The sequence below is a fragment of the Pecten maximus genome, chromosome 17 (assembly GCF_902652985.1).
Source record: "Pecten maximus chromosome 17, xPecMax1.1, whole genome shotgun sequence".
Taxonomy (NCBI): domain Eukaryota; kingdom Metazoa; phylum Mollusca; class Bivalvia; order Pectinida; family Pectinidae; genus Pecten; species Pecten maximus.
In genome coordinates this window covers 29,975,560-30,047,648 of record NC_047031.1, presented here as the reverse complement: position 1 = coordinate 30,047,648, position 72,089 = coordinate 29,975,560, and the positions used below count along the sequence as shown (strand labels likewise).

Here is a 72,089-nt window from a genome sequence, read left to right as displayed (position 1 = left end):
ACGCCATCGACAGAAAGACAGGAAGAGTAGCTTCCCTTGGATCGATAACGTTGGTACGAAAATAAATATGATTTGAATTGAATGATTGTATTAAATATTATTTTTACTTTAATACTTCTTTCTTTTTGTTTTATACAAAATTAAACAAAAAAGACCGGAAAATGCGGAACGACATTAAAACAATGGCGTGGTGCATAGGCGCGATCTCCCGGCTGTTCTAATAATTTGGCGTTTCGTCGTATACATGACAAATTTTTCTTTTTAATAAAATTTCTCGTTTTCTCGATATAAATTTTTTAAATCAAGGTTATGTCAATATATGAATTGAATAGATTTTTTAAATTTTCATTGCGGCTATGAATACCAGTAGCTAGCTACATACCTTCGTACCTTCTATCATGGACCCTCCGCTGAGGGTCGCTGTAAAAAGAAAATCAGAATTATAAAAAGTCAATAATATCCAATCATAATCAACAAGCATTGAATATGTATTTACAGGTACATGGTGGTGCTTATACACTTCTAGTGGAATTTCTCAGAAACTTGTATTTTTCTAGTTATTCAATCTCCGAACAACCAACTACAATTAGGATGCTTATTAGATATTTTTTAATGCATTGTTACTTACTGACGGGCGTGTATCCCCGTTGAAAGGTAATGTAGATATTCTCCAGGCCAGTTCCGTTACAGAGGTTATCCGTTTTACTACTGGTCTTTATATCAGTTACATGTACTTCGAAAATAGCAGGTGCAGGATACAAACACTCGTCTTCCTTCGGTAACAATGAATGTCTTTTTAATATGTTTTGCGCTCCATTCGGAATGTGCTTCATTGCTAATTATGAACAATCCAGTTTTCGCAAAATATTGACATGCCACCGCCACATTCTTACTTGACGATGAAAAATCTGTCCACGTAAAGTTACTACCATTAGTATAGTTTTCTAAATCAAATTTAACTCCGCGATATGTAATGACATTCTGACAAGCCAGTATTGATGGCGAATTCAATAATAATATTGAATTCAACATTAATCCGTAGGACCCATAGGGAGAAGGTGACCGATGATTTCTCATTGCCTTATTCACGTCACTATGAAAATCGTTATTCCATGTGTAACGTTTAATAATCCTTTCAGTGAAGTTAGTAGAACTGTGAGATTTAATAATGTAGTATGCTGCCTCCGTAGCATTCTTATTACGTGTCTGTCGTAATTCATTGCAAATGATGTATCTCAGTTTTTCCCAGTTTTTGGTACTATATTCATAGACACGTTGCATTATCTTAATAAAATCTAGGCCCTGGTGTAATGAATTTGGAAAACCCATATGAAACAATTTGGAATTATTCAACAAGGGATGTCCATGTTCTTGGAAATCCAGTCCAATTTGTCGTGATTCGAATGATGGAGGATCCGAAGATCTCCTCACTAGGTTGTGGACCTTCCTGGTGTCCCTTATATCATTTCGCGTTTTCCCTAACTCTCTCTGTTGGTATAAACCACAGGCGCTTGCATAGAAAGTATGACTTTCAATTTTTTTTTTTTTTGATATGACAGTGGTACATCGTATGTGTAATCTGTTAAGCTGAAGGTTGGCAACAACGCCACGAGCGAAACGGCACCCCATCTCACTTCAATCGACTAAAAAACACATTTATTCAAACTGACACAGTGCACACTATATGCCACCGTCATCAGGAAACATTCATCTTTAACCTACCGTGCCACTCAATACGAATTGTTACATCCAAAACACAATAATCCGTGAAAACATCGCCGACTTCCTCGCTCTGAACGCCATTTCTCAAACGGCTCCCTGAGCCTGTCCAGATTCTTCATTTACATACGGGGTTGAAAGGTTATTCGATTATATAATCGTCAGTCGTCGGGTGCACTTTTCGGGGTCATCTCCGCATGCATTTTGCCCGGAAAACGGCTCGCTGAAGAGTTTCGTCTAATTTGCGATTATTTGAAAAGTTTCGTCAATGAATGATGATTTATAATCATAAATTATTTATCATTTTGAACGTGAGAGTACCATGCACCGTATATGACAGTACACAGGAAAAGCAAACGAAGTCAAGAATGCCTATTCTGCAATCACATTCACGTAGTAGGCCTAGACATTTTATACTTGAAAATAAAAATCAAAGGTAGAACAACATACTTATTTATACATGTGTATATTTACTTTTGTCAGTTTACTGAAATCTGGACGAACAAAAAGAAAAGTGAATCACGGATAAGACTGTCATCAGGGTACCGGAACGTATACAATGTACATGTGTACCAGCATTACTTACTTCAGACCTGTTCATTTCTTTCTACACACACATTTTACAAATATCATGTCGTCGTCAAATAAATGGGTAATCCCCCTAAAAAAAATTAGCAGGTAAATGCAAAATCCTGCATTCTAGTGTATTTCACGATAGATTCATACCTGGTGTGTTTTATAAAAACAAGTATATGAGAGATGTTTTTTTAATGATTTTATACTATCATTTCGCTGATTGATACGGGAATTCTTTTTTTAAGATACCCTTACTTTGACAATTTTAGGGGGTGGGAGTGGGGGTTTGGGGGAGCTTTAAATCCGCCAGTGACAATGGCAAAGAGTTTAACGCATTGTAAAGTATTCTTCGTAATACTGATTATCTATGTAATTCCACTTTACATCGCATATATAAAATTTAAGTTATTGATGAATTATCTGATTAATTGAGTGTGTAAACATCCAACGCTACTCTAATAATGATGATCAAACTGGCTGAAGTGCTTACAGAATAAAGAAACTGAATTCAAATGAGAAAGAAAAGAGAATACTTGAGGGGTAGTAGTAGTTATTTTTTGTCAACGCCAGAATTTTATAGTATTTAGGGCTAACGCCAGAACACCCAGAATAACCTCTTATTCTTACCGATACATGTATTGAATGTGGTCTATATATCTTTAACTAGTCATGTAGTGGTCCATATCTTTTTTAAATTGAAGATAGGCATAACCCTAAATAGATGGCAAGTTCAATAAAAAACTAAATATCAAACAACTATCAGCTATTACCCCATCCAAATTTTAACTTCGAAAAATTTCAACTGATACTGCTAGTTCATGGTATACTTGATAATGCCCCGGTCCTGTCTTGAACAAGTTACTGAGCACCGTTACATGCAATCTTTCGATTTCAAAACGAAGTTCAACAACTACCGAAATGATGCAGTTGAAGAAAAGAAAAGGACGATCTCATCACTGGCATTAAAACATGCTATCTTATTAGTCCGTGATCTCGCAAACGACGTCCTGTACATGCACATGTAAAATAAAGTATGTCGAGATGACCCCAAAAAGTGCACCTGGCGGCAGCCGATTATACAATCACATGACCTTTCAACTCCGTATGTAAATGAAGAATCTGGACAGGCTGAGGGAGCCGTTTGAAAAATGGCGTTCAGAGCGAGGAATTCGGTGATGTTTTCACGGATTATTGTGTTTTGGATGTAACAATTCGTATTGAGTGACACGGTAGGTTAAAGATGAATGTTTCCTGATGACGGTAGTATATAGTATGCACCGTGTCAGTTTGAATAAATGTGTTTTTTAGTCGATTGAAGTGAGATGGGGTGCTGTTTCGCTCGTGGCGTTGTTGCCAACCTTCAGCTTAACAGATTACACATACCACTGTCATATAAAAATAAAAATAAAATTGAAAGTCATATTTTCTATGCAAGCGCCTGTGGTATAAACTAGCTCCGGATACCGTACACACACTCCACACCAGGAATACTGCCGTGTTATTACAGTATGAACAACGTTACCTGATATCTGAGACAAAGCGCATGCGTACATAAGGATAAGTAGGCCGTATCAGGTAAATAACCTATTTTGAGCAATGTCTGGTGGACCTGATCACAATTCCGCGAAACATTAAGACGTCACTGATACATAGCTACCATATATGGTAATAAGTGTGAATGCTTTAAATGATTTCCATTTACAGATTGTCGTTAAATGATTAATGTGTTATGGGATTTAGATAAGATGTAATGGTAGCGTGTGTGATTTATACATATGTATGTTTAAATTTGTCGATTTGTTATTCAATATCTATATTAATTAATGAATTGACGTATATATTTTTTATCGTATAGATTTTTTATCCACAAATCATATCTGCAATTGAGCAATAGACAAGTTATTGTATTGAAAGTCTGACGACAGGCCGTGGTACAATTAGGTGTTACCATATAGCGGTTAATTTGGAATATCATATAACGGAGCTATACATAACATATAAAAGAAAGACAATAGCGTAACCTTGAATATACATGTATTGATATTACATGTGTAGTACGGTGGGGTATTGATTGATTCTATCAGATTCTTTAACAAATGTGATTTTTTTGTGGTTTTTAAACGCCCCTATACAGCAGTGGCCATTAAAAGGCAATCAGCAGCACACCCCACCTGGTCACATTATACTGACAACGGGGCTTCCGGTCCTTTGGACTCGGTAAATTTAAACGTCCAAAACCGTTTTATTAATCTGTTATCAATCGAAGTTTTAAGCCACATACTCACGCAGGAACATATATCAATTTTTACATTTTGAGCTTTTTTTCAGTTTTCGGACTTGATACGTACCTAACAGACTATCGTGAATCAGAAACTGAAAGAAAATGTGTATTTATGAAAGTATACAGGGAATTCCTAAACATAATAGCTGTGGCTGCCGGACCAAGTTTCTCTGAAAATTAGTCCCACAATGCAACGGCGGGTTCATACACACGTATTGCTTCGAATCCTCATCGAGTTCCAGTTGCTGGTATGCCTGACTGAGGTCTAACTTTGTGAACTCCTGACCTCCACTCAAGATTGCATACAGGTCTTCAATCTTTCGTAGTGGGTAATTGTTCAGCTTTGATACTGCATTCACTGTGATTTTATAATCACCACAAATTCTGATAGATTTGTCCTCTTTGACTGTGTCTCTAAGTTCAGGTAATAATGATCAACAGGTAAACATTTCAGATTTTTCGAGAATTTTTACTGCGAAATTTACCAACTTTCAAAATGGCTACCCTGGAGAAAATTTCAGCTGAAGGACCAAACTTTTTTTTATTATAGGTGTTATATCAGACCCTAAATTTTGTTATAAACCATAATTGTCATATTGAATTCACTAATTTGATTGATATGCTCCGAAACGTTAACACTAAAGTCTATGGGAAAACAATTGGTTGGTTGGTCTCTATAGCAAGCTACCGCATATGACATTTTGTGCCATCCAGCGTCCCTGGAAACCAGATGATGGGATCGACTAGCACGTTTTCGGATGGGATTCTCATCTTGGAGGAACTGTAGCAGAATTTCGAGAGGAATTTGGATTCAGGGGGGATTTATAATGAAAATATGACCCATGTAGAGTCACACTAAAGTCTATGGGAAAACAATTGGTTGGTTGGTCTCTATAGGGTAGCCTTGGCAATCACTACACAAGACGCTGATTTGGATGCGGATGTGGACATCCAAATCATTCGTCAATATTGTTTTGGTCTGTAACCACTTTGAATACATAATTCACACAACTACCATGGCAGTCATAACAGAACTACTTTATTTATCGAGATTATATTCATACGCTTAGCGTGACTAAAGGATTCAATACACTACAGTTTTCAACAAAAGCCATTTGAATCTACTCTGCTCTCAAACACATTCTCATTAACCTCCAGACTGTATGTAATTCTCATTAACCTCCAGACTGTACGTAATTCTCATTAACCTCCAGACTGTATGTAATTATCATTAACCTCCAGACTGTATGTAATTCTCATTAACCTTCAGACTGTATGTAATTCTCATTAACCTCCAGACTGTATGTAATTCTCATTAACCTCCAGACTGTATGTAATTCTCATTAACCCCAGACTGTATGTAATTCTCATTAACCTTCAGACTGTATGTAATTCTCATTAACCCCCAGACTGTATGTAATTCTCATTAACCTCCAGACTGTATGTAATTCTCATTAACCTCCAGACTGTATGTAATTATCATTAACCTCCAGACTGTATGTAATTCTGATTAACCCCAGACTGTATGTAATTATCATTAACCTCCAGACTGTATGTAATTCTCATTAACCTTCAGACTGTATGTAATTATCATTAACCTCCTGACTGTATGTAATTCTCATTAACCTTCAGACTGTATGTAATTATCATTAACCTCCAGACTGTATGTAATTCTCATTAACCTTCAGACTGTATGTAATTCTCATTAACCTCCAGACTGTATGTAATTCTCATTAACCTCCAGACTGTATGTAATTCTCATTAACCCCCAGACTGTATGTAATTATCATTAACCCTCAGACTGTATGTAATTCTCATTAACCTCCAGACTGTATGTAATTCTCATTAACCCCCAGACTGTATGTAATTCTCATTAACCTCCAGACTGTGTGTAATTCTCATTAACCTCCAGACTGTATGTAATTCTCATTAACCCCCAGACTGTATGTAATTCTCATTAACCTCCAGACTGTATGTAATTCTCATTAACCCCCAGACTGTATGTAATTCTCATTAACCCCCAGACTGTATGTAATTCTCATTAACCTCCAGACTGTGTGTAATTCTCATTAACCTCCAGACTGTATGTAATTATCATTAACACCTAGACGGTATGTAATTCTCATTAACCTCCAGACTGTATGTAATTCTCATTAACCCCCAGACTGTATGTAATTCTCATTAACCTCCAGACTGTGTGTAATTCTCATTAACCTCCAGACTGTATGTAATTCTCATTAACCCCCAGACTGTATGTAATTCTCATTAACCTCCAGACTGTATGTAATTCTCATTAACCTCCAGACTGTATGTAATTCTCATTAACCTCCAGACTGTGTGTAATTCTCATTAACCCTCAGACTGTACGTAATTCTCATTAACCTCCAGACTGTATGTAATTCTCATTAACCTCCAGACTGTATGTAATTCTCATTAACCTCCAGACTGTATGTAATTCTCATTAACCCCCAGACTGTATGTAATTCTCATTAACCTCCAGACTGTATGTAATTCTCATTAACCTCCAGACTGTATGTAATTCTCATTAACCTCCAGACTGTATGTAATTCTCATTAACCTCCAGACTGTATGTAATTCTGATTAACCCCCAGACTGTATGTAATTATCATTAACCGCAGACTGTATGTAATTATCATTAACCGCAGACTGTATGTAATTCTCATTAACCTCCAGACTGTATGTAATTCTCGTTAACCTCCAGACTGTATGTAATTCTGATTAACCCCCAGACTGTATGTAATTATCATTAACCCCTGACTGTATGTAATTATCATTAACCCCTGACTGTATGTAATTACCATTAACCGCAGACTGTATGTAATTCTCATTAACCCCCAGACTGTATGTAATTCTGATTAACCCCCAGACTGTATGTAATTATCATTAACCCCTGACTGTATGTAATTCTGATTAACCCCCTGACTGTATGTAATTATCATTAATCTCCAGACTGTATGTAATTCTGATTAACCCCCAGACTGTATGTAATTATCATTAACCCCTGACTGTATGTAATTATCATTAACCGCAGACTGTATGTAACTCTCATTAACCCCCAGACTGTATGTAATTCTCATTAACCTCCAGACTGTATGTAATTATCATTAACCCCTGACTGTATGTAATTATCATTAACTGCAGACTGCATGTAATTCTCATTAACCCCCAGACTGTATGTAATTCTCATTAACCTCCAGACTGTATGTAATTCTCATTAACCCCAGACTGTATGTAATTCTTATTAACCTCCAGACTGTATGTAATTCTCATTAACCTCCAGACTGTATGTAATTCTCATTAACCCCCAGACTGTATGTAATTCTCATTAACCTCCAGACTGTATGTAATTCTCATTAACCCCAGACTGTATGTAATTCTCATTAACCTCCAGACTGTATGTAATTCTCATTAACCTCCAGACGGTATGTAATTCTCATTAACCTTCAGACTGTATGTAATTCTCATTAACCTCCAGACTGTATGGAATTCTCATTAACCCCATACTGTATGTAATTCTCATTAACCTCCAGACTGTATGTAATTCTCATTAACCCCCAGACTGTATGTAATTCTCATTAACCTCCAGACTGTATGTAATTATCGTTAACATCCAGACTGTATGTAATTATCATTAACCTCCAGACTGTATGTAATTATCATTAACCTCCAGACTTATGTAATTCTCATTAACCCCAGACTGTATGTAATTCTCATTAACCCCAGACTGTATGTAATTATCATTAACCTCGAGACTGTATGTAATTCTCATTAACCTACAGACTGTATGTAATTCTCATTAACCTCCAGACTGTATGTAATTCTCATTAACCCCCAGACTGTACGTAATTCTCATTAACCTCCAGGCTGTATGTAATTCTCATTAACCTCCAGACTGTATGTAATTCTCATTAACCTCCAGACTGTATGTAATTCTCATTAACCCCCAGACTGTATGTAATTATCATTAACCCCCAGACTGTATGTAATTCTCATTAACACCTAGACTGTATGTAATTCTCATTAACCCCCAGACTGTATGTAATTATCATTAACCTCGAGACTGTATGTAATTCTCATTAACCTCCAGACTGTATGTAATTCTCATTAACCCCCAGACTGTATGTAATTCTCATTAACCTCGAGACTGTATGTAATTATCATTAACCTCGAGACTGTATGTAATTCTCATTAACCTCCAGACTGTATGTAATTCTCATTAACCTCCAGACTGTATGTAATTATCATTAACCCCCAGACTGTATGTAATTCTCATTAACCTCCTGGCTGTATGTAATTCTCATTAACCTCCAGACTGTATGTAATTCTCATTAACCTCCAGACTGTATGTAATTATAATTAACCTCCAGACTGTATGTAATTCTCATTAACCTCCAGACTGTATGGAATTCTCATTAACCTCCAGACTGTATGTAATTCTCATTAACCTCCAGACTGTATGTAGTTCTCATTAACCTCCAGACGGTATGTAATTCTCATTAACCTCCAGACGGTATGTAATTCTCATTAACCTCCAGACTGTATGTAATTCTGAGTAACCTCCAGACTGTGTGTAATTCTCATTAACCTCCAGACTGTATGTAATTCTGATTAACCTCCAGACTGTATGTAATTCTAATTAACCTCCAGACTGTATTTAATTCTCATTAATCTCCAGACTGTATGTAATGCTCATTAACCTCCAGACTGTATGTAATTCTCATTAACCTCCAGACTGTATGTAATTATCATTAACCTCCAGACTGTATTTAATTCTCATTAACCTCCAGACTGTACGTAATTCTCATTAACCTCCAGACTGTATGTAATTCTGATTAACCCCAGACTGTATGTAATTCTCATTAACCTCCAGACTGTATGTAATTCTCATTAACCTCCAGACTGTATGTAATTCTCATTAACCCCCAGACTGTATGTAATTCTCATTAACCCCCAGACTGTATGTAATTATCATTAACCTCCAGACTGTATGTAATTATCATTAACCCCATACTGTATGTAATTCTCATTAACCTCCAGACTGTATGTAATTCTCATTTACCTCCAGACTGTATGTAATTCTCATTAACCTCCAGACTGTATGTAATTATCATTAACATCCAGGCTGTATGTAATTATCATTAACCTCCAGACTGTATGCAATTCTCATTAACCTCCAGACTGTATGTAATTCTCATTAACCTTCAGACTGTATGTAATTCTCATTAACCTCCAGACTGTATGTAATTATCATTAACCTCTAGACTGTATGTAATTCTTATTAACCTCCAGACTGTATGTAATTCTCATTAACCTCCAGACTGTGTGTAATTCTCATTAACCTAAATATTGTATGCAATTCTCATTAACCTCCAGACTGTATGTAATTCTCATTAACCTCCAGACTGTATGTAATTATCATTAACCTACAGACTGTATGTAATTATCATTAACCTCCAGACTGTATGTAATTCTCATTAACCTCCAGACTGTATGTAATTTTCATTAACCTTCAGACTGTATGTAATTCTCATTAACCTCCAGACTGTATGTAATTATCATTAACCTCCAGACTGTATGTAATTCTCATTAACCTCCAGACTGTATGTAATTCTCATTAACCTCCAGACTGTGTGTAATTCTCATTAACCTAAATATTGTATGCAATTCTCATTAACCCCCAGACTGTATGTAATTCTCATTAACCCCCAGATTGTATGTAATTATAATTAACCTCCAGACTGTATGTAATTCTCATTAACCCCATACTGTATGTAATTCTCATTAACCCCCAGACTGTATGTAATTCTCATTAACCCCCAGACTGTATGTAATTCTCATTAACCTCCAGACTGTATGTAATTATCATTAACCTCCAGACTGTATGCAATTCTCATTAACCTCCAGACTGTATGTAATTATCATTAACCCTCAGACTGTATGCAATTCTCATTAACCTCCAGACTGTATGTAATTCTCATTAACCTCCAGACTGTATGTAATTCTCATTAACCTCCAGACTGTATGCAATTCTCATTAACCTCCAGACTGTATGTAATTCTCATTAACCTCCAAACTGTATGTAATTCTCATTAACCCCCAGACTGTATGTAATTCTCATTAACCTCCAGACTGTATGTAATTTTCATTAACCTCCAGACTGTATGTAATTCTCATTAACCTCCAGACTGTATGTAATTCTCATTAACCCCCAGACTGTATGTAATTCTCATTAACTTCCAGACTGTATGTAATTCTCATTAACCTCCAGACTGTATGTAATTCTCATTAACATCCAGACTGTATGTAATTCTCATTAACCTCCAGACTGTATGTAATTCTCATTAACCTCCAGACTGTATGTAATTCTCATTAACCCCCAGACTGTATGTAATTCTCATTAACCTCCAGACTGTAGGTAATTCTCATTAACCTCCAGACTGTATGTAATTCTCATTAACCTCCAGACTGTATGTAATTCTCATTAACCTCCAGACTGTATGTAATTCTGATTAACCCCCAGACTGTATGTAATTATCATTAACCCCTGACTGTATGTAATCGTCATTAACCTCCAGACTGTATGTAATTCTCATTAACCTCCAGACTGTATGTAATTATCATTAACCTCCAGACTGTATGTAATTATCATTAACCTCCAGACTGTATGTAATTCTCATTAACCTACAGACTGTATGAAATTCTCATTAACCTACAGACTGTATGTAATTCTCATTAACCTCCAGACTGTATGTAATTCTCATTAACCCCCAGACTGTACGTAATTCTCATTAACCTCCAGACTGTATGTAATTCTCATTAACCTCCAGACTGTATGTAATTCTCATTAACCTCCAGACTGTATGTAATTCTCATTAACCCCCAGACTGTATGTAATTATCATTAACCCCCAGACTGTATGTAATTCTCATTAATACCTAGACTGTATGTAATTCTCATTAACCCCCAGACTGTATGTAATTATCATTAACCTCGAGACTGTATGTAATTCTCATTAACCTCCAGACTGTATGTAATTCTCATTAACCCCCAGACTGTATGTAATTCTCATTAACCTCGAGACTGTATGTAATTATCATTAACCTCGAGACTGTATGTAATTCTCATTAACCTCCAGACTGTATGTAATTATAATTAACCTCCAGACTGTATGTAATTCTCATTAACCTCCAGACTGTATGTAATTCTCATTAACCTCCAGAGTGTATGTAATTATCATTAACCTCCAGGCTGTATGTAATTATCATTAACCTCCAGACTGTATGCAATTCTCATTAACCTCCAGACTGTATGTAATTATCATTAACCCTCAGACTGTATGCAATTCTCATTAACCTCCAGACTGTATGTAATTCTCATTAACCTCCAGACTGTATGTAATTCTCATTAACCTCCAGACTGTATGCAATTCTCATTAACCTCCAGACTGTATGTAATTCTCATTAACCTCCAAACTGTATGTAATTCTCATTAACCCCCCAGACTGTATGTAATTCTCATTAACCTCCAGACTGTATGTAATTTTCATTAACCTCCAGACTGTATGTAATTCTCATTAACCTCCAGACTGTATGTAATTCTCATTAACCCCCAGACTGTATGTAATTCTCATTAACTTCCAGACTGTATGTAATTCTCATTAACCTCCAGACTGTATGTAATTCTCATTAACATCCAGACTGTATGTAATTCTCATTAACCTCCAGACTGTATGTAATTCTCATTAACCTCCAGACTGTATGTAATTCTCATTAACCCCCAGACTGTATGTAATTCTCATTAACCTCCAGACTGTAGGTAATTCTCATTAACCTCCAGACTGTATGTAATTCTCATTAACCTCCAGACTGTATGTAATTCTCATTAACCTCCAGACTGTATGTAATTCTGATTAACCCCCAGACTGTATGTAATTATCATTAACCCCTGACTGTATGTAATTATCATTAACCCCTGACTGTATGTAATTATCATTAACCTCCAGACTGTATGTAATTATCATTAACCTCCAGACTGTATGTAATTCTCATTAACCTACAGACTGTATGTAATTCTCATTAACCTACAGACTGTATGTAATTCTCATTAACCTCCAGACTGTATGTAATTCTCATTAACCCCCAGACTGTACGTAATTCTCATTAACCTCCAGACTGTATGTAATTCTCATTAACCTCCAGACTGTATGTAATTCTCATTAACCTCCAGACTGTATGTAATTCTCATTAACCCCCAGACTGTATGTAATTATCATTAACCCCCAGACTGTATGTAATTCTCATTAATACCTAGACTGTATGTAATTCTCATTAACCCCCAGACTGTATGTAATTATCATTAACCTCGAGACTGTATGTAATTCTCATTAACCTCCAGACTGTATGTAATTCTCATTAACCCCCAGACTGTATGTAATTCTCATTAACCTCGAGACTGTATGTAATTATCATTAACCTCGAGACTGTATGTAATTCTCATTAACCTCCAGACTGTATGTAATTATAATTAACCTTCAGACTGTATGTAATTCTCATTAACCTCCAGACTGTATGGAATTCTCATTAACCTCCAGACTGTATGGAATTCTCATTAACCTCCAGACTGTATGTAGTTCTCATTAACCTCCAGACTGTATGTAATTCTCATTAACCTCCAGACTGTATGTAATTCTCATTAACCTCCAGACTGTATGTAATTCTGATTAACCTCCAGACTGTGTGTAATTCTCATTAACCTCCAGACTGTATGTAATTCTGATTAACCTCCAGACTGTATGTAATTCTAATTAACCTCCAGACTGTATTTAATTCTCATTAATCTGCAGACTGTATGTAATTCTCATTAACCTCCAGACTGTATGTAATTCTCATTAACCTCCAGACTGTATGTAATTATCATTAACCTCCAGACTGTATTTAATTCTCATTAACCTCCAGACTGTACGTAATTCTCATTAACCTCCAGACTGTATGTAATTCTGATTAACCCCAGACTGTATGTAATTCTCATTAACTTCCAGACTGTATGTAATTCTCATTAACCTCCAGACTGTATGTAATTCTCATTAACCCCCAGACTGTATGTAATTCCAATTAACCTCCAGACTGTATGTAATTATCATTAACCTCCAGACTGTATGTAATTCTCATTAACCTCCAGACTGTATGTAATTCTCATTAACCTCCAGACTGTGTGCAATTCTCATTAACTTAAATATTGTATGCAATTCTCATTAACCTCCAGACTGTATGTAATTCTCATTAACCTCCAGACTGTATGTAATTATCATTAACCTCCAGACTGTATGTAATTATCATTAACCTCCAGACTGTATGTAATTATAATTAACCTCCAGGCTGTATGTAATTCTCATTAACCTCCAGACTGTATGCAATTCTCATTAACCTCCAGACTGTATGTAATTCTCATTAACCTTCAGACTGTATGTAATTCTCATTAACCTCCAGACAGTATGTAATTATCATTAACCTCCAGACTGTATGTAATTCTCATTCACCTCCAGACTGTATGTAATTCTCATTAACCTCCAGACTGTGTGTGATTCTCATTAACCTAAATATTGTATGCAATTCTCATTAACCCCCAGACTGTATGTAATTCTCATTAACCCCCAGATTGTATGTAATTATAATTAACCTCCAGACTGTATGTAATTCTCATTAACCCCAGACTGTATGTAATTCTCATTAACCCCAAGACTGTATGTAATTCTCATTAACCTCCAGACTGTATGTAATTCTCATTAACCTCCAGACTGTATGTAATTCTCATTAACCTCCAGACTGTATGTAATTATAATTAACCTCCAGACAGTATGTAATTATTATTAACCTCCAAACTGTATGTAATTCTCATTAACCCCCAGACTGTATGTAATTCTCATTAACCTCCAGACTGTATGTAATTCTCATTAACCTCCAGACTGTATGTAATTCTCATTAACCTCCAGACTGTATGTAATTCTCATTAACCCCCAGACTTCATGTAATTCTCATTAACCCCAGACTGTATGTAATTCTCATTAACCTCCAGACTGTATGAATTCTCATTAACCTCCAGACTGTATGTAATTCTCATTAACCCCCAGACTGTATGTAATTCTCATTAACCCCAAGACGGTATGTAATTCTCATTAACCTCCAGACTGTATGTAATTCTCATTAACCCCATACTGTATGTAATTCTCATTAACCCCCAGACTGTATTTAATTCTCATTAACCTCCAGACTGTATGTAATTCTCATTAACCCCCAGACTGTATGTAATTCTCATTAACATCCAGACTGTATGTAATTCTCATTAACACCTAGACTGTATGTAATTCTCATTAACCTTCAGACTGTATGTAATTCTCATTAACCTCCAGACTGTATGTAATTCTCATTAACCTCCAGACTGTATGTAATTCTCATAAACCTCCAGACTGTATGTAATTCTCATTAACCTCCAGACTGTATGTAATTCTCATTAACCTCCAGACTGTATGTAATTCTCATTAACCTCCAGACTGTATGTAATTATAATTAACCTCCAGACTGTATGTAATTCTCATTAACCTCCAGACTGTATGTAATTATCATTAACCCCCAGACTGTATGTAATTCTCATTAACCCCCAGACTGTATGTAATTCTCATTAACCTCCAAACTGTATGTTATTCTCATTAACCCCCAGACTGTATGTAATTCTCATTAACCTCCAGACTGTATGTAATTCTCATTAACCTTCAGACTGTATGTAATTCTCATTAACCCCAGACCGTATGTAATTCTCATTAACCCCCAGACTGTATGTAATTCTCATTAACCTCCAGACTGTATGTAATTCTCATTAACCTCCAGACTGTATGTAATTCTCATTAACCTCCAGACTGTATGTAATTCTCATTAACCTCCAGACTGTATGTAATTCTCATTAACCTGACTGTATGTAATTCTCATTAACCAGACTGTATGTAATTCTCATTAACCCCCAGACTGTATGTAATTCTCATTAACCTCCAGACTGTATGTAATTCTCATTAACCTCCAGACTGTATGTAATTCTCATTAACCTCCAGACTGTGTGTAATTCTCATTAACCCCCAGACTGTATGTAATTCTCATTAACACCTAGACTGTATGTAATTCTCATTAACCCCCAGACTGTATGTAATTATCATTAACCCCAGACTGTATGTAATTCTCATTAACCTCCAAACTGTATGTAATTCTCATTAACCTCCAGACTGTATGTAATTATCATTAACCCCAGACTGTATGTAATTCTCATTAACCTCCAAACTGTATGTAATTCTCATTAACCTCCAGACTGTATGTAATTATAATTAACCTCCAGACTGTATGTAATTCTCATTAACCCCATACTGTATGTAATTCTCATTAACCCCCAGACTGTATGTAATTCTCATTAACCCCCAGACTGTATGTAATTCTCATTAACCTCCAGACTGTATGTAATTCTCATTAACCTCGAGACTGTATGTAATTCTCATTAACCTCCAGACTGTATGTAATTATAATTAACCTCCAGACAGTATGTAATTATTATTAACCTCCAAACTGTATGTAATTCTCATTAACCCCCAGACTGTATGTAATTCTCATTAACCTCCAGACTGTATGTAATTCTCATTAACCTCCAGACTGTATGTAATTCTCATTAACCTCCAGACTGTATGTAATTCTCATTAACCCCCAGACTTCATGTAATTCTCATTAACCCCAGACTGTATGTAATTCTCATTAACCTCCAGACTGTATGAATTCTCATTAACCTCCAGACTGTATGTAATTCTCATTAACCCCCAGACTGTATGTAATTCTCATTAACCCCAAGACGGTATGTAATTCTCATTAACCTCCAGACTGTATGTAATTCTCATTAACCTCCAGACTATATGCATTCTCATTAACCTCCAGACTGTATGTAATTCTCATTAACCCCATACTGTATGTAATTCTCATTAACCCCCAGACTGTATTTAATTCTCATTAACCTCCAGACTGTATGTAATTCTCATTAACCCCCAGACTGTATGTAATTCTCATTAACATCCAGACTGTATGTAATTCTCATTAACACCTAGACTGTATGTAATTCTCATTAACCTTCAGACTGTATGTAATTCTCATTAACCTCCAGACTGTATGTAATTCTCATTAACCTCCAGACTGTATGTAATTCTCATTAACCTCCAGACTGTATGTAATTCTCATTAACCTCCAGACTGTATGTAATTCTCATTAACCTCCAGACTGTATGTAATTCTCATTAACCTCCAGACTGTATGTAATTATAATTAACCTCCAGACTGTATGTAATTCTCATTAACCTCCAGACTGTATGTAATTATCATTAACCCCCAGACTGTATGTAATTCTCATTAACCCCCAGACTGTATGTAATTCTCATTAACCTCCAAACTGTATGTAATTCTCATTAACCCCCAGACTGTATGTAATTCTCATTAACCTCCAGACTGTATGTAATTCTCATTAACCTCCAGACTGTGTGTAATTCTCATTAACCCCCAGACTGTATGTAATTCTCATTAACACCTAGACTGTATGTAATTCTCATTAACCCCCAGACTGTATGTAATTATCATTAACCCCAGACTGTATGTAATTCTCATTAACCTCCAAACTGTATGTAATTCTCATTAACCTCCAGACTGTATGTAATTATCATTAACCCCAGACTGTATGTAATTCTCATTAACCTCCAAACTGTATGTAATTCTCATTAACCTCCAGACTGTATGTAATTATCATTAACCTCCAAACTGTATGTAATTCTCATTAACCTCCAGACTGTATGTAATTGTCATTAACCTCCCGACTGCATGTAATGCTCATTAACCTCCAGACTGTATGTAATTATCATTAACCCCCAGACTGTATGTAATTCTCATTAACCTCAAGACGGTATGTAATTCTCATTAACCCCCAGACTGTATGTAATTATCATTAACCCTCAGACTGTATGTAATTCTCATTAACCCCAGACTGTATGTAATTCTCATTAAAAGTATTAATTAGATATTTAACCAGCACGAGATGAATAAATATATACTAAAACGTAAAATAATTGCTTTTAGTAGAATGCGTTTATCAGCTTATACTCTGAATATCAAAATTTGCCGATATAAGTGAACGTCTGTGCAGAGTTTGCAGCTCAGGTGACATAGAAGATGAATATCGTTCTTTGTAATTTGTCAAAGTCCTGTATTGAGAGGTAGTCAATAATATGCGACCAAAGTAGTAATTAGTAGTTATTAAATGTGTACCTGGTTGTACAATGGAACATTCAAGTTTTGGGAAATTATGTTTACAGATATATTGCTGTTTGTGCAGACTTTTATGTAGCTGCATATATCATCAATATAGAACAAAACTTTCTAAAGTAGTGAAATTAGTCTCAATTAATTCAAATTATCCATATGCCTATGTGGAAATTAATGTTGCAACGAGAGAGTTAAACCATTTCATAAACTAAATGCAAATGTATATATACATTTTGTATCTTAAAAATCAGTATAAATGATTTTTAAAGACTTTAATAAGATAAAATAAAATCATAATTTTGAACATGAAGATAATTTTCAAGCAAAAAACATTGTATTGACGTTTTAAATTTGAAACTAGATATCAAATAATTTTTTTTGATATACATATAAATACATGATATTTTTTTTTATAAATCCTTAACTTCACCTACAGGTAGTATCAACAGGTAAATGACCTGTTTGCATTGAGACTCCTTTTAGGAAAAAGACTTTCTACCACAATACCCTGTGTTATTCAACTCTCAGACCATCAGTTAATCATTACAGCCGTTGATTAACAATCTGTTTATACCACACGTGGTATAAACTCTGTACGCATTTTGATTGGCTAACACGGTGAACTTTGACCCAAGCTGCAATTGTTATTGACGTCATCAATAATCTAATGACGTCACATCACCGGGTCCCGGACGTCACCGGTACACTTTATTTGCATACGCGAAATTATACTTGGCCACGTTTCCCTTTGATTCAAGCCGATATTATTGTGGTAGAAACAGGTCACACGACTCGTGATTGTTGGATATGGAATTTATTTCACACTCGTAAGTTATTTTTTAAAAGTTGCAAAAAACACTCGCTAAAGCTCGTGTCTTTTGCAACTTTTAAAAAATAACTTACGAGTGTGAAATAAATTCCATATCCAACAATCACTCGTTGTGTAACCTCTATTTAATCACTATCAAAACAAACTGCCCTACAGGTAAATTCAAAATGTTGGCGTTCAGAGATACGCCCATCTTATTGTATAACGGCAATTCCTGTATAATCTAACACCGATATAGAAATGTACATGTAAGTACACGCTATTGCAGTTCAAATAAGTCTAATTGTTTAAAAAGATGATCGATTTTTTGAACGATATCAATACCTCCCGTACTGGTATTGAGCGAGTCCGTCTGTGTATTAAGTAAGATCTTGGCAAAGTCTAGTGCACAATTGAGGAATAATTATTTATTGCAGTAGACTTGTTATCTACTCGATCAAATGCAATTAATTCACAAAGCTGTTGAATTATACCATTGACGTATTGACATTCTACATATATCTAAAAAATATATCTATAAAAGACGAACTACTGTAACACTACAATTAGTGTAAGTTAATACTGTATTCGTAACCACCATATGATGTAATCATTATTTGATATGTTGTTTACGAGGTGGTCAGTCATGCATAACATCTTATCTTATATCTTTTTGCCCCCCCCCCCCCCCCCACTTTTTGACATCCAAAATCTAAAAAAGGGGAAAAAACACAAATTTATATATTCATTTCGATAAATATCTGTATATTTTCGAACCGATAATGTTTTCTTGAAGGCAACGATAAAAACTTTATCTTGTACATCCGGAACATTCCGACTTTTATAATAGTATATCAATCCTCAGACCTGTGTGTCGGTCGTCTGCACTAGCCTGGTAAGTCAATATTTATATCTTAATACGAAATTTTGGTTAACTTCATCACATAGATTCAATAAGTTGATGATAATTTGTGAAGTTAATTGAGTTCATAATGAGAACCAGACAGAAACACAACATGAATAAGAATGCGCGGTTTTAACGTGAATCGAGTGATACTAATTACCAACAGGTACGAGGAAATACAAAAAAATTCGACTCGCGCCTACGGCGCTCGCTTTATCACTAAATTACTGTCCCCCCTTTCGATTGCAGATCCACAGGGGGGCTTCGCCACCCTGGGACCCGCTGGGCGGCCCCCAGACCTCTCGCAAAAAGGGGAAAAAAATCGGCTCGCGATCACTTAATTACTGCACCCCCCTTTCGAAAACTCCTGGATCCGCGCCTGATTCCGAATTATTGGAAATGTGTTATATTTCATTTTCCGCGGAGGGCTTAGACCCCCTTGAACCCCCTATCAGGGCGCTGCCCTGGACCCGCTGGGCGGCCCCTCAGACCCCTCGTAAAAAAAAAAAAAGCAAAAAAAAAATCGGATCGCGCCTATGGCGCTCGCATTATCACTAAATTACTGGACCCCCCGCCCTTTCGAAAATCCTGGCCGGGCCTGGTGATTCATGTTTTGCCATAAATAATATATCCTGATTTGCGTAAATAACTTATTTTGTACTACATAAATTATCAAAATTATCATGGGATGTTGAAATGATAATTATTGGCTTATTTTGCGGAGATGGCATACGATTTGTTTAGTGCGTAAAATTTAAGGTTAAAAAAAAATTATAATAACTGACGGTATCGTCTAGGCGTAAGTATGGGTATTATAATAACTGACGGTATCGTCTGGACGTAAGTATGGGTATTATAATAACTGACGGTATCGTCTAGGCGTAAGTATGGGTATTATAATAACTGACGGTATCGTCTAGGTGTAAGTATGGTTATTATAATAACTGACGGTATCGTCTAGACGTAAGTATGGGTGTTATAATAACTGACGGTATCGTCTGGACGTAAGTATGGGTATTATAATAACTGACGGTATCGTCTAGGTGTAAGTATGGGTATTATAATAACTGACGGTATCGTCTGGACGTAAGTATGGGTATTATAATAACTGACGGTATCGTCTAGGCGTAAGTATTGGTATTATAATAACTGACGGTATCGTCTGGACGTAAGTATGGGTATTATAATAACTGACGGTATCGTCTAGACGTTAGTATGGGTATTATAATAACTGACGGTATCGTCTAGACGTTAGTATGGGTATTATAATAACTGACGGTATCGTCTAGACGTAAGTATGGGTATTATAATAACTGACGGTATCGTCTAGGCGTAAGTATGGGTATTATAATAACTGACGGTATCGTCTAGACGTAAGTATGGGTATTATAATAACTGACGGTATCGTCTAGGCGTAAGTATGGGTATTATAATAACTGACGGTATCGTCTAGGTGTAAGTATGGGTATTATAATAACTGACGGTATCGTCTAGGTGTAAGTATGGGTATTATAATAACTGACGGTATCGTCTGGACGTAAGTATGGGTATTATAATAACTGACGGTATCGTCTAGGCGTAAGTATGGGTATTATAATAACTGACGGTATCGTCTAGACGTAAGTATGGGTATTATAATAACTGACGGTATCGTCTAGGCGTAAGTATGGGTATTATAATAACTGACGGTATCGTCTAGGTGTAAGTATGGGTATTATAATAACTGACGGTATCGTCTGGACGTAAGTATGGGTATTATAATAACTGACGGTATCGTCTAGGCGTAAGTATGGGTATTATAATAACTGACGGTATCGTATAGACGTAAGTATGGGTATTATAATAACTGACGGTATCGTCTAGACGTAAGTATGGGTATTATAATAACTGACGGTATCGTCTAGGTGTAAGTATGGGTGTTATAATAACTGACGGTATCGTCTAGACGTAAGTATGGGTATTATAATAACTGACGGTATCGTCTAGGCGTAAGTATGGGTATTATAATAACTGACGGTATCGTCTAGGTGTAAGTATGGGTGTTATAATAACTGACGGTATCGTCTAGGTGTAAGTATGGGTGTTATAATAACTGACGGTATCGTCTAGACGTAAGTATGGGTATTATAATAACTGACGGTATCGTCTAGGCGTAAGTATGGGTGTTATAATAACTGACGGTATCGTCTAGACGTAAGTATGGGTGTTATAATAACTGACGGTATCGTCTAGGCGTAAGTATGGGTATTATAATAACTGACGGTATCGTCTAGACGTAAGTATGGGTATTATAATAACTGACGGTATCGTCTAGGTGTAAGTATGGGTATTATAATAACTGACGGTATCGTCTAGGCGTAAGTATGGGTATTATAATAACTGACGGTATCGTCTAGGCGTAAGTATGGGTATTATAATAACTGACGGTATCGTCTAGGTGTAAGTATGGGTATTATAATAACTGACGGTATCGTCTAGGCGTAAGTATGGGTATTATAATAACTGACGGTATCGTCTAGGTGTAAGTATGGATGTTTCCTGGTAATTTTATCTCTTTTTCGAAGGAAGAATCTTCATTTATCTTCCAAAGGCGATACTAACATAGGTGTCAGATTTTTGAATTGATAACCAAATTCAAAAGTCACTTTATCAACTATTAAAATTATTCAAAAAATCATAAAAAAACAATTAATGTAATTTTCTTTATTGTTAAGTTCAACAAAGGGTGATATCTGCCAAGAACGGACAAGCATTTGCGCGCATTTGTCATTGGTTTGGTTTTATTTGTTTAACGTCCTATTAACAGCTAAGGCCATTTAGGACGGCCTGTCGTGTTTGCGATATACATGCGTGTAGTGAGTGCGTATGCGTGTTTTGGGAGGATGCGGTATGTTCGTGTTAAGTCTCCTTGTAATAATACGGATTTTTTACCGATTTATAGTGCTACCTCACTGAAACATACTGCCGATGACACCTATCAGGACACCCCACCCGGTCACATTATACTGACAACGGGCAAACCAGTCATCAAACTCCCAAAATGCTGAGCGCTAAGCAGGAGTAGCAACTACCATTTTTGTAAGACTCTGGTATGTCTTGGCTAGGGGACAGAACCCAAAACCTTCCTCACAGCAGCGAACGCTCAACTAAAGGCCAAAAATGAGGCTTTGTCAAGGGAGACATCAGGAAGAAGATAGTTGTTCGGAAAGAAGAGAAAAGATAAGATCCCAAACTTAGTCGCCTCTTACGATCATGCAATGTGGACAGCAGGTACAATTCTTACGCCCTACCTGCAGGGCAGACGCATTTGTCAAACGTGTTACAAGAAAAATATCGTTTAAATCAGCCCGAATCAGAACAATGTTAACAACCAAGGGAAAATGAACCACGTCATATATTGCCTTTGTTGACAGTCCAGGATGTATGGGGTTCACCACTTATTTGGAACACAACTTAAAATCTTGGATCCCGCATTGACGTGACTGTATTCCGTATTAGGATATATTAGCTCCTAAAGATTATAACTTACTGCCTTAGCTGTTAACTGACCAAATAAATGCAAAAATAAACGAAAAGTAGTTCCGGATGTGAAATCCTCAACCGTTGCCAATTTAGGGTGCCATCTTGGATTTTTTAATAGGAAGATTTACTTTAATCATTTGTTATTTGCCGACATTTGTTGCTTTTCAAAAAAAATAAATAAATAAATAAAGATCACGGAAATTGGCAATTTACCAACAGAGTCATTACATCACAATTTTAAGGTATTTAGCGGCTAAGCCTCACTTAATTTTTAGTATGTTGTTTCATTATTATGACTTTTTGCATTTGTTTTGTCTTTAAATCTCTCGAATTTTATGATAGAAGCATCATTTTACGGCAACTTGTTGTCCTGAGCACCTGTGCACCATTGGATTAAATCATATAGATTTTTTTGTAATTTTCTGGTTGGAATCGCTTTAATGTGTAATAAAAGAAACACTGAGTGTTCAAGTAAGTTTTTTTAATTCAACTTATTGCTACACGCTAAACATCACTAAAAGAATATTCCATAACAAAGAAGGACGTTTTAAAATTCGTCTGTTTTACCACTCAGAGGTGCACATCCGTAATAAAACAATTCCGTATATGTACATAGTATTTCCGCCCTTCGGTTTATTCACAGGCTTAAAACGAGTAGACTTGTCTCTCTGTAGTATTTCTGTGATATAACAAACGTTTAGTCTTTCATATTTTTTTTGTAAGTTTTATATGAAGAACCAATATTTTGCGACGATGACGGCTGCTACTACTGTGTAAGCTGTACCTTCTATCACGTTTCCTCCGCCATCTTCCGCTTTAAAAAAGTAAAAAGGGAAACTCAGAATTCTGATTAAAAAAAATAACAGAGAGAAAGTGAAAAATAAAACCAATCAGTAATTAGCTCATGTTTATAGTCACATGAATGATATAATATTTCCCTACCTCAAGGGTGTGGTAGAGAAATCTCCATCTCGATGGGTGAGACACTTGGTTGTCTAATCCTTTGCTAAACAGAAGGTTAGCCAATCAAGAATAATGCCCAGATGGTTGGTTATTTCTCTTGCACGTCTTTCTGGTAGGACAGGGATATTTCTCTCTCGCCAATTTTTTTTATTTATATTAGTGCAGGTATTGCAATGAAACTCAATTTTGCTGTGACGTGATTGTCGTGATTTAATTGTTGATGTGATATTATCATTGTTTTGTCATCATGGCATCATTGTTTTGTCGCCATGGCGTCATTGCATGGTTGCAAAACTTGGATCTGTCATACATTAGGTGTTGACAGAGATAACACACCTATTTATCAGAGACTGGTGTTTTTTTACTCATTCCATTTAACAACAAATTTCAAGAATGTTGCTTGTGGGATTTTTTTTAACAATTCCGTGAAACAGTCAATTATAAGGAGGTTGCTTATGAGCAAATCTTTGAACAACTAACTTCAAGAAAGTTGCTTATGCGATATTTTAAAAATGCTTTTGTACTTACAATCGTCTGTCTGATATCCCTGTTGAAGACTGATGTAGATGTATGCCAGGTCGGGTCTGTTACAGAGGTTATCCGTTGTACTACTTCTCTCTATAGCAGTTACTTTGAAAATAGCAGATGAAGGATACAAACACTCGGATTCCTCTATATAAGCTGAGTATTGTGCAATAAATTTCGAGCTCCAACTGGAATGTACATCATTGTTGAAAATGAACAATACGGATTCCGCAAACTGATCACATGCCACGTTGATATTGGTGCTTGACGACGTAAAAGCTGTCCATGTAAATATTGTTCCAACCACATAATTTGTAACATCAAATGACTCCCCCTCCCCGCGATATGTGGTGTCCCGACACACCTGTATCGATGGCCAATTCAATAATATTGTATTCAACATCAGTGCGTAGGAGCCATAGACAGAATCTTCCTTAAGATTTCTCAATGCCTTATTTACATTTTCATAAAGGGAACTATTTACTGTGTACAGGTAGATAACAGATTCACACAGTTGATTAAAACTTCCAGCATTTTTAATGCGATCGTTATCGAAATCAGCATCAGGTATCTGTCTTAAATCATTGTAAATAACGTCTTTCAATTCCTTCCAGTGATCGGTACCATATTCATAGATAGTTTGCATAACATCAACAAACACTTTATCTGATGTTGAATCTTGAAATAATGCTTTATACAAATTGGAAGTTATTCAACAAGGGATGTCCATGTTCTTGGTAATCCAGTCCAGTTTGTTCTGATTCGAATGATGGAGAGTCCGAAGATCTCCTCACGAGGTTGTGGACCTTCCTGGTGTCCCTTATATCATTTCGTGATTTTCCTAACCCTCTCTGTTGGTATAAACTAGCTCCGGATACCGTACACACACACCACATCAGGAGCACTGCCACAAAGGTTGATGCCATTTTTCAGAATCTGGGTGATTAGTGCAATATATCAGCTTACTGCACTGTTACTGAATTAACAACCAATACCCTTCGCTTTTATACCAACATGATTTACATTTTTGTACCTTTAAAGGGGGGATTTCATGTTAACTGGAACACGATTCCGCGAAAATCATTTAAACATAAAATGTCTGTGACCATTTATGGTGATTAACAGGTACGGGTACTTGTATTATCACATGGTTTACTAAATTGTTTTTTTTAACATGAATCAAATTCTGCGAAAATCCTTTTAACATTTGTAACTATAGAACAGTCATGCGCAACAGGATCCCTTTAAACATAAAGATTTATTACCTTGCTTTCTTAGGTAAAACCGGATATACATTGACAATGATAGCGACTATTGCATAATGGGGCTCATTCTACCATCACAATAGATACACAACATATAGTCTCTCTGGCAGTCGGGGCTATCCTCCATGCCTGAGGAGTTTACGGGTGTGCATGGCCTTGCAAAATCAAATTCTATATTCTATTTGTAGGCATGGTTAATATGTAACCATATCAACAATATCCCAAATTACGGTTTCAGAATACTTTGAAGAAATCAGAAAACCCTTTCTGATCACGGGAACTTCATACTAAAGGTGTATATTCATATAGGTGAGGCAATGTATCATGTAACAACCGTAGATCACTATTGACCTTTATTGCTCCATCTCTGACACTACTTGTCACTGACAATTAACCGTAGTCAACACAGCATTGACGTAGATTCAGCGTGCATTACCCCGACGTATGTCCTTTTGACTATGTAAACCAGGTATGCACATATTGTATATGTGCGTGGGATGTGATCGTAGGTATCATTGTGTGTGTGAGTGTGTGTGTGAGTGTGTGAGTGTGTGTGTGTGTGAGAGTGAAAGTATGTGGTCACATTAGTGTTATGTCGTATGTGAGGGTGTGTGTGTGTGAGTGTGTGTGTGTGTGAGAGTGAAAGTATGTGGTCACATTAGTGTTATGTCGTATGTGAGGGTGTGTGTGTGTGAGTGTGTGTGTGTGTGTGTGAGTGTGAGTGTGTGTGTGTGTGTGTGTGAGAGTGAAAGTATGTGGTCACATTAGTGTTATGTCGTAGGTGAGTGTGTGTGTGTGTGTGTGTGTGTGTGTGTGAGAGTGAAAGTATGTGGTCACATTAGTGTTATGTCGTATGTGAGGGTCTGTGTGTGTGTGTGAGTGAAAGTATGTGGTCACATTAGTGTTATGTCGTATGTGAGGGTGTGTGTGTGTGAGTGTGTGTGTGTGTGTGTGAGTGAAAGTATGTGGTCACATTAGTGTTATGTCGTATGTGAGGGTGTGTGTGTGTGTGTGTGTGTGTGTGTGTGTGTGTGTGTGGAAGTATGTGGTCACACGAGTGTTTATCAGACTTGACCAGTGACAAACGGACTTTACCCAGCACCCCCTTCGATCCGTCTGCAACCCTCTTAGTAATCCCGACATCCGGGACTCCTGACTGGAACTTGCCAGATTGCAGTCACAGCCACATACCTGTGGTAATACTACCAAGTTCATATATATATATATAAACCAGCTATATACCTGTGGTAATACTACCAAGTTCATATATATATATATATATATATATCCTGCAACTGCCACCGCATTGTCGGAATACACCAACCATATACAGGTGTATATTTTTGCTGTACACGGCAGTGGCGGAAAACAGCTGTATTTTGGAATATTAGAACGTGCGTCAATTCGATTGACCTACTTCAGAGTGAAACAACGTGTAAAAGGCAACATATTTGTCATTTTTGACACCGTTTCACTTCAAAATGATTATTTTTTATAACTGTTGCAGGATAAATAGTCATCTTTACCCACACCCCGGCTATACACACATGCATAAATCTTCTGTGTCCACACCAGCTCCTTATATATAGATAATACATGGTCAGTGTCTTAAAATATAAGCTGTATTTTTGGCTCGGGACAGAAAGACAAAAGTGGCTCGCCACTTTTGTCTTTCTTTACCCTCGCCAAAATACAGCTATTATATATAAGGAGCTGATGTGGACACTGCCCACAAGGACGATGGTCAGCTCGGGAGCCTGGTCAGTGTACACATGAGTGAATGAATTCTACTTTCGTTTCGTCGTTATAGTCCGTTCTATATTTGTGTGTGACCGTTGTGTTTTACGTGTTGTAGGTTTTTTTCCATATAACGTCTAATAAAGATAGGGAAGAATCCACGGTTAAGTCATCTTACTCACACCCCGGCTATACATACATGCATAAATCTTCTGTATAAATTGTCTGTATAGAATTTCAGCTAGTCATTTAGGAGGAAGCAGTGACATTATCCTCTCTGTGATGAAATATACCAATTATTAGAAGAATCAGATTTTGGAAAAAAAAATTCTGGTGAGATTACAGCTTTTTCAACTTTTATAATATGTTTATAAATATATGTAATGGTCTATGGTTTATAAATATGTGTAAAGGGCTATGGTTTATAAATATTTATAAATATATGTAAAGGGTATGGTTTATAAATATATGTGAAGGATTATTGTTGATAGATATATGAAATGGGTTATGGCTTGTAAATAAATAAGGTTTTTGGTTTATAAATGTATCTTAAGTGTTATGGTTTATAATACAAAATGTCCTCGTGCAATAGAACATCTGTCGATTACAAACACCAATATATACTTTATATAATAAAAATATATAAAGGGTTGTGGTTGTTAGTTATATGTTGTGGAGTGTACAGATAAGATAAACAAAATACGATTCAGATAGCTTTATTTGATAAATCTAAACTTTGATGTGTTGTCTTCTATATCAATACCATCGTGGAAGACAAGTCATTTGTGTTATTTCATGTCAAGATATTTTCTATATAAAAAGGAATTGTCAATACTCAACGCCTAAGAAAAATCCCGATCCGTTAGAAACATACACTTTAATAAAATATTAAAAAATGACCATGTCGATGGGATTTTTGCTAGAGAAGTTGTTCCGGTCATACAGATCATTCAAATAGTAAAATATACATTCGTTGACCATGTCGATGAAATATTCGCTAGATAAATTGACATCAGGAATGATATGATACTCTTCAGCATTAACCACCATTAACAGGGAATGACGTACAGGTTACAGCTCAACTGAATCATCAATGTGATATTTACTTTATCTTTTATTTTTCCCAATATCACGATTTCAGTTAGAGATTTTGAATGATTTCAGAAATTCTTACAACAATAATAATATAGGTTACGAAGATATTACCATTTCTAGATAGTAACTCTCCTGCATCCCCAACTCACAGTGCTTACATGTGTCATTTGATTTGATATTCAAGGGCTTGTTCATATTGTAATGGTTTCCCTGATAGATGCCGCATGTGGATGAAGACGATGGGGAAGTGTTATGGTCGGCGTCGGGATCTCATTTTGAAACATGTACGATATGATTTTAAAGGTTTTCGAAGTTCTTTGATACGCCTAGTAGGTACGATTTCATAATGCCAATTGTGCGGACGCAGTGTTGCCTTGATTTGAACAAGAATGATTTACACGACGTATGCCTTATCAATATGGCTAAAAAAGGTCAGCAGGTTTTGAAATATGTCAAAAAGATTTTTTTTAGTCTTTGCAATACTTCAAAGACATTTTCCTAAACAGTAATTCGATATATATTTCATGACTAAGAACATTTGACGATGATATAAGGTTATATATATGGGCAATATTGAAATGGAATGTTGTATTTATTTCGGATTCTACACAATCTAGTTTAATGTTCAGTTTTTTATCTCCCCGTATCCAAGAGACATTTACTCTTAAACACATTCCCATGGATGCCAACTTTTATCATGGGTAGTCCAGAACTGTCTAGAGTGGAGCTTCGATAGCTCAATAGGTTAGACCGCTGGCTACGTGATCTCGGGTGTAGATCTAAGGTGAGTGGTTCGACGTTCCATACCCGTGTCGATTTGTGTTTCTGGGGAGGCTGAGAAACAGGCCGGTCTGTGCTGACGTGGTTGTGTCCTTTGGCAAGACGCTTTGCCATAATTGTTCTGCACGGTATGCGACGGGCCTCCAGTATGTTGTTCACTGAGGTAGTCACCGACTACCCGTACAAAGGGGCGATAAACCCATCAAACAAACTAACAAATAAACACAACTTAGTGGAGATTGACTAAACTTTAGGCGAGTTGTAAGGGAAAATGAAGGTGATGCGATCAACCACGTACATCCAGATAAACATTAAAGGAAGATTACATTTACTTATCTTTACAGATAAACCTAGTATTATATTTTTTCGATGGATACATGCTACCAATGCATGTTCTTACGTAGATGATTTGATGTGATTTCGCGGAGTTATGTCCCTTTGATTAAGCTCTCCACATCTCACAGTTTTCATCCGAACGAGGCTATTTAGAACTTATCTTGAAACACATTATGCACATTGGATATTCATGATCAGAAAACGGACTTCGGTTAATAGCGAGAGTCTGACTTCCGGTTCTAGTGAATATTATCCGGTTTCAGTGTCTTGTGTTCTATAAATAGAATTTATGATGAAATAATGCCCATGATAACCCAATGATTACAGAATTCGTTTAGGTAATATTCAAATAATAGCCCTTATATATGATTTTTTACACCAGAAAAGTTCACAAGATTTGAATCCTCTTTTGCTACTTCGTTACTTCCGGCGGAAGAAAGTGATAATTCCGAGTCCGGTCGTTTCCTCCAGGCTGACGTTATATCTTCAAATGTTCTATTCTTTGTTTCCGGTAAATATATAAACAGAAATATTCCGCATAATGCTATGCATCCCGTAAATGGTAAGAAAGAGTAGTCATCTAGTCCTTCCTGAAAATAAAAAACAAAATAGTGACAGACAAACTGATTTATCGAACACAAGTCAGATGTTCAGACCTATTTTTATTATGATTTTCATCTTATTATCATATATTTTTTGAGCTACCTTTGTGCACTGTGAAAATGTTATTCAGTTAAAATTATGTCGACCGTGACTTTTCAGCAGATTTTTTCAAGAAAGCGTGCATCCGAGGTACATTTGCACCATATGTGCTGGTAAATTATTACAAATCGATCATTGGAACAGAACGGATCAGTTACACATTGTTTTCGAAGGAATTGTACAGAGGTACAATTGTATTCGCAACGTCATGGAATTTCAGCAAAAAGGTGTACATGAGACGACGGTATCCCGTTCAGTTGGGCCGTCCACAGGGAGAATAAGTGACAGTCCAATGAGCGGACGCCCACACATTACGTCGCGACGTCATAATAGAGGCATACGTCTCTCGCAACTCCGTAACTGATTTCAGATGGCGATGGACACGGCACTTCAAATTGTCGGCACTCAAGGTCGGTTAGGAATCGGTTGAATGAGTTTCATTTAAGACCAAGACGTCGCTTTTTGGTCCACCACTTACGCAGAGGTGAAGTGAACGTCGAATTTATTAGCTGCTTGCACTTGAACCTAATCTGTTCAGGTTGACCCATTGGAGACTCGTGTTGTTCACTGACGACATGTCTCGCTTTACAAGTCAGATGTACGACAGCATGTCTATCAACGTCAACGTAACGGAAACCAACGTATTAAAGTATTAAATGGGGGGGGGGGGGGGGGGGGGGGGGGGGGGTCTGTAATGGTGTTGGCAGGGATACCTCTCGTTGTTATATGGACAACATTACAGTCCAGATATGTCCACTATTGAACATTTGCCGGAGGAGTTATACAGGATGATGAGGAAGCATGTCAACTTTCTGTTTTATGACGCTCAACTCCTGCAACCCATTATTCAGCAGTACAATATTAACCCTCATAGGACAAAAACACCTGGAGGTGGTCAGTGTTAAGACGAGTAAGAACAGCGACTGGTACCAGGGGTAGGCACACACGCTACTGATTTGGAACGGTATTCATGCAAACACCGTCTGTGATAAGACAACAAAAATCATCAATATGTATTTAGTGATGATGAAATAATCGAGAAACCTACACCATGAACACGTACATCAAAGAATCATGTAAAATAATACTTACCGAAAATAAACGTTTTCTCCGTTAGTACATACATATGCAGACCTGCCAACCTTTCAAATTCAAAAATAGTAATTTGGCCCATTTTTGAGCAAAAAAAGAGTAATTCTTAACAATTCTTGCCAAATCTATTGCATCAAAAAGAGTAATTTGCTACTATTTCGAGAGAAAAAAGAGTAACGACCACCACAAAATAGTAAAGATTACTATAAAATAGTAGTAGTTGGCAGGTCTGCATATGGATTTATTCAACATATCAAATTTATGTCTGATATTGTTATTACAGATATGTTTTCAATTTCAACATATTTCATTGACACAGATGATATTTTGTTAATAGGATTGGACAGCAGGCATTACCTATATTAGTCCTCTCTTTATATAACAGGTGGTAAACAAACATGAACATATATATACATACATACATGAAGGTGAAGATGATGCGACAAAAAGGGAGATGACTCCTTAATGGGAAGAAATTGTTTCATTATTCAAAAATGAAGTAATTCTCTTAAAAAATGATTTTCCTTAAGTGTATCTATTTGGTCAAATTGAGTTCATTGCCCCAACAAATACAGGCCTTAAAGTCCATATGTATTACAGATATTGTCTGATATGTATGCAATTCTCCAGACTTTAGTACGTACCTGCATGCTAGGGAAGGCATACCCTACAGCAAAGTTAGCGACCCAGTTGACGAGAACTGACAAACTGATGGCAGCCGGTCTTGGACCCTGGGAAAATAGCTCCGCAACAATTAGCCAAGGTATGGATCCTAAAACAGACAAGCATGTCCTTAAAATACAGCGTGGCTTCTGGTCCTTGTTACTCGTCCATATGTAAGCTTGTCTGGTCGGTGATTATCAAAATTTGTATACATACAGACAGACATTTTGTCAACAAGTCTGCTTTTACTGGTAAGGGAGTGTACTCTACATGCTCTACGTATACCGGTTACTTCAGCAGTAAACTTGCATGCAGCCGAGGGAAATTGCTTTCAAGAAGTACACGTTTAAATTGGCATTGCTTTACTTCGTATAGGTAAACATACGGGTTGTCCTTGCTTAAATTAGTTATAATTCCATGACAACTTCAAACAAAAAAATATTACCAGAACTTGTAATGTTCCGATCAGTTGTTAATTATGAGAATATTTATAGGATGTATCTTTCTGATCATTAGAGTGAGGATACTATATTTCTCGTGTAAGGGAGATAATTCTTACGTACCTGGCCCTATAGCGAAAAAGACGACGTAAAGAAGGGAGACAACTACGTTTGCTACCTTCACCCACTCAGCCAGATGCTGAAATACAATGTATAAAACATATATAATAACTCATATTAAAACTCATCTACTGAAAATGTAAATAACGATGGATTAAACTTCCCCAGTTCTACCAAAATAGGCAGAACAAGGATTTGTCATTTGCTAAAATGAATGAACGTGCCATTCTCTCTTTTTATCGATAACGGCGTCGTCATCTTAAGGAGTGAAAAAAATAGCTTTAAAACTCATATGTATCAAAAAGTACACGAGTAAATACATTTTATCAAAAGTAACAAAAAAACAAAAAAAAAAAAAAAAACAGTTAACGAAATAAAATGTCTATGCCCCTGATGTGTGTTTAGCCAATTCGCAACTTCGTTACATTCTCTTTTCTTGGTATGTGATCATGAATAACATTATTTGTAATATGGTATGTCTGTCTGCAAAGCTCTATTATCTAAATTGGCCAGATATACACAATGTACCACATTAAAACAGTTTCATGTTTCAGAAGACTAGCCTTGTTTATAAAACTATTTTTCTATGGCCCTATGCGTTTATCCAATCAGAAGCCTCGTTACATTTAATTTCATGACACAGTAACATGACTTACAGTGAGTGCTAGTGATACTGTGATCAGGATGCTGAAGACAAACATTCCTCCTAATCCTAGTAGATGGAGCGTGCGTCGTCCTACACGATCCATCAAAGGTATCGTCACCATTGTCATGGTAACCATAATGCCGCCAATACCGCTTGTTGCATGTGCAGCTGATTGTTCAGATAAGCCAACGTTTTTAAACAAACTAAACGAATAGTAGAAAACCTGTAAACAACAAAACATATTGAATGGTTTCCCGTTTAACATAAATATTTCACGAGTATGGTCATACGATTGCAATATTGCAATTTATATACTTAAAAACAAAATTGAAAATATCGAAAAATCAATAGTGTCAAAAAGTGCGGGAATCAGTAATGACGTCATCCCTTTGTGACGTTACTCCACGTCAACTTGACGGCGCCATTTTGGAAGGACTGATCAGCGCAATTTAAGCGTTTTCTGCCGTTATTGGAGAATCTGTGCATGAATATTTAACTTCAAGTGAGTATTTTGTCAAAACTAGTCAGAATATTTCAGAAATACAGCAACATAACAAATGCATCTATCTCCGCTTCGATTGGAAAAAATAACAAATGTCAACGAGGTGAATACAAAGGTTTGCTCTGATTGGTCAAAAACGGAAAACTTACATTTTCACTTCAAAACGTATATTTTTACTGCAAAACTTATATTTAATTGCAAAATCTTATAATTTCACCACAAAATCTTATATTTTCACTGCTAATAGCTGCAGTGAAAATATAAGTTTTACTACTTTGATAAATTTCTATATATCACTGGCAAAAATGCAATAAATGGGTATACGTACTATTATGTCTTTAATGTGGATTACATATGTATAAATATTTACATTTACACTGCAGCCAGTGGACTCAATATCCGTATCATTTACCGAGGACTGTATTTAATCATGATATCTAATATTCAATGAAGATTGTGTTTATGAGATTCCAGTGATGATGATCTTATTTTATTATGTGGAAGTAATGTTGAAAATAAAATGACATTAAACCCATTTTATATACCAATACATCATGAATAACTTGAAATCAAGGCCACTACATACTTTTCAACATCAGCCTATCACCTCGATCTTTACTTACAACTTAACGAATAGGGACGGACTAAACTGTATGCTAAGCGTCCTGATTTCAGTTTCTAAATCGCTAATTTCCCCTTTCTTACTTGCAACATTCCTGCATACCCTGCCTACGACCCCCTTTGACTCGATATCAAGTATTTGCTGCCGTTTTTGTTTTTCCTTTTGCGATATTAGGCCAGATATGTTCGACACTTGTTAATATGCCCAGTGGTTTCGTTATCATCCCTCTTAGTCTCATTTCAGATAGTGACCTGGATTTGTCTTAGATTTGTTTAGCGAGTGATGTCGATGAAGCAGAACATTATATTTTAACAAATGTACTTTGAGAGATGCATATTCCATATCGTGTTAAGCCGTACATCAAAAACGACTATTGTAGAATACCATGTGATTTCAAAGTAGTTCATCTGCTAAACAAGCATATCGTTATGGGGTTATTTCATTTCTTTTTTTAATTTGGGGGAATATATCTAGAATCCATAAGGCGTAAATGAACGATTTCTTGTTTATATTTTACTGTACATGTATATCTGATATATATATGGTAATATACTATGTTCAATACTAAGTAGTGTTATCTTTCCTGTCCATCTGGCGTTAGACTTTGATAATGCTACATTGTGTAACTGTTTACATATGTATGTATTATACCCATAAGCTTAAGAATTTTTCTGTAAATAAAGAATGTGACTCTCTTTTTTTGACAATATCCGCTTACGATCAGTACATCTTCACAAAGCGTATATCAATATGTTTATCTACTAAATGTCTAAGGGTTGTACGCGCAAATTTATGTTCAGGATTCTTAGCCGAGAGCTGAACAAGTTATAATCAAAATAAAATCTATATGTGAGTGACGTAGCACACAGTTATATGTGACGTAATAGACAACTTACTGCGACAATGCCGGACAGCTGCTGTGAGAGATGCATGACGAAGCTGATGAGAAGTGGAGCCCAGAGAGACTTTTTCTTAAGGAAGTGTATCAACGAGACCTGTTGTAGACAACATAATACAAAGTGATGATAAAGAAGATCTTTCATTAACAATACCTGTTTTAGTTAGGTTTTCCAATTTATATTAAACATGTTCAATATCCAATCTGGTTATGAATTTGTATATACTTTCACGCACGCATCATCAAATTATATATGCATTCATTCTTGAAATGTAATTACTGATATGTATAGATATAAACTGTATGACAGTGTTCCATTGTTGGAACGAATATCTCTGACAGTTAATGACCATAGCCGTCGATGCGCCGTTAAAACTAAACAAACAAAATCCCTTTCGCGAGATCGGTAGATTGCTGGCTTGGCAAGCCTTGGGTCATGGACTCGATCCAGTGATGAGGTCACGACTCGCCTTCATGTTACAGTTTACTTTTCCATTCACTTAAAACTGGCAAAATATATCACAACACAATTATAGTTCTCCTATTGTATTACCTTACGTATGATCCAGTGAAGACGAGTGCATGCTTTATTTTTGTTTTCATCATTTGCCACATGCGGTATACAAGGGTAAGACTTATATATATATATTTGCTTTTACTTATTTAATTGCTATATACTTTAAATACATTGGAATACAGATACACAATCGCGCTCACATGCGCTACATGTTTTAGTTTCGTATCATTTCTAGACATTTCCGTTTTCCTGGCTTTACTCACTTTAGCCTCCGACTGTTGGATGAGGAATTCTTTCTTCATCTCCTCTATATCGTCATGTACAGCAGACGTCCCACGCAACTTTACCAGAGCTGAAACCAATATAAACACATATTTACAATTCATTTAATAACATCATCTTTGTATCTGGCGTTCAACGTCCCCGTTCCAGGTATAAACCTGTATGGTTGGTACCTTATCACAGATACGCTATAGTTCCAATACCTCTAGCAATACTTCAAAGACGCCATTCAATGTCAAACAAAGAACATTACCAGTTTAAAGATTTCGGTTCGCCGAATCAATATTGTTTTCATCAACCGGTTCCTCAATTTAAGGTCGGGTTTTAACCTTTGTTTGACCAGAATTTATATGACGGGTTTCTTCGACGCCTACCCTCAAATGACTTTTGATCAAACTTCTTACATAACGATAAAGGACAATAATACACTGACAAGATCAAGTTGCAGGGCTTTATGGTATATGTCAAGGTCACTTATACAATTGTTACCTGGGACAGGTTATGTTACATTATTGCTTTAGCAATACCGACAACGCTTGTTGCCATTGTATTTTTTGTAGTATTTTGTTCACCTTTATTATTTTTTTTAATTTACTGAATTTTTCGGTATTATTTATGTATTATTAATACTCTGAATAACAAGACTTGGAGATAAAGAATATATATATAGATATCCTACTGCAGATGGTTTATTATGATCAATGTTTCAAATTAAGACACACACCTTTGTGTAAAGGGTTCCAATATTATTTACTCAGGGATGGTTTAGTTGGTTATATTCGATATTTTTATCATGAAATCTCGACAAACAGGTTTATTACTTGATACTTTATCAATACTCATGTCTCACCTGTCGGACTGACAAAGATGGCGCAGTAATAAATGGCGAATCAGATACCAAATAACATATAATAAATATTAATTTTATCAACAAAGCGCTTGATCTGTAATCTTTCTGTATGATCTGTATTTCAAATGGAAAGCATGTCCACTGTTCTTATGAATAACATACACTAGGTTTACGCTAGGTTTCATCAACGTTCAGCATCCTAACGAAGCTCATTCTTAACTTTTTCCATATGAAAACATTATCACGGGTTTTCTTTACCCAATAACCCTTTCTTATGGGAAATTATTAACTAAGATTTTTTCTCGATTTAAGGAGCCTTGATGGAATTTGGACTAAGAGGAATATATCACTATACTATTTAATGAAACTATGACTAGGAGAAATGCATCATTATATATATATGCCATTACGTGTCATACCCGAATAACGCTTTCTTATGGGAAATTTTAAACTTTCCCATCTACCGTCTACTGCTTCAATAAGAACACACGCTTTAAACACAAGTATCTAGGTTAAATGAAAGTTGTGTCAGATCATCAGGAAGAAAACCAGGGTAGTCAGCTCAATCTATTCCTGTATTTGTTTGAGAATGGACCGATTTGGTTTGGTTTATTTTGTTTAACGTCCTATTAACAGCCAAGGTCATTTAAGGACGGCCTCCCGTGCGTGCGACATGTATGCGTGTGGTGAGTGCGTATGTGTGTTTTGGGAGGCTGCGGTATGCTCGTGTTAAGTCTCCTTGTGATAGGCCGGAACTTTTGCCGATTTATAGTGCTATCTCACTGAAGCATACTGCCGAAGACACCCAGCAGCACACCCCATCCGGTCACATTATACTGACAACGGGCGAACCAGTCGTTCCACTCCAACTATGCTGAGCGCTAAGCAGGAGTAGCAACTTCCATTTTTAAAGACTTTGGTATGTCTCGGCTAGGGGACAGAACCCAAAACCTTCCTCACAGCGGCGAACGCTTAACTAAAGGCCAAAAGTGAGGCATTGTCAAGGGAGATATTAGGAAGAAGAAAGTTGTTAAGAAAGAAGAGAAAAGGTAAGATCCCAAGTTTAGTCGCCTCTTACGATCATGCAATGGGGGCAGCAGGTACAATTCTAACGTCCTACCTACAAGGCTGGAATGGACCGAAAGACTACGTAATGACAGTATGAACATATGAATTGGCATCATATGTAACCAGTCTACAAGAAGATTTAACCACGGCCATAACAAAGGAGGCAGATCCAGAAAAAACCTAAACAGAATGAACAAAGCAAGCGTACCTTTGAGGGCGTGATCCTCCATCTCTTTGGATATCAGGAGATACCGTGGGCTCTCTGGACAAAATGGCATGGTCAATAACTGTAACGCGCACGGGACGGCACACATACCTATAAGACACGTGTACATATGTTAGTATAGCTCCTTAAAGTCATCTAAGGCAATATTAAAACTTTATTATTGAAAAGACGTAGTATTACTTCTTACACCGTTGATTTGTTTATCATTTAAGGTTGTACCTTATTTTGACTGCGTATATGGTAGTATGCCCGCAGTTGGCAACGAACATTCCCTATGGCTAGCGCTTATTAATCCGCTGAGTCTTTTTTTGCACTGCGTAGTATATGCTAATTTATTCGCAGTCAGAGTTTTCTAAGGTGAAGAATGGAGAGATGTAAAGATAAACATGTATTTTTATACATCGCTTTCGGTTAGATATATTTAGTTTCTGTAACTATACTCGATATAAACGACAGCTAAACCTCGTTATCTCGAAGTCAGGCTATAAAAATAATTAAAGTTGAGATATCACGAGGTAGCTGAGTATATCTTGTGTAGAACTTTTACAGTTGGACCAGAGAGGTTACTTTTGATGTAAATTTTGCAAAATGTAAGTCCACTATTCTATGACGTTTATGAATGTGTCTGTCACGGATTTATTCTACTATCAAACCAACACTTCTACACCAATCAACCAGCATCATTGTTTTGTTCAATGCTATGCGTTACATTAACGAATTGATCTGAGCCTATCATCATATTACATGTGTAGCCCGCTAAGCATCCATCGTCACGTCATAATACAAGGTTATTATACTGTATTAGTATCGAACGACTTTTTAGTACACGTCATTTAATATATCTATATAGTTTTTATAATATCGTATTATTTTATGATAATAACCAGGATTTAACAAAAGTTACCTAAATATTCCATTTGAAACAAAAACTATTCGGTACAAGTCTTTTAATTCATGTTGATTGGATGTTCATTTAAAAAAGGATTGATTTTAATACCTTTCAGCAGTAAATTCAAATTTGAGAAATAAATCTTGTCTTAACAAAAGCCATATGATGTCATCATAGTTTCCTGTCCATATAGGAGAGATATTTTTGTGACCAGTGTGTTTTTTTTCCAGAACTCGGTTGTCGGGAATATTATGCTTTTATCACGTACCGATAACTTCTACTTTTCGAGATTTGACTGTAATGGCGGACGGAAGCCACGTGTAATATCAGTGTTACCCAGAAGTATGTGCCAGTAGGTGTCGTTTCCAAGGATCTCGGGGAATCCCAGAATCTGTGACAGGAGAATCCCAATTGTGACGCCGAGTTGATGGATCACCCCTAACGCCCCTCGAATGTTGGCGGTTGAAATCTCCGATAAATAAAGTGGAGTTAACCCGGTATAAAGGCCTGGCAGATATAGAAAAGACAAGATTAAGTCTTAAAAAGACATGATCATAGCCGATAAATATGATATGTATGGGATAAACAACTATTTTACAGAAAAAAACAACGTTCGTATTGAAATTAATTAATTACAAGTTACATACTACCAAATAGAGATGATATCATGTTAAAATGGTTTCATATTCCTGTCTCTATATAATATAAAGATAAATAAACAACAATTGGAATTACGTCTTAAGAAAATGATATATAACATAAACGAAGGCCAAATTGTATACATATGGTTAACTCGACTGGCTGTTGTATATTTTGACCATTTCAACACTAACATTTTTATGCAATGACCACCCTTCAAAAGTTCAAGCTTCTCGACTTTTTAAAAATAGAAATGAGTCCAAACCGCAGTAATTATATCGTGCAACAACTCTACATAATGCCGTTATGATTTGTTCGTATATACCATATTTGGTACTCTTTTCAGGACGAGATAAATGCTACACGTATGTACACTATGTTATCACTTAAACAAGAAGGGGGCTCTCGAAGGGGTTTTCCTGTCAACAGTTAAGTATTATTAACTATAGTTGAACCCCACAAGGAATCTCCCTTGTTGGGCCATCTAGTAGAATGTCAACTTTGTAACATAAATGTATTATTTTCCACAGTTTAATCCCATAAGGAACCCCCCTATTTTGACCAGCTCATAGAATGTCGACTTTGATACATAAAAGAACTATTTACCACAGTTGAACCCCACAAGGAACCTCCCCACGATAACCATCTCATAGGACCACGCCATTCTACTAAAGAACATCAAGGCAGCTGCTCCAATCCCAAATGCGTTGTTTATCAGCATACCGTGTTTTCTGTGAACAAATTAGGACTGCATTTTAGTGTCAGGTACACACATATATATCACTATAACATACATTTGTGATTTCATGAATTCATTGACTCACTTTATGATAATGTGTCTTTTGCTTTAAAAATTCCCATATTCAAAACTACGCTATCTATCAAAAGGGAAGCCGTACACCATCTGGTATATTTTACTATAAATTGTGTTTAGGCTAATCTATATCCTCCAAATTTTCATTTCGGGTTTCTTTTTTTTTTTTAGATCCTTACATTATTCCTTCGCTCTTTGTCATTATGATGTGACCGGGTAATTTTAAGGCAAATTAATATAAACTTTATTTCATTCCATTTTCATATAAGTATAACAAAGAGTATATACATAAGACAAACTATCCTGAAGGTCAAGGTCAACAACAGTGAAAAGTGATATATATATTCAAGTTGTATTAGAATTATTATTTGAAATTTACCTGCCGAAGTAATCTGCCCACCATCCGGCTAGTAACCCTCCCAGCATACCTCCTACGGCAAATATCGCCACGAGGAGGGCGTAAGTATTTAATAGGGATCCCGACGTTAAAGTCTCGCCTGTCCGCCGGAAGTGGGTTTGGTTCATAAAATCTTTGATACTCTGAAATTGTGCAAAATAAATGTTATGATGATAACTTATTAAACGAAATTCTGTTAAAACCGAGCGTAAGTATTATAAAAAAATATTATGAACAGTCGATAAATATTCTAAAGACGATCTTTTTGAGTGTTTTACCTTTCGTTATAATTGAAAATATGATTAAAAAGGTATTTTATATACATGTACATGTAACAAATTAGAAGAGTTTAGATTATTGCGTAACTTTGCCAAATCAACAAAAAATGTCTGCTGGAAATCACGAACATCTTAAGCACCATGAACGCTTACCTAAACATTATCATTATTCATATCGGTTACTATAAATATAATGGTTCATTAACCAAGACATTCTCGTCTTAAGAAGTCCGTGATTGTAAAGCAGCTTTTGTACAGATTCCCACCACACGTATACCTACACCCTCTGGGGCATTGATGACTCCCGTATTATATCCAAACTGAAGAGAACCCATCACAGCCGCGAACACGGATAAAACAAGGCGCCAGGTCACCTTCTGTAACAGGAAAAAAAAACAGAGGTTAGTAACGTTAAAACGAAATCGAAATTCAACCTCAAAATTCATAAAACTATGACAAAAACGAAAACAATCTCCTGAGCAAATAAAAGTAGAAGAAGGCATGTGTATCGGAAGGGTAGGCGTCGACCGCTTCATCGACTTCGCCTGCCATACAAATCTAGGTCACAGCGACACCTGCCATACAAATCTAGGTCACAGCGATACCTGACATACAAATCTAGGTCACAGCGACCCCCGCCATACAAATCTAGGTCACAGCGACACCTGACATACAAATCTAGGTCACAGCGATGCCTGCCATACAAATCTAGGTCACAGCGACCCCCGCCATACAAATCAAGTTCACAGCGACGCCTGCCATACAAATATAGGTCACAGCGATGCCCGCCATACAAATCTAGGTCACAGCGACCCCCGCCATACAAATCAAGTTCACAGCGACGCCTGCCATACAAATATAGGTCACAGCGACGCCTGCCATACAAATCTAGGTCGAACTCGCTGTGTATTTTGAATCTCCATTACGCTTTGATATCCCACACTTTTTGCTCTCTACAAACTTACTTCCTCATAGGTTTTGTCCTTTCATGGGTGAGAGTCTGTCCGCCGTTCACCTTAGAATTACTGAGATTACTGAATTTTATAAACTTACCCCTCTCGCTGGTTTTGTGCTTTCCTGGTTGAGATTCTGTCCTCCATTCCCCTGAGAGATTCCCAGATTTGTTTCCTGATAACTTGACTCGCGCTCCATGATTTATGTATTAGTTGACCCGTGACCTATAACTATAAATAGAATACAGGTATTAATATGTTTTCATTGTGAATCTTGGGTACTTTCCTGAAACTACTCTCCGCTCCATTGAAATAGTAGAACCATCTTCAAGTATTGCTGTCTACTTAACTAAAATGCACATCCTAGTTTTGCTGTTTGCCTTTCCGAATAGTTCTGTGAACTTTTCCTTATATTACTGTTACCGCATCTAGCAATCGTGCATATTGTCATCCTCACCACACCAATGTTTACCGTTTCTGATATTGATGTCTATTAATCCGGTTACTGATGTCTACTAATCCGGTTACTGATGTCTACTAATCCGGTTATTGATGTCTACTAATCCGGTTACTGATGTCTACTAATCCGGTTACTGATGTCTACTAATCCGGTTACTGATGTCTACTAATCCGGTTACTGATGTCTACTAATCCGGTTACTGATGTCTACTAATCCGGTTACTGATGTCTACTAATCCGGTTACTGATGTCTACTAATCCTGATAGTATCGCCTTATTGCCACGTACTAAATGCCTATTGATTTAAGTTTGTCAATTCTGTAATGCAAAGTATAAATGAAGCTTAGTAACCAAACATGACAAAGCAGAAGAACACGAGCGAGTGACAATGGTAGATGGATGTCTATTGTTCTGTTACAGCTGACATTGTGTTACCCTAAAACCCCCGAAAACAAGTCGACCTTAAAGAAAAATCTATCATGAAAATAAGTCTGTAGTTTCAGTATATAAAGACAGCTAAGTGGTCCCTCGATTTACTGCTTTTGATTAAGTTTCCTTTATCATGCCGGTATTTTCTGTTAAATTTGAATGTTTTGACATACAAACCAACAGTAATTATAGGTCACATCAGGGAACTGTCGTATTTGGAGGTTAATTTTATCTTAATTCATGGTCATGAGTTAAAGTGACGATAAAGGAGAAGACTAAACATTTCAAAGACCTAGATTCTCCTGTTTACGATACACTTGGCAAGGAAGTAAGAGGGAAGCACATTTGTAGATGTATTTAAGAATAACATAGAAGTATATTCATTCTTCTGTTTTGATGTGATTACATAAATTTATCCTTCCCTTTGTTGATACCATATGTAGTGTTTATCTAAAGTCTGCGTCTTGTCTGTGCCCACTTGTAACTAGAGGATATGTCTACACTTGAATTACCATTGTCAATAAATAATGGGCTTCTGTCAACCTAATTAATATTCAGAATTTCACTCGATGTATTTGACTTGACCGGAACGTGATCACTGACTTAACATCGAGTAAAAACTAGTTCAGACAGCTTTTACCGTACATAGAACAAGACGATATCATCGTTGAACTATTTTGTCAATTACAACTTTCTACAACAAATAACCCAGCGTCCGTTAGCTGTCTGTAAGGCATTTGTGAGGAGACAAGAGACATGCTGATAGCAGCTTTAAATATGAATTTGGTTTAGTTTGTTTTTGTTGAACGTCCTATTAATAGCCAGGGTCATTTAAGGACGTGCCAGGTTTTGGAGGTGGAGGAACGCCGGAGTACCCGGAGAAAAACCACCGGCCTACGGTCAGTACCTGGCAACTGTCCCACGTAGGTTTCAAACTCGCAACCCAGAGGTGGAGGGCTAGTGATAAAGTGTCGGTATACCTTAACCACTCGGCCACCGTGGCCCCTAGATATGAATTAGGTGATACATGTACATAAAATATATGCTGAACAATAATTAAAAAGTACAATGTACCATACGACCAATTCGTTCTCTTATGATTCGTTAATGATGGTAATAACTCAATATAAATGGTCAGGGTACGATGCAGTAGCACAATTGTTTATACAGTATTGAAAGCAAACGTAGAGCTTTGTTTAAACTATATATGTACTATCCAGTCATAGAAAAAAAGTGCTAAATGATCGACTTACTAGATATTTCATCTTTTGCTGTGCTCTTCCGATAAATTTTTTTTTTTCGAAAGAACGAACTTGATGACGTCACGATTGCATGTCGTCATTCGAATACAGTGACGTGACGTCACAATGAAATTGCGATCGCGATGACAGTTAACGGAAGTTTAAATATGGCTTGTTGTAACTATGTGCTCAAAAGTTAACTTATCTTTTCTAATAACGTCATATGAATGTACGAATGTTTTAAATTGACTATATCACAAACGTTAATACGTTTATTAACCTTTCAATTTCGTAATGATACAGGTTTAGTTTGTTGTCCGTGTACAATCACATGGATTGCAGTTCAGGTTTGGTTTCGATGCGAAATTTGTTTGACTAAATCATTCAGTCAATCAACTCTGTCACTAATACAACCCTGTCACTAATACAACCCTGTCACTTATACAACCTTGTCACTAATACAACTCTGTCACTAACACAACCCTGTCACTAATACATGTCACTAATACAACCCTGTCACTAATACAACTCTGTCACTAATACAACCCTGTCACTAATACAACCCTGTCACTTATACAACCCTGTCACCAACACAACCCTGTCACTAATACAACCCTGTCACTAATACAACCCAGTCACTTATACAACCCTGTCACTAATACAACCCTGTCACTAATACAACCCTGTCACTTATACAACCCTGTCACTAATACAACCCTGTCACTTATACAACCCTGTCACTAATACAACTCTGTCACTTATACAACCCTGTCACTAATACAACCCCTGTCACTAACACAACCCTGTCACTAACACAACCCGGTCACTAATACAACCCTGTCACTAACACAACCCTGTCACTAATACAACCCTGTCACTAATACAACCCTGTCACTAATACAACCCTGTCACTAATACAACCCTGTCACTTATACAACCCGGTCACTAACACAACCTGTCACTAACACAACCCTGTCACTAATACAACCCTGTCACTAATACAACCCTGTCACTAATACAACCCTGTCACTAATACAACCCTGTCACTAATACAACCCTGTCACTAACACAACCCTGTCACTAATACAACCCTGTCACTAATACAACCCTGTCACTAATACAACCCTGTCACTAATACAACCCTGTCACTAATACAACCCTGTCACTAATACAACCCAGTCACTTATACAACCCAGTCACTAATCACAACCATGTCGCTAACACAACCCTGTCACTAATACAACCCTGTCACTAATACAACCATGTCACTAATACAACACTGTCACTAATACAACCCTGTCACTAACACAACCCTGTCACTGATACAACCCTGTCACTAATACAACCCTGTCACTAATACAACCCTGTCACTAATACAACCCTGTCACTTATACAACCCTGTCACTAATACAACCCGGTCACTAACACAACCCTGTCACTGATACAACCCTGTCACTAATACAACCCTGTCACTAATACAACCCAGTCACTAATACAACCCTGTCACTGATACAACCCTGTCACTAATACAACCCTGTCACTAATACAACCCAGTCACTAATACAACCCTGTCACTTATACAACCCTGTCACTAATACAACCCTGTCACTTATACAACCCAGTCACTAATACAACCCTGTCACTAATACAACCCAGTCACTAATACAACCCTGTCACTAATACAACCCTGTCACTAATACAACCCTGTCACTAATACAACCCTGTCACTAATACAACCCTGTCACTAATACAACCCTGTCACTAATACAACCCAGTCACTAATACAACCCTGTCACTTATACAACTCTGTCACTAATACAACTTCGTCACTAACACAACCCTGTCACTAACACAACCCTGTCACTAATACAACTCTGTCACTAATACAACTCAGTCACTAATACAACCCTGTCACTAATACAACTCTGTCACTTATACAACCCTGTCATTAATACAACTCAGTCACTAATACAATCCTGTCACTAACACAACCCTGTCACTAACACAACCCTGTCACTTATACAACCCAGTCACTTATACAACCCTGTCATTAACACAACCCTGTCACTTATACAACCCTGTCACTAACACAACCCTGTCACTAATACAACCCTGTCACTAATACAACCCTGTCACTAACACAACACTTTCACTAATACAACCCTGTCACTAACACAACACTTTCACTTATACAAGCAGCCAAATTGATGAGATGTTTCACTATCTAGTTCGCGCGACGTCAATAGGAAGATCTGCTGAAACCTATATTCGGTCAGATTTTTGTATATCTAAGAAAGGGTTAGATTATGGAACGGCTTACGTTGACTGAAGTTATGTCGATTAGAATGTACTTATCTATAAATAGATATTGGTCCTGAGCTATAATGAGCTACACGATTTATTCAGGATTTATTATCACATTGTTAACTTTCCTGTTGAACTGTCTGATGCAACCGACACAACAAAGGAGTTGGTGTGTACTGTACTACTAAACTGTTTGATGCGACAAAATAAAGGAGTTAGTGCATGTGTACTGTGTACTACTGAACTGTCTAATACGACCGACAGAATAAAGGAGTTGGTGTGTACTGTACTACTGAACTGTCTAATACGACAAAATAAAGGAGTTGGTGTGTACTGTACTACTGAACTGTCTAATACGACAAAATAAAGGAGTTGGTATGTACTGTACTACTGAACTGTCTAATACGACCGACAAAATAAAGGGTTGGTGTGTACTGTACTACTGAACTGTCTAATACGACAACATAAAGGAGTTGGTGTGTACTGTACTACTGAACTGTCTAATACGACAAAATAAAGGAGTTGGTGTGTACTGTACTACTGAACTGTCTAATACGACCGACAAAATAAAGGAGTTGGTGTGTACTGTACTACTGAACTGTCTAATACGACCGACAAAATAAAAGGGTTGGTGTGTACTGTACTGTACTACTGAACTGTCTAATACAACCGACAAAATAAAGGAGTTGGTGTGTACTGTACTACTGAACTGTCTAATACGACAAAATAAAGGAGTTGGTGTGTACTGTACTACTGAACTGTCTAATACGACAAAATAAAGGAGTTGGTGTGTACTGTACTACTGAACTGTCTAATACGACCGACAAAATAAAGAAGTTGGTGTGTACTGTACTACTGAACTGTCCGTTGCGTACGAAGCGACTACATATACATGTAAAGTCTTATCCAATCTTAAGGTATAGGTATATGTTCGCTCCTATGAGGAAGATAATGTTTTTTTTCCTTGACCGAGATAAACTGAATTCGGATAGTAATGTCGCTGGGCAGGATGTCACTCTACCGTGTCCGGATGTGGAAAGTCAATGTAGTGACACAGTACAGCGTCCGTCAGTGGCCTTGACATTCACGAACACCCTATGTAAGTTACTTACTATGCTGTTAAAGCGTTTACTAATTCGTATCGATATCTAAAAGGATTGTACGAAAGATCCATAGGATATTACCACATTTCTAAAGAAATAAGAATTATATACAGTACAACCAATGATAATTAGACTGTATCATACTGCTGATTCGTCCTTCTTTGACACGACAGTGATGTTAGGGGTCGAAAATGATCAAACCTGTGACCGTAGGCGTTAAGGGAAATGTCAAAATAACATAACGTCGGTGAACAAACGAACCCGTGATACTAATTCAACATAAAATGTTGAGACTAACGAACCCGTAATACTAACTCGACCTTAAATAGGGAGACTAACGAACCCGTAATACTAACTCGACCTAAAATAGGGAGACAAGCGGATTCATAATAATACTATTGAAAAATCACTGATAAAGAGAATACCGTTATAATAACGAAATATAATTCTAACTCATGAAAGGGCAAAGTATGAACAGACAATCTAGATTCGCATGAATACCATTCGAATAAACCTAGTTCTTCTTGAAAATTAAATCGTCTTCTGCTTCATCGACGACGCCCGCCGTACAAATATGTTATATCCGGGCAAGGCGGCATTCTTAAAATAAAACAAAACCTGTGTGGTGATAACGGATTCAGGAGGCATTTCAGCATAGTACACGCCTGACCTTATATCACTCGAACACGCCTGACCTCATATCGCTCGAACACGCCTGATCTTATATCGCTCGAACACGCCTGACCTCATATCACTCGAACACGCCTGACAGCATATCACTCGAACACGCCTGACCTCATATCGCTCGAACACGCCTGACCTTATATCACTCGAACACACCTAACCTTATATCGCTCGAACACGCCTAACCTTATATCACTCGAACACGCATAACCTTATATCGCTCGAACACGCCTGACCTTATATCGCTCGACCACGCCTGACCTTATATCGCTCGAACACGCCTAACCTTATATCACTCGAACGCGCCTGACCCCATATCGGTCGAACACGCCTGACCTCATATCGCTCGACCACGCCTGACCTTATATCGCTCGAACACGCCTGACCTCATATCACTCGAACACGCCTGACCTTATATCACTCGAACACGCCTGACCTCATATCGGTCGAACACGCCTGACCTCATATCGCTCGAACACGCCTGACCTTATATCACTCGAACACGCCTGACCTCATATCACTCGAACACGCCTGACACCATATCGCTCGAACACGCCTAACCTCATATCGCTCGAACACACCTGACCTCATATCACTCGAACACGCCTAACCTCATATCGGTCGAACACGCCTAACCTAATATCACTCGAACGCGCCTGACCTAATATTGCTCGAACGCGCCTGACCTTTTATCGCTCGAACGCGTCTGACCTCATATCGCTCGAACGCGCCTAACCTCATATCGCTCAAACACGCCTGACCTTATATCGCTCGAACACGCCTGACCTTATATCGCTCGAACACGCCTGACCTTATATCGCTCGAACGCGCCTGACCTTATATCACTCGAACGCGCCTGACCTTATATCGTACAAGGAAATAGAAAATTGTTAAATGAGATCGTGATGTGGATTATAAGACTTCCCCATATCTCTATCAACATGCATCATGTACATGTATAAATAGAAATCAAACAATTGTAAAATTGGTTACGAACGGATCGAGGTAAACAGAAGATGTTGAAGAGTTTGTAGTGTCCTTGATTTCGTTCTAGTGGGTATACAGTGTATCTTAGCTGCGATAACGTAGCTCTGGACGACGGACGGAAATTTCTGACAGATGGTCGTCGTCAGAGCTACGATTCCCTCCCATTGCTCGTAATGTAGCAAAACAGTGAACCTCGAAAATGCTACAAATAGCGGATATCGTTTTTCTCTCATATCTCGCCATGTTGGATAGAGTTTGCCCATGTAAGATAGCTATGTAAGATAAATCTATCTTACATAGCATTTCACGCGCGCGGATTAATCTGCGTTCAAGGGGGACAACTCTCACAACGTCGTCTGCTTGTGTTCACATCCGACAGTCCTTATCGTCGGTGTCGGTTTTGAAACGTTGGACTTAACTATAAAAATACATACATTCTTAGATAAATATATATCATATCAGCAGTAAATCAATAGGGCTACACGGTTAAACGATTAGACATTTCATCTGAGCGAACATATAACTCCGTTACTGTAACAAACAGTTAGACTACGCCTACAGGCCTGTTGTAACAGTTACAGTACAATACAGACTTGCCTACCCGACAGATTTGTCATTTGTCATTAAAAACATGTAAACACACACAATCACCTGGCAATGACAGGAAGTAAAATAAAAGCCATACATAAAAAAAATATAAAAAAGAAAATGTCAAACGTCACAACCTATGAAATGGTTCCGTTTGCGTCAGCAGGGGGCCCTGGAATTTGTTTACTCTACGGTACTGTCAGTAACTGTTAGGCCTACTCAGTAACCTGTGTATTTGGAAGTTGGGAATTGGCTCTTAAATGAACGAACATTCGGTAAAAATGACACCCCTCGATGTTCATATAAAAAATATTTATTTCAATTGTAACTCAGAGTCTATATTTGTGTAGAGTAACCATGAAAACTAACTGCCATCCTAGCCTTTCAATATGATCATCGTTAGCCTATCGACTGACCTACCTTCGTCATTCCATCAAGACAACCGGTTAAACACATATAATCCTATGTCACAGAAAAGATCGAATACTCGTATAGAGTCACTGTTCGCTGGTTCACACACGAAGTTGCCAAAATCACAGTGAATTTACAATTACCAGCCACGAAACATCGCCGCGTCATGGCGATCGAGATCGACATCACTCTCATTGAACTATGAATGGAATTCCAATGACAGTCGTGACGTCATGCAGTGACGTAGTATTTAAAAAAAAAAAAATTTGACTTGACATTTAAAAGTACAGTGTGTTCTGTGAAATGATTAAATATGTCGAGGTGCAAATCAAATTATATGTGAAGTTGGGAAACTCATTTCAGCGTTGGCTTTCAGTATTGTTGATAGAACTTCTTTTTCTCGGATGTTGACAATTTGATCACGGCCACGTAAAAGTCGGTCAAGTTACGGTAATTTTTATCGGCGAATTGTTCATTCGTTCATCACTTAATCACAAAATGAATGAAATTTGTGTGGAAACACTGTTTGCCAAAAATAGGGTATGATCTTTCAGAATATCATAAGTATATTTAGTAAAAACGTCAAATAAAGAAATTAAAAAAATGAAGAAAATGGATGGCTGAGGGACACTTTCGCCAGAAATTCGGTAATGATATGAGAGAAAAAGACTCTTTCATTATGTGTGTATGTAGGATAGGGATATTCCACCCTCGGGATCACAAAATGTGGTAAAACCCTCGGCAAGCCTCGGGTTTCACCACATTTTGTGACCCCTCGGGTGGAATGTCCCTATCCTACATATACACATATGAAAGAGTCTTATAATCTTTGGAGTAATAGTTCGTATAATTAAACATTTCTAATACAATTTTGCAATGTATTAGCCTACCGTCTAATCTAGAAATCTTTAATTCGCATATTCTTATATCATACTGCTCGTAGTTGTCTCCGTGATCCGCCATGATACTTCTCGAAGAACTCTCGCGAGGATTCTAACCCAAATATGGAACCCGTGATCCATATATGGATGAAGCTACTACGATAAATAAATACATAATCAGAGATATTTAACCACTCTTTTGTAACTCTTGTGAAGAAAGCGAATCTTACTTTGCGTAATTAAGATATATATAATCCGAATCTGTTTTTCTGTTGAAATCTCGCGGGAAACCTCATTAGCATCAATTTATTTTGATTTCCTTATAAGGAAATTGACCTTTACACTTGTATCAAAGATGGCGGTATGTTTGAACTGATATCTCCGTGTGTCTTGCTCGTTTTGGATTTTACTATTTATTGTCAAACATTTGAAGTAATGTGCAGGTTTGTTGCTTGAATATTCATAATAGATACCAGAATCATCAATTTACATGTGTTTTTTTATCCGAGAAAAATTTTACCACAGCTAAATACTGCCCGATGTGAATCACATCGGGGCTTGCTACACTATCGGCAATGGGAAGGACTTCATACCCTGCCGGAGAGCAGTGTAGGCAGGGTATGAATATTCGTTCTAAGTGTATCTGTGCGGTATCAGCGACCCGGGTATTGGCAGTGTAATATCGTATTGACCTACTGATATTAGACATAAAGTACATTGACGTCCCGAGAAATAAACCCGAATAACACAATAACCCAGTAATGATTACAATATACAATCTTTTTTTTTTAATTATTTCCGTAATGCTAGAAGGAGAAAGCCGGAATATTCAAACTAATTTGCATTAGTATTTATGCATATATATTTTTTCTGTATTTTTCTGCATTTCAGAAAATAAACATAATATTTTGATTTGTTAGCTCAACATTGATATCTTATCATTAAATGGCGGTAATTATATATACATTGATTGTACTGTATATAGTTTATCTCAAACGTCTTTGAATTTTTTAATTTAAAAAAAAATAAAATATTTTTTATTTTTATCAATTCGCGATGAATTTTATCACGGAGATATATATTATCTTATCTGACACAATAAAATAAACCACCAATACAATACAGTCACCAAGTCAGAGCGCTACATTATTGTACTATGAAAGATTGCGTCAACACAAACATGAGTTATCAACATCTGGTCCGGAATAGTTTTGATGGCCTACTTTGTATCCCATTTCCGTCTTTTCAATAGTGACACAGTTCAGGTCTTACACATGTACCTGATGTTCGTTAAAATCTAAAATTGAAAACATTGAAAATTATTAATGTTTAAAATGTTGAATTATGGGTCTAATGCCCCCCTTTTCCAGATTGAGTAATTTCTTCGACCAATTTGGAGTCTCCTTGATTACCTCCTCGGTATCGATTCTTCAGGTCAAAGGTCAAAATAAGACCAAAAAATGTATGATACAATTTGATTTCTTTTTAGCTTTACGGAAACCTACTGTCGTGTGTTGTAATGAAGTCTGATGATATCTGGTATATACATTGACAGCCCTGCCAATACCCTGACGACTCATATAATTATGTACCAAACGATTTGGCTACAAAACTCACCAAATCTCACAGAAATATATATTACCCATGATTTAATCTACTGGCTTATACAGCATTCTTATATTTTTTAATTTTCAATAGATACAAAATGTAAGTAATTTAATAGGTACCGTTGCGATAACATCATGATATTTTAATGATTAGTTGAATATATGTTTTTTTGTATAAAGAAACCGGTAGTTCTTTCTGTAGGTTCTTGTAACCTTTGGTATACCCCCAAAAAGGTTTAAATAATATTATCCTAATATTTACCAATCTAATTAAAATCTAGATGGCGATTCTCTCTACCTTACATGAACATCTAACAACATCAAATAAGGGGTCACGTTCTGATGACCTTTGAGATGTGCATATTCCACTCTCAGGGCAATTGTCAATGTGTCGAAGTCATCGAAGCAAACCATTTCGTCACAGCATGCATCTCAAGCAAAACAATTTAGGCACAGCATGTATATAGCTATATGCTTAGTTGGGCGAAATGACATGAAACAAATTGACATATTATGCAAGCTATGCGCTCTAGTCATGCCATCTCGGACATATATAATTCACTTCCAAGATTCTGGAAGTAGTTCGCCTCATCCATTATTTGTTATTACAAACCATCAACCATACATCTTTTGTGTTTGTTGGTAAATCCCTACAAATCAGCTCGCAGCTTGTCGGGGTATATATTATATTATCTTTCATCATCAACAACACAATTACATGGCTGTAGATGATAGTGATTGGGAAATTTATTCTTAAATCGATAACTTAACACAATGACGCAACCATTACGCACACAATTTTTTTCATGTTCTCTAGGAAACAAACGTCAATATGCGATTTTCTATATTTGTTACCCGGATGTTTACATTTGCAATTCTCCATTGATAGCGCCATCTGTTAGCGAAATGATTCCAAACTATCCCTTTTATGGAGTACGGATCATACACGCTACCTCAGTAATCTCTTTGTAAAGCGCGACTGAAGTACATGTACAAAGGTAAGAAAACACAATATGCTGCCCTCACGCCGGAGGGTACCCCCCCCCCCTAACAACAGTTGTTACTATAACAGGGATTTATCATAACCGACCCCTAACAACAGTTGTTACTATAACAGGGATTTATCATTTCAAATTGTGGACAAAGGTTTGCATAAATTCATTCTAGAGGTCATTAAAAACAACTTTTGAAGGGTACTTAATAATTATAGAGGTACCGGTCCATTCAACAAACCGATCACTCATATCCTAGAGATTAAGATGCATGGAATAGTCTATATTATACTGTATCGTTAAGAATGGACATATAGTTGACCTCTCTACTACAGTATAGATTCCAGACAATGTATTGGCTGACGGGGTTGCTAACCTTATTGAGATATTTCTATTTTCTATTCTAAGCTAAATTTTCGATATGCCTCCCTAAACGTCGCCTCGTTGCTTTACATTTGAATCATGCGTCCAACCCTATAACAAAGGTTACGAATAGTCTACAACAACAGTTAACACTGTCTACACTGGTCGTGCATTAATGAAACCGACACATTAAAAACATATATCGGTCGTTTCGATTTGGATCAGGAGAGAGGTGATGCCAGTATGCATTTGACATAATAGTTCAGTAACATGGCGATACTCATCAACCGACAAAATGAATAAAACCTAAAGTCACACAAGATAGTATAACCTTTCAATACTTATTGAGAATAAGATACTGCTAGACCAGTTAAGGTCATGCAGGATATTTCATAATTGTTAATATCAAATTTCAAAAGAACGTCATTTTGAATGTGTATATTCTGAACCATTAATTGATAGTGTTCAAATTAAGTAAAATCTGACATACAATTATGGTAAACCTCGAGAACAAAGGTCCACCACCAAAGTTAAAACTAACACTCTCAAATGATTGTACCAAAAAAGATAAATATCAATATCAGCACATAACTTCCCGCATCGATACAAATACACCCCACCCCTGTCCTTATTGACCGGCATGATTGATAATAACAATCTATTAACATCTATCACGCCATATATTCTGAAAATATTATTAATGGTCTGGGTCCGTTGATCATTAAAGTGTTGATGATACAATATGTAATATAACCACGAGAAACATTAACTATAATTTGAGTTTTGGCACCGATTACATAAGTAAATAAATTAGCATTAAGACGAAAATGTCGACGTGTTAAATTCAATTTACATTTTCTCCTTTAAAAAGAAAACAATATTAACATTAATAGTAAACAGATAAAGACGAAGTCTACTCACGTCATCTGCTCCAAGTTATAATTTAAGTTAAGTATTAAAGATTGGAAGCTGTTCTAATATTTAACCCTGGTCACGTTGCGTTATATAAGGCGCATACGTCACAAGTTGTATATATTTGCATGTTTGGCACGTATTGAGGAAACGTTATCAATGATGCTATTATTTTAGTTTAAACTGTATTTTTATTATAGGAAGTTTTACAGCAACAAACCCATTTTTGTAAAACACACTGAAAGCTGATATTTATTCCTTCTATTAATCAATCGTCTTAAATTCATATCAAATCAAAGAGTGTGAGAAACCATCTTAATATATGATATTCTAGAAACTTTTCAACTGTCGAACATATATGAGCTACTCAAAGAGCGAAGAGAAGAAGCCTTTAAAGGCAGGTACTTCTATACAGTTTCATATTTTATGAATTGTGCTACATACGGAGATCAGTTACCTGAATTGACATGTTTTATAATGAACACATATTTGGCATATTTAGTGACCTCTATACACATGTCTCGGTATAAGCTGTTTATATGTATGAATTATACAAATGCGAGTAGAGTTTGTATTTTGTAGAAAAAACTTTATATATGTTTTTATTGTTTTTTTTTACTCTCACCTAAACGCGTGAGTCTTGCGTTTATTATTATCTCTGATGATAATTCCCATGTATACACCACCTAAACAACTTTGTATACACACAACAATGTATACAGTAACTGGATATGATAGCGACTATATATCAGATTCCAAATGTACTTCCTGTAAAAATAGCTGCCCAGTGTTAAAAGTCACTTCTTTTCCCAAAAATATGAATGGCAGACAGAAAACTTTGAAGTTTGATATTTTGAGACAAATTATTATGTTTGCAAATATGAGGATTGTGATTGTATATGACATCGGGATACATAATCGTGACTTGTGTGATATTAGAGATCGATCTCCAGTACGATATCAGGTGTTAATATCTATGTATGACAATGAGTTATAGAAATTCAAAATTGCAGCGAGATTTTTTTTTTTTTTTTTTGCATTCGTCTATTTCAAATACATTGTAGAATGGTTAAATTAATGATAAATAATCCATGAGAAAATCTGTGAACATACCAAATAACACAATTTCACAAGCATAAGCTTATGATAACTATGTTACATAATCTAGTAGTCACCTTTCCAATATCATTCTAATAATAAATACTCTATCTACCTGTACAGGAAGTCCCTCCGTCAGTAACTTTCCACGTGTTGGATATTCGTTTCATATCACGTGGTCAGTGATCTAAATATAGCCCCGGTATGGTGGGATTCTTGACCACTGTTTTATGACACCCTTCCTTATACAATCCATTTAAACCACGATCGGGGTCAGCTGTACCTTACATATCAACATGTGCCTCACACGAGGGCTACGTTTGGGGTGGGATGAACGCTTGATCTTTAATACCAGTCGTTATACAATGTTCTTGTCATTTTAAGCGCTTATCAGATCTAGTTGTCAACTGAGGTCAAACGCCATCGAATGTCACGTAGATATAACAGTAGCATAGCTCGATAAGGCTGTCGTCTGTTATAAAACCAGTTAGTATTGACATCATTATTTCTTCATGAATATTTATGAAACATGTATCTTCGTGAATATTCATGTTTATATTTGATGTTTACAAACGTGATTAATGGCAAACTTTAATGTTTTTGAATATATTTAATCGATAACATGTTTACCTTAGCTATCTTTACTTATATTTAACCGAGTAAATTATCTTCCATAAGATTAACATGTTGTCAGCATATCTCTATACAAATTGAGAGTTAAATTAAACTACATCATATACCTACCTTGTAGGACGAAATTTTTATCAAGATGTATATTTCTTAGCTGATTGTACATGACATGAAATACATATTTGTATATTAAACCTTATCAATAAACATAATCGGAGACCAATGATTATTCAACATGAAGAAGAAAAAGAAGAATATATTGATAAACATCAACTGGATCCGAATCAAAATGAAATTGAATGAATTACATCGGGTAATTATATAGTTCAATGGAAGGTAATATTACTCACATATACATACTGATACACCATTGCACATAAATGTATAAAAATGAGTGTTTCCATGTTCCTCATAGGTTTTGATATTTGATTTAATTTAATGCGATAGAATGTCTTAATTTTGACGGCATTACTATGTTGCACATGCATGTAAATAAGTTTGTTAATGCTGAATTAGTTCCTCCAATACATAAAAAGGGGTGAAGACCTGGGAGTCTACTGCCAATAAAGATAAATTAAGGAACGGACAAACCAGGGATGACACTATCAATATAAACATTTGTAGTTATTTGGGAAACGGTTTCAATGATATTGTTATAAGTTGTGCCCAACCCTTTTTGCTTTGAATTTATGACAATAAAAGTGTGTTTAAATCAAAGAAAGTTCGGGTTGGAACTTCTTCTTCTTCTTCTTCTTCTTCTTCTTCTTCTTCTTCTTCTTCATTTTGAATAATCATTGGTCTCCGATTATGTTTATTGATAAGGTTTAATATACAAATATGTATTTCATTTCATGTACAATCAGCTAAGGAATATACATGTTGGTCAATGTGAAAGCAAACGTTATGTAAATCACAGACAAAAAATAAACGATAGAAAGAACATTCTCGATCGAACAATTAACATTTCTGATTGTTCAAGGTTGAAACTGGAGTACCCGGGAAAAAACTCACGTAATCGGGCGGGTGACTCCATACATTTGTCACGCCTGGGCAAAACGCAAGACACCATCAGGTTTACAATGGCCGAAAATTTCTGAAGACAGACAAACTTGTTCGCCGCTAATTTCTGAAGACAGACAAACTTGTTCGCCGATAATTTCTGAAGACAGACAAACTTGTTCGCCGATAATTTCTGAAGACAGACAAACTTGTTCGCCAAGAATTTCTGAAGACAGACAAATTTGTTCGCCGAGAATTTCTGAAGACAGACAAACTTGTTCGCCAAGAATTTCTGAAGACACACAAACTTGTTCTCCCTGTCTCGGCACGCAAATATACCTTACATGTATACCAATAGATTGTACAGTATACTATTTTAGCATATTTTGATATAAAATTTAATGAGAGTCAGAAACAGTCCCAACCAAATATGATATATATGATGGATAAGGACCCACCAAAGAACCCATGTATTTGATAAAGTTCAACACCAATCGAAAATACAACTACCACGCTTACTAAGAGTGTATCTCTGCGTTTAGTTGCGCAGAATTTTAGGAATGTATGAAAAAATGCCTAACAACTCCGGAGGAGTAGCTTTAAGGTCGAAAACCATGGCTACGGAATGTGACTGTCAACAGGATGCATGTAGCTATGACAGGTTTCTATGTCTCCACGTGTCCCACGTGATCCTGGTTTATACATATGTTACAGAGTTACCTTAATGTTACTATAGATGTACCGGTACATTAGTTAAAGAATGTAACAAGTTTTTTTTAAGTCAATGGATGCAACAATATGTTTCTGATTTATCAATTTCAGCCGAAACTTACCTTTATATAACTGCACGTGGGACACAGTTTCTCCAAACCGAGGTGAGCCCTGTCTAAACGAACATTCCCAAACACAACACTTATATATATGATGTCGTCGCATGTTGTGTACACAAACATGTCTTCCTTCATGGGGACATGCCTTGTCGGTTTTGAAATGTTATGCGGAATATCCCAAATCTTATTATATGGTCATGTATCTTATAATATGTGATTGTTATTGTGTAAAATGTTTGGCGATTAACCCTGTAGATGACGTGACTTCAATGTTTCAGGATATTCATGTTTTAATTATGATTACAAAAATGTAATGTCTGTATGGTTTTATTTTATAAAGCTAGCTAATATCAATGACTAAATCATGTTCGCATTTGTACCAAGCTTTGTTAGCTTGATAAAAATACCTCTCAAGTTAAAATAAATGATATTCTCATAATTCTTAAGCTGAACGTAAAATAAAATTGTCGTAGACTTGATATGACTATGTTACAATATGCACGTCGAGTTCCGTGTTCTTGTCTATGTGATAATGTGTTATAAATTGAATTTGAAAATATAACATACTATGTCACGGGGCTGATGGAGTCTGATTCCAACAGTACACTGAACTGTTTAACTTTGTTAGCTTGTTGTTCAACAAACATGATTCTTATTTTCGTTCAGATATCTTGTCTTTTCACATTTTTCCCCCAGATTTGTCGTTAATGTTTAGTTATTTATTCTTTCAAAATTGAACATCACACTACAGCGAATGTCAGCACACTGGTAATATATGTTTTCAAACATAAAAATGTAAAGATAGAATAAGAACAATCAAAACAGCAGGATATTTCTAATAACTCATCAAATCATACTAAATGTTGTTATAGAACTATGAAAGGTGCATTCATAAATGTTATCACGTGACAACAAACAATAACGTGTGTTGTACCGTAAACGCGGTCGCCTGGAGATTATGTATATCCTATCAAGAAAGCTAACCAATCATATCAAACCTAAAGTGGAGCGATTAGAGTGCTGTACAGGTAAACAAAATATTCATACGCGCGAAGGTCTCATCTCTCGGTCAACGAAACGAATGTTCTAGCAACTTGATTTCACATTTCTAAACTAAACAAGGTCCTTTCTATAAAAATAAGTCTATATTCCAAATACCTGTAATTTATCAACTCTAATAAAATATCTTTCTGATTGAACAATTAGACATTTTTATGATTATTTTGTAATTTTAAATGACAATGCCACAACCTTAAATTGTTGCTCCGTTGATAGGTCTTTTCCTGTATATTAGCCCCAGGCCATGGCGATGTGTACACCTTAACACAAGAATGACAAAGACACGGTCGTCATTTTCTGGTCATTCGTAACACGAGTTAATTCTATTTTATTGTATACGGTACTACCAGCTGCAACCATCAATGTATGAGATGTTGTAGTAGGTTAAACTTTTTCCCTTTAAAAAAATTTTTCAGTAGCAAATTTATTCAGTGTTTACTGACATAAACAGACAAGATGTCAAATTTATGGTTTAAACTTCGAGTGTTAGTAATACAGGAAAGTCGATTTTAAATGTTATGTCCCTATTTCAAGGTCGTCTGATCAGGAACATGTTGCTAAACAAATAACACACTATCCCAACCTATTAACGAATAAAACAATATCCCAACCTATTAAAAAATAACAAAATATCCCAACCTATTAACAAATAACACAATATCCCAATCTATTAACGAATAAAACAACATCCCAATCTATTAACGACTGAATAAAACAATATTCCAACCTATTAACGAATAAAACAATATCCCAATCTATTAACGAATAAAACAACATCCCAATCTATTAACGACTGAATAAAACAACATCCCAATCTATTAACGAATAAAACAATATTCCAACCTATTAACGAATAAAACAACATCCCAACCTATTAACGAATAAAACAACATCCCAATCTATTAACGACTGAATAAAACAATATCCCAATCTATTAACGACTGAATAAAACAATATCCCAATCTATTAACGACTGAATAAAACAACATCCCAACCTATTAACGACTGAATAAAACAACATCCCAACCTATTAACGACTGAATAAAACAATATCCCAACCTATTAACGAATAAAACAATATCCCAACATATTAACGAATAACACAATATCCCAACTTATTAACGACTGAATAACACAATATCCCAACTTATTAACGACTGAATAAAACAATATCCCAACTTATTAACGACTGAATAAAACAATATCCCAACATATTAACGAATAAAACAATATCCCAACATATTAACGAATAACACAATATCCCAACTTATTAACGACTGAATAACACAATATCCCAACTTATTAACGACTGAATAAAACAATATCCCAACTTATTAACGAATAAAACAATATCCCAACCTATTAACGACTGAATAAAACAATATCCCAACCTATTAACAAATACAACAATATCTTAATCTATTAACGAATAAAACAATATCCCAATCTATTAACGAATAAAACAATATCCCAACATATTAACGACTGAATAAAACAATATCCTAACTTATTAACGACTGAATAAAACAATATCCCAATCTATTAACGACTGAATAAAACAATATCCCAATCTATTAACGACTGAATAAAACAATATCCCAACCTATTAACGACTGAATAAAACAATATCCCAACTTATTAACGACTGAATAAAACAATATCCCAACTTATTAACGACTGAATAAAACAATATCCCAACTTATTAACGAATAAAACAACATCCCAACCTATTAACGACTGAATAAAACAATATCCCAACTTATTAACGAATAAAACAACATCCCAACCTATTAACGACTGAATAAAACAATATCCCAACTTATTAACGAATAAAACAACATCCCAACCTATTAACGACTGAATAAAACAATATCCCAACTTATTAACGAATAAAACAACATCCCAACCTATTAACGACTGAATAAAACAACATCCCAACTTATTAACGACTGAATAAAACAATATCCCAACTTATTAACGACTGAATAAAACAATATCCCAACTTATTAACGACTGAATAACACAATATCCCAACCTATTAACGACTGAATAAAACAATATTCCAACCTATTAACGACTGAATAACACAATATCCCAACTTATTAACGACTGAATAACACAATATCCCAACTTATTAACGACTGAATAAAACAATATCCCAACCTATTAACGACTGAATAAAACAATATCCCAACTTATTAACGAATAAAACAACATCCCAACCTATTAACGACTGAATAAAACAATATCCCAACTTATTAACGAATAAAACAATATCCCAACTTATTAACGACTGAATAAAACAATATCCCAACTTATTAACGACTGAATAACACAATATCCCAACCTATTAACGAATAAAACAATATCCCAATTTATTAACAAATAAAACAACATCCCAATCTATTAACGACTGAATAAAACAATATCCCAACCTATTAACGACTGAATAAAACAATATTCCAACCTATTAACGACTGAATAAAACAATATCCCAACTTATTAACGACTGAATAAAACAATATTCCAACCTATTAACGACTGAATAAAACAATATCCCAATCTATTAACGAATAAAACAACATCCCAATCTATTAACGAATAAAACAATATCCCAACCTATTAACGACTGAATAAAACAATATCCCAACTTATTAACGACTGAATAAAACAATATTCCAACCTATTAACGACTGAATAAAACAATATCCCAATCTATTAACGAATAAAACAACATCCCAATCTATTAACGAATAAAACAATATTCCAACCTATTAACGAATAAAACAATATTCCAACCTATTAACGAATAAAACAATATCCCAATCTATTAACGACTGAATAAAACAATATCCCAATCTATTAACGACTGAATAAAACAATATTCCAACCTATTAACGAATAAAACAATATTCCAACCTATTAACGAATAAAACAACATCCCAATCTATTAACGACTGAATAAAACAATATCCCAATCTATTAACGAATAAAACAATATCCCAACCTATTAACGAATAAAACAATATTCCAACCTATTAACGACTGAATAAAACAATATCCCAACTTATTAACGACTGAATAAAACAATATTCCAACCTATTAACGACTGAATAAAACAATATCCCAACCTATTAACGACTGAATAAAACAATATTCCAACCTATTAACGAATAAAACAATATTCCAACCTATTAACGACTGAATAAAACAATATCCCAACTTATTAACGACTGAATAAAACAATATCCCAACCTATTAACGAATAAAACAATATTCCAACCTATTAACGACTGAATAAAACAATATCCCAACTTATTAACGACTGAATAAAACAATATTCCAACCTATTAACGACTGAATAAAACAATATCCCAATCTATTAACGAATAAAACAATATCCCAACCTATTAACGAATAAAACAATATCCCAACTTATTAACGACTGAATAAAACAATATCCCAATATATTAACGAATAAAACAACATCCCAATATATTAACGAATAAAACAATATCCCAACCTATTAACGACTGAATAAAACAATATTCCAACCTATTAACGAATAAAACAATATTCCAACCTATTAACGAATAAAACAACATCCCAATCTATTAACGACTGAATAAAACAATATCCCAATCTATTAACGAATAAAACAATATCCCAACCTATTAACGAATAAAACAATATCCTAACCTATTAACGACTGAATAAAACAATATCCCAACTTATTAACGACTGAATAAAACAATATCCCAACTTATTAACGACTGAATAAAACAATATTCCAACCTATTAACGAATAAAACAACATCCCAATATATTAACGAATGAAACAACATCCCAATATATTAACGAATAAAACAACATCCCAATATATTAACGAATAAAACAACATCCCAATCTATTAACGACTGAATAAAACAATATTCCAACCTATTAACGACTGAATAAAACAACATCCCAATCTATTAACGAATAAAACAATATCCCAATCTATTAACGAATAAAACAATATCCCAACCTATTAACGAATAAAACAACATCCCAATCTATTAACGACTGAATAAAACAATATTCCAACCTATTAACGACTGAATAAAACAACATCCCAACCTATTAACGAATAAAACAATATCCCAATCTATTAACGAATAAAACAATATCCCAACCTATTAACGACTGAATAAAACAATATCCCAATCTATTAACGAATAAAACAATATTCCAACCTATTAACGACTGAATAAAACAATATTCCAACCTATTAACGAATAAAACAATATCCCAATATATTAACGAATAAAACAACATCCCAATATATTAACGAATAAAACAACATCCCAATATATTAACGAATAAAACAACATCCCAATCTATTAACGAATAAAACAATATTCCAACCTATTAACGAATAAAACAACATCCCAACCTATTAACGAATAAAACAACATCCCAATCTATTAACGAATAAAACAACATCCCAATATATTAACGAATAAAACAACATCCCAACCTATTAACAAATAACATAACACCCCTTGCCATTAACGAAAAAACAATATCCCAACCTATGAACGAATAAAACAATATCCCCAACCTATAAAAGAATATCACCACATCTCAAGCTATTAGATAAGAACACAATATCCCAACCAATTATTTTCTACTGTACTTACATTACCTCGCGATTTGATTCTAGGTGAAACAATAAACCAAAATGATTAATAAAACCTCTAAGTATTTGAAGAGTTTGATGAAGGGAGATATATCAACACGGTAAGAATAAAGTATGGAAAGACGTAATAAAACCAAACCCAATCTATATACACATTTTGCAAATGTCTAGAATCCCCTCCCCCTTGTCTCTACACTATTAGAAATATAAACAAACATTGATTAAGCTTAAATAGTCGAGAGATCCCTATACCTATACTGATACTGAAATTACAACAGTAATCATAGAATCAGCATTCAACTATAACATGAAAACAAATAATGAACGGACGTCGATAAGGTATTCTCTTTCCGGAATAAAATATCCAAACATAAGAGACAATAACATTCCGATGAGTTTCAGACGTTAGCTAAGAACAAAAAACAGCTTTGTACGCGGATAAAAGGACTGAGAACTAGAAACACAGAAATAATAGGAATAGTGACAAACTAGTGAAAAAGAAAGACACCAAAAGGGGAAGCAATTCAACGGTATTGAAGATGAACAATAACCCATACAGAATTACACAAAAACCATCACGAGCAAAGGAAACTCTACCACAGAACATGAACGAAGGATTAGAAGACCATTGATTCGTAGCGTGAAGTTAAAAACCACTATACGAGAGAACAAGCACGGAATACACCACATCTCAAGCTATTAGATAAGAACACAATATCCCAACCAATTATTTTCTACTGTACTTACATTACCTCGCGATTTGATTCTAGGTGAAACAATAAACCAAAATGATTAATAAAACCTCTAAGTATTTTGAAAGAGTTTGATGGAAGGGAGTATGATATCAACACGGTAAGAATAAAGTATGGAAAGGTAAAACCCCAATCTATCATAACACATTTTTGCAATGTTCTGTAGAATGCCCCTCCCCCTGTCTCTACACTATTGAAACTCTAAACAAAATTGATTTAAGTCTTTAAGATATGTCGAGCAGATCCTATATACACTATACTGTATATATTACAACAGTATCATAGAATCAGCTGTGTAAATAAATGAAATGAAGGACGTCGATAGGTATTTTCACGGATGAAAATATCGAAACAAAGAGACAATACATTCCGATGAGGTTTCAGACAGTGAGCTAAGAACAGAGAAAACATTGCTTTGTACCTCAGGATAAAATGGACTGAGGAAACACAGAAATATAGGAATAGTTGACAACAGTGAAAAAGAAAGACACCAAAAGGGGGAAGCATCAACGGTATGAAATGAACAGATACCCACAGAATTACACAAAACCAGACGAGCAAAGGAAACTCTACAAGAAGAACAGAACGAAAGGATTAGAACGACCCATTGATCCGTAGCGTGAAGGTTAAAACACGAATAGAGAGAACAAAAATACGACCGCATTGATGAATGTACATTGGAATTGAATCTGTAAGTAAAGTTAGTCAACCACAAGGTGACGTACAAATCGCTAATAATGTAGATTAAAAAAAGAAAGAAAAAAAGAAAAGAAAAACCATTTCCATATTTATTTGATCGATGTAGACAATTAGACAAATACAACAAAGTATGCCGACGTAATAACCAAACCAGAACTCAAATTAAAAATTAATTAAACGAGGGAAAGTATAAACCAAAATATAGATTTTCAGGGAACTATTGAACAGGATCAATATAATAAGTCCAGGTGTTCCGGGAGAGAAAGCGTCTTTTGCTTCATTGGCTATACCAGCCATACACATATAGTTCGAATCCGGGTAAGTCACAGTCTCAAATGAGAGTTAGGCTGGTGACATAGAGCCACTGGGCATATCAATAAACATCAAACACGTCTGACTTCACATCACATAAAAAGATATATTTCCGAATGAGATCATATGTTGAAGACAATTACACCTTTCCCGTGGTTTTTAACAGCCAGCATCTTCCGAAAACTTGTTTTAACAAAGTTAATATTTTCAATCATATGGTAATTTGATAAATATTTGATGAAAATATTCGAAACACGTCACTAAGATACAGGAGGTAGTATAAGACTTCGGTTTACATCACGGATAATGGATATATAATTACCAAACAAATACCATTTCCATCCATTATCCATACTGTCGGACAATGTTTGCTTTATAGAAATTTAACACTAACAAAATAAGCCTTCATCTCTGATAAAACAGCTCTTTTACTTCAGCAATATGATAAGTTTAAGAAATTAGCTTAAGTTATTTGCACCGATACTCCAAATCACGATAGGGGGTGTTAGTCGCACAGAAATTTACTAATATTTGATTTAGGTCAGATATCATGCTTGCTTTTTAAATGGAAAAAATTATTCAAGAGCAAACGTAAATGGGGTTGGGTAAATTTGTATATTAATCTCAAGAGTGTGATCATGTGTGAAATGAGGCTATGTTTTTTCGTTATCTCGAATAAATATGCTACCTTCTGGAACATTTTGTTATACAATGAAGTTATGATAATCATATGAGATAAGTCCGTCATAATATTTTTTTGAGAATTACAAAAAAGAAGTTATTTCTAAGCGTTATATTCAGCCGTGCTCCAAAAACGGATTACAAGATTTTGAGACATGATTACATATGATAATGTCGAAGAATCAGACCTGTTACTGTATACTTATTTATGATAGGTGATACATGGGTTCCTTACGATCTGTCTTGCGGATGTGTTTTTGTTGATTTAGTCCTCACACATAGACTTAATATATTTGATGGAAGTATTTAAGTGTTTTTGACTAATGATTAGAACGTGGAGCGGTTCCGTTTTCGTCAATGTTGCAGGATTTCACTAAAATATATCGAGTCATAATCATGCAGTAAATTCGGTAACAGAGCGGCAAACATAACACAATATGAATGTAGAAACATATCCGGTTGGAATGTCATATCAAAGACGAATATACTTTAATGTAAGAAATACAAAATATCCTAGATGTGAAATTTATGCCACATGTCTTTTCCTGTTGTGCTTTGATGTCCCCACAAACCAGGCTGTGCTATATTATATCAAACTCTCTATGTTTGTCTAATTGTACATAAGTATATCATATTAACATCTAAAATTCTCTTGGTGTTGTCGTCATATGTCATATTCATCAGTCTAAATGAGATAACGATATTAATCATTTATTTATTGATTTTGTCCCTGCGTTTTCCTGTATTACAAAGGAGTGCCAATTTGGTCCCTCTAGTGGTTATCACCGGTAAGTTTTATTTTTTTTGTATATAAATACCTTGAAATTAGGTGGTCATGATATGACATGAAATTAAGGTCAGACACCATTTGGAAATATGACGTGTAAAGTGTAGGGTCGATTTACCTTCTAATGTTCTGGAATATTTTGGAAAATAATGACGCATAGATGTTTTGAAAATTGCAAAAACCAATTGCAAAAATAACCCATTGTCAAGAAGTCACAGTGATTTGTTTACACTGTGTAGTGGAGAGCATAAATTGTGTTTATTAAAATGTCTTCGTTATGTTACAGTCATATTCTTGTGGAAAATAAATGTCAAATTCCCAGGGACTTTCATCGTTTTGATTTCACTATCATAATTTATTTAAGGTGGTATTAGTGGTGGTTTATCGTGACGATTACAGTTACGTACAGGCTTTCAAAATAAAAATAACGTATTTCTCACGGTACACATTATATAATTACACATGTATATAATTCAAAAAGTCCGTTTTTTTTTGTTTTTGCTTTTTTTTTTTTTTTTTTTTGTGTGTGAGAACAGCGGTGCTGATGACCATCGTTGACAAGATGGCAGGCAAATGAACATTTCATTTCAGAAAATAGGGATTCCAAAACACCAGACAAGCGACGGACATCTAAGCAAAATCATTCCGACGATTTCTTCAGGGGAAAAAGGAGCCCACTGACTTTCAGACAGCAATGATTTAGAAAGTTTTATGCCGAGACTAAGGACAGTATTAATGGTTCACATGACGGATGATTGTTATTGTGTTCGCTACGAAGATGTAATGGCCCTCCATTCTGACACGGATATTATTCAAGCTTTTCAAGTTGCGGTAAAGAGTTTTAAGCCACAGTGCTGTACAGTATCGTGCTTCAAAATGCTATTTCATCTGAAATCCTGTTATTCATAATTTGCATATTAATTTAAATGAATTTAAAATAATATTAAAATAATGAATATGTTTTGAATTTTTAACTAAGGTTGTCTTTATTAATTGCCGTTATAAACATTTTCACTTCTCGCACCACTGGTCTTTCTATCTGGTCTATCTAATGACGTAGACTGATTATTTTTAATCGTGAACTTTTTGTCGGATATGCCATGTAATACAATAACCATAGTAACCTAGTTACTTTTTGTCACCTGTCAAAAAATAAATCAACGAGATGCTTTTCAGTGCAACAGGCACTAACACTTATGATACACCTATGACCGAGGTTTGGTTGGTCTAACTCTAATTCTTTATTTAACTCAAAACCATTCCAATGATTTTATTCTTAATCCATAAATATACCCTAAAATGTATAAATCGTAGAAATACAATAGTAAAGAGTGTATTGCATTCGGCTAACCACCCCACAATACACCTATAACCAAAGTTTGGTTGTTTTAGCTTTTATAGTTTGTCAGAAACAGTATAGTATGCCAAAGGTAAACGCAAAACCTTAGCGTTGATTTTTTTTCCAACCCCAAAAATGTAGAAATCAATGTAGAAACATTTTCAGTGTTGTATTCTCCACTACACACGTTACATCTATAATTCTTGGTCTAGCTTTGTCAGAAACAGAGCTTAAAAGCAAATCCTAACATTGCCGACGTCACGGCCGTCAGAAAAACAACGTCTATGTGCCGCCCCCCCCCCGACACATGCCGTAGGTGATATATAACAACCTGTTTTCAGATGAATATAATGAATTATCAACCCTTGATTGTGATATATCCCTCGGTCTTCCACCTTTTCCATACCTCGGTGCATTTTGCTATGATTATGATTGCAGGGACAAAGCTATAATCAAGGTAGCTTAAAGTCATATAGAGTCACAATTCAAATAGAAAACAAAAGTTTTTATTTAGAATTATAATATAATTTATCATAGATGAAACATAGGTGTACAATACTAATGCAAATCTTCATATTATTTATCAAATGGACACCATGCGAATAATAATTCGTCAAAGTTAACCATCGATCCCTAACAATACTGGTTCCCCTGAAATATAGATATCCTGTACAACATCTCTCATCATCATCATCATCATCATCATCATCATCATCATCATTCTGATATTTCTGCTACCTGTAGATTTGAATTTGAACTTCCTGTTGGAAACAACCTTTATTTTATTGTTGTTTGTCTCCTTTCAATAAAACCGCATGTGAAAATTGAATTGTTTACAGTTACATGTAATTCGAGAATTAATTTCTTTACATGGTAAAATGTAAATTATGTCGTAAAATAATGTCGTTGTGAAAAATTACTTTCAAATGGTGTTTTGAGATTGTTCAAAATTTTCGCGGTTTTATCTAGATATTGAATACAAAGCAATACCATTTTTCGCGGAGATTTGGAATTGGATATTTGGGAATTTTAATTTCATTTTCGATTTTAACGTTAGACATTTTTGGTCGATCCATAAAGATAGCAAAACCTCCTTTTCGGAAACAACCTTTAGAGTGATCTCTGATTACATAACCTTCTGAAAAGTTTGGCGAACGGGGACTGGCATCATGCAGTTCTTGTCCGGATTTCATATGACCTTTGACCTGCAGTATTACATTGTAAAAGCTGCGCATGACAATTCATCATGTGACAACCTCATGTGATGAGCACAAACACACATATAATAAATATTTTCTAACTAGAAAAGTATTTCGCTAACATAAAATTTGTTTAAGGCAAACCACTTACATTGCGCGGTAACAATAGACATACAGTGATAGTAGTAGTCATGATTTGTTTTGCCATATCAACAAAACACGATATAGGGAGATATGATTTTCCAGTAAATGAATAATTAAGTATATATGTACAGGATAAGAAATGCCAATTAGTTATTACAAAATTCGTTAAAAATCCTATTGAATCAGAAAAAAAAGAAAAAAAAAATCACGAAATTAGCATTCATATATCATTTAATATATGGGCCTATATTTATCCGTGGGTAAGACATTTTAAAGATATACAATACAATTGGAATCCATAAACAATATAAAGATCCTATTGTTTTCTATAAATAACTAATTAGGTAGACAGATACTGCTAGTTATCATTATATAAACGATATAATTATAATCAACAATAAATATTGAAACTAAGTCGTAGGTATGGTTGTGCAATTTGTGTAAATAAGGAAGTATAGTGATACTCTAGAACAGTCAGCAGTTATGTCATTGAACACAAAATATAAATCAATAGTTGTACGAAAATATAACTCATCAAAGAATACATAAAGTAAAAAGAAAAAAAATAGTAAAATTGAATAGAATTAAATCTACGTTCTACCTAATATAAATGTAAATATTAAAAGTGAGAGTTGAAACACTCGCTACGAGAGAAAAAAACAGCAGAAGGCCCACATGGCATTTAAACATCCACCCTTAGATTTCCTGAAATGATATGTTTGTTTTTTCATGGTTTAACGTTATTATAACTGTCCATATGTCCCCAGATTTCCTGTCATGTGAACTGTTAATTATAACACACAAAGAAAATAATGTTTTTGTTTAAAATTGCAATTAGTAGTTGTTTACTATTCTTTTCCGTGAAAGTCGCTGAAATCAGTTATGTTCAAGAGAAATTAACTAAACGAGATTCTTAATTATTTAACTCGGCGAGAAAAAAAAAAAACAATCAGACCAGACCGTAAGAAATCTAAGAAGTCATTTTTGAAAGTTATAACGAAACAAATGATCGAAAAATATGAATTGTCTCGTTGTGCGGACACTCATGAATTGTAACAATGGCGGTGGTCAAACATGTGCAGTTTTAGCGTCACGTAAAATGATAGTGATATTTCCGTAGCAAACAAGCGTTACGAAGATACTGATGACATTTCCGGTATAAACTTCTACTTCCGTTTCAAACACGGTCCTTTCATGGTATCAATAAGGATTACCTGGCTGTTATCGACTGTTCATCGTGTCAATTCAATCACTTACGAGATCAAATCTCACCGAACACACATTTTTTATATACATGTAGTAGACAAAATAGTTTTCTTCGAGATACATGTATGAAATAACTTTATAACACTCTTTGCAATCGTATGATTTATAAACAATAGTTCCTGCACTTTACGTAACTTCGATAACGCGCCATTGCTTCAAATACACATATTACATCAAATGTGATAATACAATTCA

General features: G+C 35.7%; 3 protein-coding genes across 5 annotated transcripts in view; all 3 read right to left on the bottom strand.

The window, feature by feature from the left end:
- Positions 1 to 23,624: 23,624 nt before the first annotated feature.
- LOC117316008 lies at positions 23,625 to 25,772 on the bottom strand. The gene is made up of 2 exons (XM_033870494.1): positions 24,650 to 25,772; positions 23,625 to 23,972 (listed from the first exon to the last, which is right to left on the bottom strand). The coding sequence occupies exons 1-2, from the start codon at positions 25,290 to 25,292 to the stop codon at positions 23,884 to 23,886; spliced, it is 732 nt and encodes a 243-aa protein (XP_033726385.1). The 5' UTR covers positions 25,293 to 25,772; the 3' UTR covers positions 23,625 to 23,883.
- A 2,576-nt stretch (positions 25,773 to 28,348) lies between these two features.
- On the bottom strand, positions 28,349 to 59,131 carry LOC117315545 (glucose transporter type 1-like). 2 transcript variants are annotated; one of them, XM_033869783.1, is made up of 13 exons: positions 58,979 to 59,131; positions 42,558 to 42,688; positions 41,786 to 41,881; positions 41,209 to 41,369; positions 40,622 to 40,746; positions 39,713 to 39,883; positions 38,470 to 38,577; positions 36,325 to 36,413; positions 35,543 to 35,641; positions 33,533 to 33,745; positions 32,880 to 32,955; positions 32,298 to 32,425; positions 28,349 to 30,449 (listed from the first exon to the last, which is right to left on the bottom strand). In XM_033869783.1, the coding sequence occupies exons 2-13, from the start codon at positions 42,654 to 42,656 to the stop codon at positions 30,219 to 30,221; spliced, it is 1,596 nt and encodes a 531-aa protein (XP_033725674.1). In that variant the 5' UTR covers positions 42,657 to 42,688; positions 58,979 to 59,131; the 3' UTR covers positions 28,349 to 30,218. The 2 variants fall into 2 exon arrangements, with proteins under 2 accessions (XP_033725674.1, XP_033725676.1); XM_033869785.1 differs by lacking the exon at positions 58,979 to 59,131 and adding an exon at positions 56,632 to 56,829.
- A 10,644-nt stretch (positions 59,132 to 69,775) lies between these two features.
- The window catches only part of LOC117315776 (atrial natriuretic peptide receptor 1-like), a 349,153-nt gene continuing 346,839 nt past the window's right edge, over positions 69,776 to 72,089 (bottom strand). For both annotated transcript variants that reach the window (XM_033870136.1, XM_033870135.1), the window contains one exon: positions 69,776 to 72,089. This exon is cut by the window's right edge and continues 3,618 nt beyond it. The gene's annotated coding sequence lies outside the window, so the exon portion shown is untranslated.

What these genes read in the sequence shown, in the direction of transcription:
- LOC117315545 (XM_033869783.1), bottom strand. Translation starts at nt 42,656, where the DNA reads ATGGAGCGCGAGTCAAGTTATCAGGAAACAAATCTGGGAATCTCTCAG. An exon ending in TCCAACAGTCGGAGGCTAAA is followed by an intron (nt 35,642 to 36,324) that starts GTGAGTAAAGCC and finishes TGTCTACAACAG; the next exon opens with GTCTCGTTGATACACTTCCT. An exon ending in AGCTGTCCGGCATTGTCGCA is followed by an intron (nt 33,746 to 35,542) that starts GTAAGTTGTCTA and finishes TGTTGTTTACAG; the next exon opens with GTTTTCTACTATTCGTTTAG.
- LOC117316008 (XM_033870494.1), bottom strand. Translation starts at nt 25,292, where the DNA reads ATGCAAACTATCTATGAATATGGTACCGATCACTGGAAGGAATTGAAA. An exon ending in GGGATATCAGACAGACGATT is followed by an intron (nt 23,973 to 24,649) that starts GTAAGTACAAAA and finishes ACTTTTTTAAAG; the next exon opens with CGGAAGATGGCGGAGGAAAC.